The 72089-nt window shown below is 45.2% G+C and overlaps 1 protein-coding gene across 2 annotated transcripts; it reads right to left on the reverse strand.

Moving 5' to 3' along the window:
• Positions 1 to 7749: 7749 nt before the first annotated feature.
• On the reverse strand, positions 7750 to 54852 carry LOC134585636 (receptor-transporting protein 2-like). Of its 2 annotated transcripts, none has more exons than XM_063441088.1 (3): positions 54734 to 54852; positions 26401 to 26576; positions 7750 to 8610 (listed from the first exon to the last, which is right to left on the reverse strand). In XM_063441088.1, exons 2-3 carry the CDS (start codon positions 26535 to 26537, stop codon positions 7767 to 7769), a joined length of 981 nt encoding a protein of 326 aa, XP_063297158.1. In that variant the 5' UTR covers positions 26538 to 26576; positions 54734 to 54852; the 3' UTR covers positions 7750 to 7766. The 2 variants fall into 2 exon arrangements, with proteins under 2 accessions (XP_063297158.1, XP_063297159.1); XM_063441089.1 differs by lacking the exon at positions 54734 to 54852 and adding an exon at positions 50907 to 51075.
• Between the last annotated feature and the right edge of the window lie 17237 nt (positions 54853 to 72089).

Here is a 72089-nt window from a genome sequence, read left to right on the forward strand (position 1 = left end):
TCAAACCAGTCAAAACAGTACAACAATGTCTGACACACCCAGTCAGAGCAAAATCCTCCCCTCTGCCTGTGATATAATAACTGAACACAATGGGCTAACGTAATTATCACAGGCAGGAAAATACACAGTTTTACACAATATTCATAACTTTAAAAGTATACATCACATTCACTTACAGTTTCAGAATCAGCATACTCAAAATACAAACATATGTCAAAATCATACAAATTGGTCCAGTGGTTCAAAAGTTAGTTTAAAGTCCCTTCTTGACCGACTGCAAGCATGGCTTGGGTGTGGTAAGCCAATTATCTCCAGCATACAGAAAATATCTCTATTCACAACAACAGTAAAAACACATAAAAATACATAATTCCTATTATACTGAACAGAACCCCCACATTCAACCTATCCCCAGATAGCTTGGATTTGAGCGCTCAATGTATCCGAACCACGCTCAGATCCCACGAACAGAATAAAATCGCTGTGGCGAAACCAACCTCGCCACTATGAGCTGGAGAAGCCTGGTTGCTCGCCTGCTTCCTTTGGACTATGGACCAGACTTTAAAAAGCTTTATTTTACCTGCAGAAAGGCATATTCGTGCCTTTCAGCCGGGGTGTTCGGTAGATTCCAGCTACCGAACAAACTACCGTATGAGGGACCACCTAGGAGATGGAGTGTGCCGTCAATTAACCGCCCAGAAGCTGCGGTTAACCGCAGCTTAATTGATGAACGCTGGGTGGCCTTTGTTCGTTTGCCGACCACGAGGTAGCGGCCATTTTAATCGTGCAAAAGACCAGCAGTGTTCGGCGAGGATTCTATGGAACTATAAACGGACACTTAATTGCACGAACACCACTGAGCCGTCTGTCGCCTGGGTCCTAATCGTACAAGGTTAACCGAACACTGGAATTCGGTATTTCTATGGGAATTGTAGTAACCCAGATAGCTATACCATGGAGCCTATTTGTGTGATTAAAGACTTTGGCTCCATGGCGATTAAACTGTATTCGTGTAGTCTGGGTGCCATTCACCTAATAATGTGCACCCAGACCTGAGCTATCTGGGGATATGTAACATGTCTGTGTTGGGTGGAATAAAAGTGACTTTATATATTTTAAAGCATAATACTGTATTTAGATCCCCACATGTGTAATGGAGTCTTGTCTTTGTCCTGAGAGATAATTGGATTACCTCTACAATTATCTCCAGGGCAGAAGGGAGGAAACCAGGATGCATTGTGGGAATGTTTACTGCTGTGTGTCTGTAATTGGTTTATGTCTGTCCTTTGTTACAGTCTTCCATTTGGTCCCCTAGGGGAGTGTCCACCAGGTGGGAGACCTGCATAAATACTGGGCAGGTAGCCCTGAGTAGAGGAGTTGCTGTTTAACCCTGAAGCTGGAGTGTGTCTCTTTCTTGGGGGGAAGGGGACTGTATGCCGACTGCCAGGAGTGTAAGCTGTCCATATTGCTTTTCCTGTTCGGCTGCTTCCAGGGTTCGTGTGTCTGCTGTTCGAGAGTTGGTGAATTCGTGCAGTTTGGGAGTTCGGGAAGTTGGTGCTTATGGTAGCTGCTGGTCTATGGAAAAGGGGATTATCGCCTAAACGCATTTTTCCCCTTTTATGCTGAAACGGTCCGTTACAATTGGTGGCAAGCGGCGGGATCGTTCCTACAACCAGAGGGACAGCTACAGACAACACCATTCCTGGATTACAAAGTGAGGGCAACGCCAGTACCCGTACAGCGACCCTATCTACAAGGAACCAACTGCAGCAGAGCAAGCATGGCACCCAGCTACACGCAGGAGGAGTTTGACAAAGAGCTGAGATCACGACTGATTTTCTTCGGACCCAACCCCCCGGAGAAATGCGTGCAGCTTGTGAGTGGACATGTAGATGAGTACCTGCGGTTCATGGCAGATCCAGCCAAGGGTATCGGTCGCCCTATCCGGCGGCAGAGTGCGTTTCGGGGACTCAAAGGTGTACCCCAGGGAGATGATGGTGTCGTCCATCCTCCCCAGCAGCCGTGTGTGTCCCAGGGAGCCGAAGGTGCAGTCCTTCCTCCCCAGCGGCAGGCTGAGTTACTGGGGGCAGAGGTTGTTGTTCCTGCCCCCCAGCAGCAAAGTGATATGCCAAGAAGGCAGTGTGAAGCGAAGGCAGCGTCCTCCCTCCCCAGCGGCAGTGTGTGCCCCAGGGAGCTGATGGTGTCGTCCATCCTCCCCAGCAGCCGTGTGTGTCCCAGGGAGCCGAAGGTGCAGTCCTTCCTCCCCAGCGGCAGGCTGAGTTACAGGGGGCAGAGGTTGTTGTTCCTGCCCCCCAGCAGCAAAGTGAGATGCCAAGAAGGCAGCGTGAAGTGAAGGGAGAGGAGAGCAGCGTCCTCCCTCCCCAGCGGCAGTGTGTGCCCCAGGGAGCTGATGGTGTCGTCCATCCTCCCCAGCAGCCGTGTGTGTCCCAGGGAGCCGAAGGTGCAGTCCTTCCTCCCCAGCGGCAGGCTGAGTTACAGGGGGCAGAGGTTGTTGTTCCTGCCCCCCAGCAGCAAAGTGAGATGCCAAGAAGGCAGCGTGAAGTGAAGGGAGAGGAGAGCAGCGTCCTCCCTCCCCAGCGGCCGTGTGTGCCCCAGGGAGCTGATGGTGTCGTCCATCCTCCCCAGCAGCCGTGTGTGTCCCAGGGAGCCGAAGGTGCAGTCCTTCCTCCCCAGCGGCAGGCTGAGTTACAGGGGGCAGAGGTTGTTGTTCCTGCCCCCCAGCAGCAAAGTGATATGCCAAGAAGGCAGTGTGAAGCGAAGGGAGAGGAGAGCAGCGTCCTCCCTCCCCAGCGGCAGTGTGTGCCCCAGGGAGCTGATGGTGTCGTCCATCCTCCCCAGCAGCCGTGTGTGTCCCAGGGAGCCGAAGGTGCAGTCCTTCCTCCCCAGCGGCAGGCTGAGTTACAGGGGGCAGAGGTTGTTGTTCCTGCCCCCCAGCAGCAAAGTGATATGCCAAGAAGGCAGTGTGAAGCGAAGGGAGAGGAGAGCAGCGTCCTCCCTCCCCAGCGGCAGTGTGTGCCCCAGGGAGCTGATGGTGTCGTCCATCCTCCCCAGCGGCAGTGTCTGTCCCAGGGAGCAGAAGGTGTCGCCCTTCCTCCCCAGCGGCAGTGTGTACCCCAGGGAGCTGATGGTGTCGTCCATCCTCCCCAGCGGCAGTGTGTCCTGCCGGGAGCAGAGACAGTCAGTCTCGCACCCCAGCAGCCGGACAAGAGAATGAAAGGGGAGACAGCTGGTCCCCCTTTCCACCAGCAGAGAGAGTGGCAGGGAGAGGAGCCTGCTACCCCCTCTCCCCAGCGGCAGTTTACCGTCCAGAGAGAGGAACTTGTTACACCCTCTCTCCAGCGGCAGCCTAACCCACCAAGGGGAGATGTTAAGCCCCACGACTGTGCAGATGGGACCGTAGTCTCTGTACTTACAGCCCAAGGGGTAGGGACGGTCGGTCCTGTCCCCCAGCCACAGAGCGATGTATCCAAAGGGGAGGCAGTCGATCTCCCCCTCCGGCAGCCGAGCTATGCACCTAAAGGGGAGACAGTCAGTCTCCAGCAACCAGGCTCCAACCAGACTACTTCCGTGGTAGTGCTGGCACCAGGACAGAATACCGCTGGTCTCTGCCCCCTCAGCAACCCACCAAGGCAGCCTAACTGTTCCCCACACAGTCATGGTGAGACACCTGGACCTGGACAAGTTTGTAATTTTTTCAGGCGTAGTACCCAGTTATTGTGGGGGGGCTGTACTAATAGTTGTGTTTTGTGGGTGGGTTGCTGGACTAACCAGGGCACTGACCGGCAGGAGGTCAGGTACCCTGTTAGTCTAGTTGGTAAAGGGGAGAAGTGTGGCGAAACCAACCTCGCCACTATGAGCTGGAGAAGCCTGGTTGCTCGCCTGCTTCCTTTGGACTATGGACCAGACTTTAAAAAGCTTTATTTTACCTGCAGAAAGGCATATTCGTGCCTTTCAGCCGGGGTGTTCGGTAGATTCCAGCTACCGAACAAACTACCGTATGAGGGACCACCTAGGAGATGGAGTGTGCCGTCAATTAACCGCCCAGAAGCTGCGGTTAACCGCAGCTTAATTGATGAACGCTGGATGGCCTTTGTTCGTTTGCCGACCACGAGGTAGCGGCCATTTTAATCGTGCAAAAGACCAGCGGTGTTCGGCGAGGATTCTATGGAACTATAAACGGACACTTAATTGCACGAACACCGCTGAGCCGTCTGTCGCCTGGGTCCTAATCGTACAAGGTTAACCGAACACTGGAATTCGGTATTTCTATGGGAATTGTAGTAACCCAGATAGCTATACCATGGAGCCTATTTGTGTGATTAAAGACTTTGGCTCCATGGCGATTAAACTGTATTCGTGTAGTCTGGGTGCCATTCACCTAATAATGTGCACCCAGACCTGAGCTATCTGGGGATATGTAACATGTCTGTGTTGGGTGGAATAAAAGTGACTTTATATATTTTAAAGCATAATACTGTATTTAGATCCCCACATGTGTAATGGAGTCTTGTCTTTGTCCTGAGAGATAATTGGATTACCTCTACAATTATCTCCAGGGCAGAAGGGAGGAAACCAGGATGCATTGTGGGAATGTTTACTGCTGTGTGTCTGTAATTGGTTTATGTCTGTCCTTTGTTACAGTCTTCCATTTGGTCCCCTAGGGGAGTGTCCACCAGGTGGGAGACCTGCATAAATACTGGGCAGGTAGCCCTGAGTAGAGGAGTTGCTGTTTAACCCTGAAGCTGGAGTGTGTCTCTTTCTTGGGGGGAAGGGGACTGTATGCCGACTGCCAGGAGTGTAAGCTGTCCATATTGCTTTTCCTGTTCGGCTGCTTCCAGGGTTCGTGTGTCTGCTGTTCGAGAGTTGGTGAATTCGTGCAGTTTGGGAGTTCGGGAAGTTGGTGCTTATGGTAGCTGCTGGTCTATGGAAAAGGGGATTATCGCCTAAACGCATTTTTCCCCTTTTATGCTGAAACGGTCCGTTACAATCGCCATGGTGTTAAAGTTTAGTAAGGGCCATACACAGTCCAATAGAAGTCCATAAGCCCCAAGACTGTTGTTAAAGGGCACAATCTCCCAGGGGCCATAGTCAGTAGGTAGGAGGCGGGCAAACAGGCCCCTCCAAAAACCAGTGGCGAGGTCCCTTTCGCCTCAGTGTGTATCTGTGTGTCAGATACATACACTCACACACACACACACAGATACACACTGACACACAGATACACACAATGGCACATACAAACACAGATACAAACACCTTGACATACACCGGCACATACAAACACAGATTCACATAGTTTGACACATAGATACACACACCTTGACACACAGATAGATACATACATACACACACACCCACACATACACAGATACACACTATGTGTCAAGGTGTGTGTATCTGTGTGTCAAGGTGTGTGTATCTGTGTGCCACTATGTACCAGTGTGTATATCTGTGTGTCAGATTCATACACACTGACACACAAATACTCACACTGGCACATACAAACACAGATACACACACTTTGACACACTGATACACTATGGATAAACACTGATAGTGTGTGCAGATACCAGGAGCTGGCCTAGAATATGGCTGAGATAGGGTGAATATCTGGATATGAAAGTGAGTAGGTGTGCAATGGTACTGTGCCTTTAAGAGGGAACTGATGTTTATAAAAGATAAAAGCAAGATAAACATCAATTCCCTCTTAAAGGCACAGTACAAGTGCACACCTACTCACTTTCATATCCAGATATTCACCCTACCTCAGCCATATTCTAGGCCAGCTCCTGGTATCTGCACACACTATCAGTGTTTATCCATAGTATTTTTTCTATAGGTTTTAGTGGATTCCTATTTTTCCAGTTTTTGAGCGGCCCAGTGCCAGTCCTACTCCCTCACCCCTGGTTAACACATTAGGTGTACCAGATACAATTATTTTACACACTGATACACACTTTGACACACAGATACACACACACACAGTTACACACTGTGTGTCAGGGTGTGTGTATCTGTGTGTCAGTGTGTTTATTTGTGTGCCACATACACACACATATACATATTGACACACAGATACACACACTGGCACATAGAAACACAGATACACACACCTTGACACATAGACACACAGCCTATGCCAACATCACCAGGACCACAAGCAAGCCACCCTCCTGGACACACAAGGTAAGTTAACAGGAGGGTGGCTCTGAAGTATGTCATATTGTGTGTGCCAGTGTGTGTATGTGTCACTGTGTGTGCCAGTGTGTGTGTATCTGTGTGTCAAGGTGTATGTATGTGCAAGTGTATATCAGTGTGTTTGTATGTGCCTATGTGTGTGCATGTCAGTGTGTGTATATGACACTGTGTGTATGTGCCAATGTGTGTATCTGAGTGTGTGTGTATGTGCCAGTGTGTGTATCTGTGGGTGCAAGTGTGTGTATATGTCACCTAGCGCTTCCTGAGGGCTCCAAGCACTACAGCTGACACCATAACCACCGTAGACTCCTTCAGCGAGCAAGACAGGAACAAGCTCTTACAAGAGCTTGGTAGTGATAGTAAGAGAGGATGACTAGCATAGCAATCCCTTGTAGCAGAATCCCCCAATAAGAGATGGCACTCCAAATTGAGGGTGAAGTAGAACTGTTTAATGGGAGGTGTGTATCTGTGTCTCAGTGTGTGAGTATCTCTGTGACAGATATATACACACACACAGATACACATTGACACAAAGATACATACCTCTTGACACACAGACACACACATTGGTTTACGCAACCACGCAATTTTTTATTTTTATTTAACGGCAGGGATGGGGGGAGGGGGTGGTTCCCTGATGTTGATACACTATGTCAAAGGGTTCCACAGGAAAAATTAATTGGGAACCCCTGGTATAGGGTCTGTACTGTGCATTGTGTAATAGGGGTGTTAGTATGTGGGAAAAAAGGGGCTGTATCATATGTGCACACGGGATTATAATGTGGAGTGGGGATAGGGACTCTAGTAGAGGGAAAGGGGGTGTAATGTAAGTTTGGGGGAAGAAGGGGATGTGGTGTGGGGAGGAAAAGGGTGTAGTGTGTGGAATAGGGGTAATAGTGTGCCATAGAGGGGCTGCCGTTCGTAAGGGAGGACAGGAGTTGCCATGTATGTCAGGGAGGACAGGAGAATGCAGTGTGTCGGGGGGAAAGGGACTGCAGCGGGTGGTGGGGATAGAAGTGTTGTTATTAGCTTTATTTGCTTATTCTTCGCACTATTTTATGTCCCTAATAATTTTTTTTCAATGAATAAAACACTTATTACTTACCTTGGAGCCTCCACTGTTAGTTCCTGCTCAAGATTTTTCACTATAGCCTGTATGGGCACCCTGGAACTTCTCATATCGAGCCTTATAGAGCTCTATATTCATACCAAAAAAAAGTCCTCCGCTCAAACTCACACTACTCTTTGGCAGCAGCAACGACCATAGTACACATCAGCCCCAATCCATACACAGTAAAAACCAAAGAATAAAAGTCACCTGTGCAACTATTGCCTTTTTCATTATTTTGTTCTTGTTTTCTCAAGCTTCCCCTCCCCTTCCCTCCTCTTGACAGTGAGTCTTGTATGTGTATTTTATTTTATGCCAATTAATTTAAGTTTTTATTTTTTTTATTTGTTTGCACTCATGTTCTAATCCAAAATAATAGAAATACATTTTATCACAAGTATGGTCATATTGGGAACAACCATGTACTGTCAAACTTTCATCAATGAAAATATTTCCGTGAGAGGAATATGGCTATTCCAATTCCAAAAATGATAGCAGAAAGTGGAAATTTATTGAAGGTACTTTTGCCTTTATCACGGTTATGTCTCAAATTTATTGTTTCAGGAGTTCTTAACCATTCTTGTTCTTCTTCGTAGTCCCACAAAGTACTTGCACCTACTTGATGTATTTCAAATTGGCTTTTTGCGGTGTTGAAATATTCTTGCTCTCCTGTGTTGTGTGACATTCCTATTGTAGTCTGTTTTCTCACAGTTTTGCGCTTGGAATGTGTATGTTTGCCTTTATTACTGTTATGTCTCACATTTGTTATTTCATTATTTCTTATACATTCTTGTTCTTCTTCATAGTCCCCTGTTCTTTCACTAATTTGATGCCTTTGAATTGTGCTTTTTGGAGCTTTTAAATATTCTTGTTCTACTGTGTTGTATGACATTCCTACTGTACTCTGTTGTCTCACAGTTTTTTTCTCATGACTCGTAGGAAATTTTTGCACTTCACAGAAACCCAGTTTACATCCCTCACAGTGCATCTTGTCGTGAGGTCCATCTGATTTACCAGTAGAAACAGGTTTAAACTCTACACACACATTATTCTTCTCATAGAATGCTCTCTCAATCTTCATGACCAGATTACTAATAGTTCTTCTTATGTTTTCAGAAGTTATTATTGGTTTTTCCATCAAAGAAAAGCTGCATTTTCTACACTGCTGTCTGAAGATCCTCATCTTTACTGTGCCAGATCTACGTTTTTTGTTTTTAAGCAAGAGGAACATAATGCAAACAACTCCTGAGCTCCAATGATGATTACAGCCTGAGCATGTGAACCTGAACAAAAAAAAAAAAAATATGTTAATCTTTCCATGTTGATTAAAATTGTCAATCTCAAATAGAAAAAAAGAGCCTTTTGCCATGACGCTTATTTTTTTTTACATTTCCTTCCATCTACAGATTACCCCTGCACCCGCTCTTCTCTCTGCAACCAAGTCCAAATTTTGCAACATATTAAGCAGTTATTTAAGGTACACTTCAATCAAGACTGAAAATCCATTTGGTTTTGTGCATTTTTAGCTAATTATCTTACAGTATTTTACAGCTTTTACTATTTCTTTTGTACCTATTTATTACAGTTGTTTAAATGTGTATAATTTATATTTAGGGAGATAGAGTTAACCATTTTGGCAAACAAATTATATCACCAGTTGCTATACACTCTTCTCCACCATGTCGGGATCCGGCGGGCGGCTGCGAGGGGAGGCTGCACTCCGCTCGCGGTACTCACCCTCCAGCCGTCCGCGGTCTCCTCCTCCTCGTGGGCTCGGCGTTTTCCTCCTCATCCCCCAGCGGCAGCATGCATGACGCTGCACGCTGGGAGACCGCCCAATATATTACACGCCGGGGTCAGTCACGGCGTTAAAGGCACAGTGCCTCAATCACAGTGGGAGGTTTAGATATCTCCCACGTGTGATTGTTAATTCTGATTGGAAATTATCCAATCAGAATTAACCTTATGGTTTAAATACTTATCTTTCCTGTTCCTCCCTGCCCTGTTGTGGTCTTTGCTTGCTACTATTGCTACTGTACTTGTGTTTCTGGTTACGTACTCTCAGGCTTGTTAATCTGACTTTGTGACTTTCTCCTAACCTTTGACCTCGGCTTGTCTCTCGTTATTGTCTTCTGGTTCCCCTTACTCGGCTTGTCTCCTGACTATTCTGTGTGTGCTTAGCCCGGCCACTCTAAGGTCCGGTACTGCACCTTTTCTGTGTGTGTGTGTTAGCGTGTTGGGTTCCCCGAATCGTGACATTACAACAGGGCCAAAATGGAACCTGCTGACATTCCACAGTTGTTGGTTAATCAGGAAGCCAGAATGGATGGTTTGGACCACCGTATGGACCAATTTGCTCAGGCTTTACAAATCATACTGGCTCGTACCGCTCACTTGCAGCCTGGTGTCCAAGTAGCAGTTGCTACGACGCCAGAACCTGTTCCTGAGCCAGTACCCGCTCCTTCTCATGTAGTGCATTTGACGCCACCACAGCGTTATAGTGGTGACCCGTCATTATGTCGTGGTTTCCTCAACCAAATTGATATCCATTTAGTGATGAATCCCCGTTCCTATTCCACTGATAGAGCCAAGATTGCTTTCCTTGTTAACCATCTATCCGGGAAAGCTTTAGCATGGGCTAATCCCATATGGGAAAATACGTCCCCTACATCCTTTGCTGAGTTTTTGACAGCCTTTAAACGTACTTTCGATCTACTTGGTATGGTTGCTTCTGCTGGCAAAACTCTGCGTAGGGTTCGACAAGGGAACAGATCGGTAGCGGATTACACTATTGAATTCCGCACTTTAGCAGCTGCAGTGGTTTGGAATAATGACGCTCTCGTAACGGCCTTTCAGGAGGGTTTGGCCGCTTACATCCTGGACGAAATAGCGTCCAGGGAATTGCCTGTCCTTCTGGATGATCTTATTGATTATATCATCCATATTGATAATCGTATTAGAGAGAGACGTAGTCAGAGGCGTATGTATACACAGATGTTACCTGCTTTACCCAATACTGCGCTACTAGCATTACCCCCTTCTAGCCAACCTCCCCCTGAACCCATGCAATTGGGTGCTACTGGGTTAACTGAGGTTGAAAAATCATATCGAAGAAGGGAAGGGTTATGCCTTTACTGTGGGAAAAGGGGACATCTTCTAAGAACCTGCCCTGAATTGCAGGGAAAACTTCAGCACCTAAGGCCTATAGAGGGGTCGGCCTCGGGTGTTATGTCGTTTTCCCCTCACGTCCCCATTGCTAGACCGTTTATTATGGTTACCCTTTTTGTTAGAAATACTACTGTGATTACCAAAGCCTTGATAGATTCAGGGGCTGCTGACAATCTTATGGATGAGAGTTTTGCTCAAACCGCATCTTTGACTCTGATCCAAAAGGTCACTCCCTTGGCCATGGAGGCCATAGATGGTAGACCACTGGAGAAACCTCTGGTGACCCATGAGACCCAAGAACTGGTTATGTCTGTGGGTGCCTTGCACAAGGAAAAATTGTCCTTTCAAATAATCGACTCTCCTACAGCCTCTATCGTTTTGGGCTTCCCCTGGTTGGTTAAACACAACCCAATGATTGATTGGGGTTGTTTGGAGATTCTCTCCTGGGGGAAGTCTTGTCAAAGAGATTGTATGACTCGTGTTTGTCCTGTTGGCTTGCTTAATGTACCCACAGCCAAACCACTTTCTGTTTCTGTCCCTCCTGTGTATGCAGACCTAGCAAAGGTTTTTGAAAAAAGGGAGGCAGATAAACTGCCCCCACACCGTGAATATGATTGTGCCATAAACCTCTTACCTGGTACTATGCCGCCTAGGGGTAAGGTATACCCCTCTTTCCGAAAAAGAGAACCAGGTCATGGAGGAGTACATACAGGATGCCTTAAGAAAAGGTTTTATCAGAAGGTCCTCCTCTCCTGCTGGGGCTGGTTTCTTTTTCGTTGCCAAAAAGGAGGGTGACCTAAGGCCATGTATAGACTACAGGGGTCTGAACAACATAACGATTAAAAACGCCTACCCTATTGTGACGAAACCAACCTCGCCACTGAGAACTGGAGAAGCCTGGTTGCCCGCCTGCTGCCTTTGGACTATGGCCCTGGGAGATTGGGCCCTTTACAAACAGTATTCGGCCCTAACAGAGTGCATGTCACTCATTCTGGCCCTTTAAATACAGTGGGGCCATTCGGTACTTGCCCTGTGTGAGCAGTGATACCCCCAGATAGCTATGCCATGGAGCCTATTCATATAATGAAAGACTATGGGAAAGACTTTGGCTCCATGGCAATTAAACTGTATTTGTGTGGTCTGCGTGCCATTCACCTAATAATGTGCACGCAGACCTGAGCTATCTGGGGATATGTTAAATGTCTGTGTTTAATGTATAAAAAGTGACTTTATGTATTTTAAAGAGTTTTATGTTGTTTTGCAACCATGTGGTTAATGGAGTCTGCCTCTAGTCCTGGATAATTAGATTTCTTCTCCAATTATCTCCAGGGCAGAAGGGAGGAAGCCAGGATGCATTGTGGGGATGTTTTACTTTTACTGTTTGAGCCAGGGGGAATAAAAGATACTTTTACTAACTTTTGAACCCCTGGTCTGATTCATGCCATTTTTTAATATGTTGTTCCCCTGAATGGATTGATTGTGGATATGTATTTTTATGTGAATGTGATGTATGGTTTTAAAGTTATGAAAGTTGTGTAAAAGTATATTTTGAACTGTACACATAATGGGATTAAGTGTCACACTAAGGGGAGGGGATGTGTGGGAGGTAACATCTATGTTATTGGTTATTTTATGCCTCCCCCTGGGTGTGGCCTGTATGTGTACTCATGTAATAAAAACCAGGCTGGGTGCCCAGCACCTCAGACCACTGCTTGACCTTCAACACGGAGCCTTGTCTCGTTCTTGGGGGGATTCACTGTATGCTGTTGGAGATTTGACTGCTAGGAGTGTAAGCTGATGTCTGCTTTTCCTATTCATCTGCTAGCAGCTATTTGTGAGGTTCCAGCTGGAGTGCTACCTTATTCACCTATATCCAGTTCGTGAGTTCTGATGTTCTGCAGTAGCTGTGCCTTTCTGAGAAAAGGGGATTATCGCCTAAACGGATTTTAACCCCTCATATGCTGAAACAGTCCGTTACAATTGGTGGCAAGCGGCGGGATCGTTCCTACAGCCAGAAGGACAGCTACAGAACACCATTTCTTTGGATTTACAATTTGAGGGCAACGCATGTCTGAGTACAGCGACCCTGACAGCACCAGGATGGAACCAGCAGTGGAGTACAATAAGGGTGACATGGATGACCGGGATGCAATAAGGAAAGGCATCTGGTACCAGGCCCTGGATAATGTACAATACCAGCGGGGTGAGAGTCTCCCCAGTGAAGAGCAGCGGTTGCAGAAGCAAGTGGCCCTGCGGATGCCCTTCCTGGGAGAGCAGCCCCTGGAGGAATGGGTGAAGGAACTAGAGCACCGTGTATGGCAGGAGCTATGGCTGGAGGATGCCTACCAGGCGCTCTGGTGGTATATGGCACAGTATATACCCTGGACAGCCGAACATGACAAGCCAGAGGGAGAGGAGTTTGATGGTCCTGGCTTGTTATGGGAGTCCTTTGCAGAGCCTGGCTTCGGGAGCCCTGCGCAAACCAGACTGCAGGACATTTTCTATGAGAGGGAGGCTAGGCATGAGTGGGATGACCCCCATGAGGTAGAGCAAGACCTGGCTCACCTAGCAGCCCTGGAGTGGGAACTGGAGCAAAACTACCAAGATCTCTTCAGCTTCATTGGGAAGGCTCAGCAGGACAGTAAGGTGACAGACCCAGATCCAGACCCCTTCCGCTGGGAAGATATTGTAGAGATTTACTGGGAAGAACCCCAGGTGGCCTGTAGAGATGGGACCGAGGTCTCTCCACCGGCCCTGCAGGGAATTGGGAGCCCAGTCTCCATTCCCCAGCGGCAGGCTGAGTTACAGGGGGCAGAGGTAGTTGGTCCCACCCCCCAGCAGCAGAGTGATATGCCGGGAAGGCAGTGTGAAGTGCAGGGAGAGGAGAGCAGCGTCCTCCCTCCCCAGCGGCAGGCTGAGTTACAGGGGGCAGAGGTAGTTGGTCCTACCCCCCAGCAGCAGAGTGATATGCCGGGAAGGCAGTGTGAAGTGCAGGGAGAGGAGAGCAGCGTCCTCCCTCCCCAGCGGCAGGCTGAGTTACCGGGGGCAGAGGTAGTTGGTCCTACCCCCCAGCAGCAGAGTGATATGCCGGGAAGGCAGTGTGAAATGCAGGGAGAGGAGAGCAGCGTCCTCCCTCCCCAGCGGCAGGCTGAGTTACAGGGGGCAGAGGTAGTTGGTCCTACCCCCCAGCAGCAGCATGATTTTTTGGGAATTGGGAGCCCAGTCTCCATTCCCCAGCGGCAGTGTGAAGTAGAGGGAGAGGAGAGCAGCGTCCTCCCTCCCCAGCGGCAGGCTGAGTTACAGGGGGCAGAGGTAGTTGGTCCTACCCCCCAGCAGCAGCGTGACTTTTTGGGAATTGGGAGCCCAGTCTCCTTTCCCCAACAGCAGGACACTGTATTAGGAGAAGAGACGGTCGGTCTCCCTCCGCAGATGATGGAAGTATGCATGGGAGAGGAGCTTATTACCACCTCTCCCCAGCGGCGGATTATTAATGGGCAGAGTGTTCTATCGGGAGAGGAGCTTGTTACCCCCTCTCCCCAGCGGCAGTTTAATGTACCAGGGGGAGACTGTAAGCCCCCCACCGGTGCAGATGGGACCGTGGTCTCTGCACTTACCACACAGTGGGTAGGGATGGTCGGTCCTACCCCCCCACGACAGAACTATGTATCCAAGGGGGAGACAACCGGTCTCCCCATTCAGCAGCAGAGCTATGCAACGAAGGGGGAGACAATCCGTCTCCAGCAACCAGGCTCCAACCAGACTACTCCGGTGGTAGTGCTGGCATCAGGACAGAGTACCGCTGGTCTCTGCCCACTCAGCAACCCACCAAGGCAGCCTACCAGTCCCCTGCACAGCCGGGGTGAGGCACCTGGACATGGACAACTTTCTCCTCTACCCAGGTGTAGTAACCATTTATTGTGGGTGGGCTGTACTGATGTTTCTGCTTTGTGGGTGGGTTGCTGGACTAACAAGGGCACTGACCGGCAGGAGGTCAGGTACCCTGTTAGTCTTTTTGGAAAGGGGGAGAGATGTGACGAAACCAACCTCGCCACTGAGAACTGGAGAAGCCTGGTTGCCCGCCTGCTGCCTTTGGACTATGGCCCTGGGAGATTGGGCCCTTTACAAACAGTATTCGGCCCTAACAGAGTGCATGTCACTCATTCTGGACCTTTAAATACAGTGGGGCCATTCGGTACTTGCCCTGTGTGAGCAGTGATACCCCCAGATAGCTATGCCATGGAGCCTATTCATATAATGAAAGACTATGGGAAAGACTTTGGCTCCATGGCAATTAAACTGTATTTGTGTGGTCTGCGTGCCATTCACCTAATAATGTGCACGCAGACCTGAGCTATCTGGGGATATGTTAAATGTCTGTGTTTAATGTATAAAAAGTGACTTTATGTATTTTAAAGAGTTTTATGTTGTTTTGCAACCATGTGGTTAATGGAGTCTGCCTCTAGTCCTGGATAATTAGATTTCTTCTCCAATTATCTCCAGGGCAGAAGGAAGGAAGCCAGGATGCATTGTGGGGATGTTTTACTTTTACTGTTTGAGCCAGGGGGAATAAAAGATACTTTTACTAACTTTTGAACCCCTGGTCTGATTCATGCCATTTTTTAATATGTTGTTCCCCTGAATGGATTGATTGTGGATATGTATTTTTATGTGAATGTGATGTATGGTTTTAAAGTTATGAAAGTTGTGTAAAAGTATATTTTGAACTGTACACATAATGGGATTAAGTGTCACACTAAGGGGAGGGGATGTGTGGGAGGTAACATCTATGTTATTGGTTATTTTATGCCTCCCCCTGGGTGTGGCCTGTATGTGTACTCATGTAATAAAAACCAGGCTGGGTGCCCAGCACCTCAGACCACTGCTTGACCTTCAACACGGAGCCTTGTCTCGTTCTTGGGGGGATTCACTGTATGCTGTTGGAGATTTGACTGCTAGGAGTGTAAGCTGATGTCTGCTTTTCCTATTCATCTGCTAGCAGCTATTTGTGAGGTTCCAGCTGGAGTGCTACCTTATTCACCTATATCCAGTTCGTGAGTTCTGATGTTCTGCAGTAGCTGTGCCTTTCTGAGAAAAGGGGATTATCGCCTAAACGGATTTTAACCCCTCATATGCTGAAACGGTCCGTTACACCTATCCCCCTCATCACTGAGTTGTTTGATCGTATTAAAGGTTCTAAGTACTTCACTAAATTAGACCTCAGGGGGGCTTATAACCTTGCCCGTATAAAGGAGAATGGCAAGTGGAAGACAGCGTTCAATACGCGTAGTGGGCATTACGAATACCTGGTCATGCCTTTTGGACTGTGTAATGCTCCTGCTGTGTTTCAGGACCTCATAAATGATGTCCTTAGGGATCTATTGCATGTCTATGCCGTGGTGTACCTTGACGACATACTTGTATATTCTCCTGATTTAAAGTCACATCATAATCATGTTAGGATGGTGCTTGAAAAGTTACTACAGAACGGACTTTATTGTAAGTTAGAAAAATGTTTGTTCGATCAGACCTCTGTGGAATTCCTAGGATACATCATTTCTGAACAGGGTTTCAGTATTGATCCCGCTAAATTGGAAGCCATACTGTCCTGGCCACTTCCCCAAGGACTTAAGGCTATCCAGCGTTTTATAGGATTTGCTAATTATTATAGGAAATTTATAAAAAACTTTTCACCACTTATCTCCCCTATAACGAAGCTGACTAAAAAAGGTCTACACCCTAGGGTTTGGACTCCTGAAGCCCTTAAGGCCTTCGAAACTCTCGAGAAGGCATTTGCCTCTGCCCCAGTGCTACACCACCCTAATCCTTCTCTTTCCTTTGTTATGGAAGTAGACGCTTCTGAATCGGGTGTGGGAGCAGTACTGTCACAAAGGTTGTCGTGTGACGAACCCCTCCATCCCTGTTGTTACTTTTCAAAAAGGTTGTCTGATCCAGAAAAGAATTACGATGTTGGGAACAGGGAATTATTAGCTATTGTGTTAGCTTTTAAGGAATGGAGGTACTTATTAGAGGGTTCTAGACACAAAATTATGGTTATAACAGATCATAAGAACCTCTCCTATATAGCTGATGCTAGAAGGTTATCTGCCCGGCAGGCTAGATGGTCTCTATTTCTTTCACGCTTCCAATATGTTGTTACCTATAGACCTGGTTGCCGTAATGCCAAAGCTGACGCTATCTCTCGACAGCATGAACCAGTAGAATATGTTAACCCGACTCCTGAACCTATTGTACCTGCGTCTCAGATAATAGCTGCTACCCGTTTGGTTGTTTCATCTCCTTTCCTTGATAGTATTAAGACATACCAAACCCAAGCACCCCCTGAGACGCCGGTTGGTAAACTATACGTTAAAGCAAATGACAGAAAAAAGTTGTTAACTTTATTTCACACCGCCAAAACTGCTGGTCATCCGGGGGTTACCAAAACCTACAAGGGCCTCCTTCAACAGTTCTGGTGGCCTTCGCTCAAGCGAGACGTAGTGGATTTTGTTCAGGCTTGTCGAGTCTGTACGCAGTGTAAGTCCCCTAATGTGAGACCCCAGGGTTTACTGATGCCTCTCTCTATACCCAAGAAACCATGGACCCACTTATCCATGGATTTTATTGTGGACCTTCCTCTTTCTGATGGTCAGACAGTGATACTGACTGTGACGGATAGGTTCTCTAAAATGGCGCACTTTATTCCGCTTAAGAAACTGCCTTCTGCGGTTCAGTTAGCTCAGGTGTTTGCCAAAGAAGTGTTCCGCTTGCATGAGGTACCTCAGGATATCGTATCTGACAGGGGCCCTCAATTTGTCTCTCGGTTTTGGAGGGGCTTTTGTGCTGAGATTGAGGTCTCCTTTTCGTTCACTTCCTCCTATCACCCGCAATCTAATGGTGCAGCCGAACGTGCTAATCAGTCTGTGGAATTGTATTTGCGCTGCTTCACTAATGCGCACCAGGACGACTGATCTCGCCTCCTTCCGTGGGCTGAATTTGCCAGGAATACGGTGTCTCGTTCGTCTACTGGCTTAAGTCCTTTTGAGGTTGCTTATGGGTTTCGGCCTTCTGTCCTTCCCGGTGCGTTCTCCGACAAGGGAATGCCCGCCTTGGACCAGCACCTCGCCTCTTTGCGGAAGACGTGGGATCAGGTCCATGTTGCGTTGTCTCATTCCGCAGCTGCTCAGAAGAAGTTTGCTGATCGCCGTAGGGGTGCGGCCCCTTCTTATGTTCCGTGTGATAGGGTATGGTTGTCCTCCAGGAACCTCCGTCTCAAGGTTCCCTCGATTAAATTTGCTCCCAGATTTATTGGTCCCTACAAGGTGTTACGTAGGGTTAACCCCGTTTCCTACTCCCTTGACCTGCCTCCTTCCATGCGTATACCGAACACGTTTCACGTCTCGCTTGCTTGAAGCCCTTGCTGTGTAACCAGTTCTCTCGTCCCCTCGGGTGGCCCGTTTCCCCTCGCGCTGTCCCTAGCGACGTGTTCAAGGTGGCTGCCCTTCTCGACTCTCGTGTTTCTAGGGGTCGGCTGCAATATTTGGTGGATTGGAAGGGGTACGGCCCTGAGGAGCGGTCTTGGGTTTCGAGCTCTGATCTGCACGCTCCCTCTTTGGTCCCCTCCTTTCATGCCCGGTTTCCTTTGAAGCCTTCTGCTTCCCGCCCTCCGGTCGGTCTTCGAGGGGGGGGGGGTAATGTCGGGATCCCACGGGCGGCTGCGAGGGGAGGCTGCACTCCGCTCGCGGTACTCACCCTCCAGCCGTCCGCGGTCTCCGCCTCCTCTTCATCCCCCAGCGGCAGCATGCATGACGCTGCACGCTGGGAGACCGCCCAATATGTTACACGCCGGGGTCAGTCACCTGACCCGGCGTTAAAGGCACAGTGCCTCAATCACAGTGGGAGGTTTAGATATCCCCCACGTGTGATTGTTAATTCTGATTGGAAATTATCCAATCAGAATTAACCTTATGGTTTAAATACTTACCTTTCCTGTTCCTCCCTGCCCTGTTGTGGTCTTTGCTTGCTAGTATTGCTACTGTACTTGTGTTTCTGGTTACGTACTCTCTGGCTTGTTAATCTGACTTTGTGACTTTCTCCTAACCTTTGAGCTCGGCATGTCTCTCGTTATTCTGTCTTCTGGTTCCCCTTACTCGGCGTGTCTCCTGACTATTCTGTGTGTGCTTAGCCCGGCCACTCTAAGGTCCGGTACTGCACCTTTTCTGTGTGTGTGTGTTAGCGTGTTGGGTTCCCCGAATCATGACACACCACCACCTTCCTTCCTCCCTGCCTCTCTACAGAAAAGCATATACATTGCGTCTCTGAATTATTTTAATTTCTTCCAACTACAGATTATGCCTGTACTTGGATTTCCCCCTGCAACCAGTGGCGTACATACCGGGGTCGCAGGGGTCGCGGCTGTGACCGGGCCTGGCCCACCAGGGGGCCCGGCCGCCCTGCGACCCAGGTATGTACCCACAGGGCCAGCCTCTTCTGCTGGGGGGCCCAGGAGCCGGCCACCTCCGGGCCCCCCCGAGGCTGGCAATGCTGTCACCCGGCTGGCGGGCGCGCGAGGGAGCACTCTCCCCTGAGTGCTGCCTCTTCAGCTCCCTCGCGCACCGCACTGAAACCGGAGCCGGAAGATGACGTCATCTTCCGGCTCCGGCATCATTACGCGGCGCGCGAGGGAGCTGAAGAGGAAGCACTCAGGGGAGAGTGCTCCCTCGCGCGCCCGCCAGCCGGGTGACAGCAGGGCCAGCAACACCACTGGACCCCAGGGAATCCCCTCAGCTCTCCCACAGGTAAGGAGGCTGGGGGGGTTAAATTAAAAAAAATGTGTGTTAGTGTTAGAGTGTGTGTGTGTGTTAGTATGTGTGTTAGTGTGTGTGTGTTAGTGAGTGTGTTAGTGTTAGAGTGTGTGTGTGTTAGTATGTGTGTTAGTGTGTGTGTGTTAGTGAGTGTGTTAGTGTTAGAGTGTGTGTTAGTGAGTGTGTTAGTGTTAGAGTGTGTGTGTGTGTGTGTGTGTGTGTGTTAGAGTGTGTGTGTGTGTGTGTGTGTTAGTGAGTGTGTTAGTGTTAGAGTGTGTGTGTGTTAGTGTGTGTGTGTGTTAGTGAGTGTGTTAGTGTTAGAGTGTGAGTGTGTTAGTGTTAGAGTGTGTGTGTGTTAGTGTTAGTGTGTGTGTGTGTGTGTGTGTTAGTGTTAGAGTGTGTGTGTTAGTGTGTGTGTTAGTGAGTGTGTTAGTGTTAGAGTGAGTGTGTTAGTGTTAGAGTGTGTGTGTTAGTGTTAGAGTGTGTGTGTTAGTGTTAGAGTGTGTGTGTTAGTGTGTGAGTGTGTGTGTGTGTGTTAGTGTTAGAGTGTGTATTAGTGTGTGTGTGTTAGTGTTAGAGTGTGTGTGTCTGTTACTGAGTGTTTGTGTGCGTCTGTCACTGAGTGTGTGTCTGTCAGTAAATGTGTGCGTCTGTTCATGAGAGTGTGTGTGTGTCTTAAGCACTTACCTTTCTCCAGCGCCGGACTCCCTTGGCGCTGGGGATCTCTCCACCCCGATCCGTCTCTCAGCTCCGAATTCACATGCGTAGCAAGAGCCACGCGCGCATTCAAACCGCCCATAGGAAAGCATTACTCAATGCTTTCCTATGGACATTCAGCGTCTTTTCACTGTGATTTTCACAGTGAGAATCGCAGAAAATCCTCTAGCGGCTGTCAATGAGACAGCCACTAGAGGCTGGATTAACCCTCAGTGAAACATAGCAGTTTCTCTGAAACTGCTATGTTTTCAGCTGCAGGGTTAAAACTAGAGAGACCTGGCACCCAGACCACTTCATTGAGCTGATGTGATCTGGGTGTCTGTAGTGGTCCTTTAAGTGTATGTGTTTATGCATACCGCGGTCGCACGGGTCGCAGCCCTGCAACCAGGTGCCTGCCGCCATGTGTTGCGGCCCCAGCCGCGCAGAGTAAGCGCGCGCGGGGGGGGGCCCACGGATCAGTTTTTGCACCGGGGCCCCATGGGTTGTGTGTACGCCACTGCCTGCAACCATGTCCAATTTTGTTTTACTATCACTATCCACCCTCCTACCACCCACTCTTAGCCCACCTTCCTTTATAATACGGTCATTCAGCTGTCTCTAATCTTAACTATTTAATTATCTTACAAGTTACATTGTGTTTCAATATATCAACAATAATCAGTAATCAATAATAATAATAATCAACCCCTGCAGCTTTTTATGTCAGCTCCCCATTGTTTTCTATACAGGGAGTGCAGAATTATTAGGCAAGTTGTATTTTTGAGGATTCATTTTATTATTGAACAACAACCATGTTCTCAATGAACCCAAAAAACTCATTAATATCAAAGCTGAATATTTTTGGAAGTAGTTTTTAGTTTGTTTTTAGTTTTAGCTATTTTAGGGGGGATATCTGTGTGTGCAGGTGACTATTACTGTGCATAATTATTAGGCAACTTAACAAAAAACAAATATATACCCATTTCAATTATTTATTTTTACCAGTGAAACCAATATAACATCTCAACATTCACAAATATACATTTCTGACATTCAAAAACAAAACAAAAACAAATCAGTGACCAATATAGCCACCTTTCTTTGCAAGGACACTAAAAAGCCTGCCATCCATGGATTCTGTCAGTGTTTTGATCTGTTCACCATCAACATTGCGTGCAGAAGCAACCACAGCCTCCCAGACACTGTTCAGAGAGGTGTACTGTTTTCCCTCCTTGTAAATCTCACATTTGATGATGGACCACAGGTTCTCAATGGGGTTCAGATCGGGTGAACAAGGAGGCCATGTCATTAGATTTTCTTCTTTTATACCCTTTCTTGCCAGCCACGCTGTGGAGTACTTGGACGCGTGTGATGGAGCATTGTCGTGCATGAAAATCATGTTTTTCTTGAAGGATGCAGACTTCTTCCTGTACCACTGCTTGAAGAAAGTGTCTTCCAGATACTGGCAGTAGGACTGGGAGTTGAGCTTGACTCCATCCTCAACCCGAAAAGGCCCCACAAGCTCATCTTTGATGATACCAGCCCAAACCAGTACTCCACCTCCACCTTGCTGGCGTCTGAGTCGGACTGGAGCTCTCTGCCCTTTACCAATCCAGCCACGGGCCCATCCATCTGGCCCATCAAGACTCACTCTCATTCCATCAGTCCATAAAACCTTAGAAAAATCAGTCTTGAGATATTTCTTGGCCCAGTCTTGACGTTTCAGCTTGTGTGTCTTGTTCAGTGGTGGTCGTCTTTCAGCCTTTCTTACCTTGGCCATGTCTCTGAGTATTGCACACCTTGTGCTTTTGGGCACTCCAGTGATGTTGCAGCTCTGAAATATGGCCAAACTGGTGGCAAGTGGCATCTTGGCAGCTGCACGCTTGACTTTTCTCAGTTCATGGGCAGTTATTTTGCGCCTTGGTGTTTCCACACGCTTCTTGCGACCCTGTTGACTATTTTGAATGAAACGCTTGATTGTTCGATGATCACGCTTCAGAAGCTTTGCAATTTTAAGAGTGCTGCATCCCTCTGCAAGATATCTCACTATTTTTGACTTTTCTGAGCCTGTCAAGTCCTTCTTTTGACCCATTTTGCCAAAGTAAAGGAAGTTGCCTAATAATTATGCACACCTGATATAGGGTGTTGATGTCATTAGACCACAACCCTTCTCATTACGGAGATGCACATCACCTAATATGCTTAATTGGTAGTAGGCTTTCAAGCCTATACAGCTTGGAGTAAGACAACATGCATAAAGAGGATGATGTGGTCAAAATACTCATTTGCCTAATAATTCTGCACTCCCTGTATATTGTAAGCTCACAAGTTATCTTGCTAATAACTTTGTATATAAGTACTGCTTTTTACAAGACTGTAAGTCAATGGACAGCGTACAATGGCCCTTTTATGTTGACCATACATTAAATATATTTGCTAATAAAGGGTTTGATTTAAAAAGCAGTGCAAATGATGTATGTAGATAAATAATCTGTAAAATTCTTCTAACAGCATTGAATCATTTGGAAAGAGTATTAAATTGAGTTCAAACTGTGCAAATGTAATGTATCACAAGAAACTATACTGTGAAAACGTGGTCTGGGCACAGCTGGAGGTTTCTTTGATTGGCAGTGTTTATCAAGTCATGGGAGCTGAAAAGTTGTATTTTATTATGCACTCCAAATAAAGACTGCCTATCAAAAAACCTCCAGGGGTGCCCAGATGACTTTTTCACAATTATATATTTTAAGGGACATTAGTTCACCCTGTTTGGAGCACCCTGCTGGAAGTATCCCCAGGATAATTGGTGTGTGCAATATTCTTTACGAGAAACAATGCCATGTAAAAGTAAAATACCTGCTTAATAAACCCAATAGTTTTAATATTTTTAAATGTATCTTCAATATGTAATAACATATTTACTCACGGAAGAAAAGGTAAGGGACACTATGTAAATACTAAGGGCATATGTCTCAGATAATCTGAGACTAATCCTTAAGAAATGTATAATTTTGAGGGGCGGAGCCTGCTTTCATGAAGATTAAAGATCTGTTCTGTGTTTTTTCAGTTTTTTTTTTTCTTCTATTTTGTGTATTTTCTTTTCTATATTTCCTTTGTAAATATTGCACTTTTTCCATGGCCAATAAAGATAATAACAACAATATTCCTTCATAATAGATCTAGGCTACTACCTCCATCTATATGAAGTTAAAATTAACACATTAATATTTTGAACCTTAAGAAGCCAAATTAATAAATCTTTTGGGCTAAACTACAAAATAGAATTCATAATGGGCAAATTGTATATACTTTAGGATCTGAAAATGGTATGCATTATGGAAATCTCATTTGCTTTGAAATTGAAAGAAATTGTGGGGGTAGGTTGCAAAAACCCCTCTACTTATATGAAGATTCATTAAATATTTTTAATCTTTTAGATTTAATATAGACCTATAACATAATAGTCACACATAATAGAGAAAATGTTTCTCTTTAAGTAGATTCTATAGAAACCACTTAAACGGTCTATATTCCATATTGAAAAGCAATGGGAAGAATGCAATATATATCTGGGTATTGCACTATTTTGTTCACCATATAAATGTTTGTGCTCTTGAAAGAAATAATTGTATATATTATTATTTTATTTTTATATTTTTCATATTAATTTGTATTTTTAATTTTAATTTTATTTTACTTTATCTTTATTTTTATTTTTATTCTTATTTTTATTTTTATTCATATTTATTTATTTACTCTTTATGTATTTTATTATAACATATATAGTATGAATTGATGTATAGACAACAATGGCAATTGAGTATTCATATAATAAGTATTGAATTATTCTGGTGCTGAGTGAAGTATTTACTACCCCCTCCTCTTGTTCCTTGTCTCCATTAATTTTGAATGTATGCCTGATTGAGATCGAGCAGGGACAAGAAAGAAAATTCTATAACAGCTTCCGGCTTACTTCCGGGTTTCGGCAAAGAAACGCATGTTGGAACGCATGCGTCATCGGACGGCGCACGTGATGACGTCACGGCACTCGGCCGAGGGATGGAGATCATAGGATTTGTCCGAAAAAGAAAACACCTGCAGGAAATCATTCATTTTGTGGACATTGAGGGATGTATATAAGGACTGGGGAGGGAGGGGATTTTTATTGTTTATTTTATGTTCATTTGTATCTGTTGATCATACACCACGCAAGTCCCTGAGTAAGTCCTATTTTGCTGGATTAAACGCGTAGGACCCCTGGTGGTGACATAGAGGGACTACACTGATGATTTTATATTTTGATGTAAGTTATTAAAACTCATTTTTGTACTTCACTCTGAATGTGCACCTCATTTTTATTATATTTCCTTTCTTGAGCACATATATCAAATGCATCTATGGAGATTGTAACCTAGAAGATTTGGAATTCTCATCCTGAAAATAAATAAATATTCAAGGCTTGCAAACTTCAGTAAAAGTGTGAGTGGCCACTTGTGAACGCAATTCTTATAATCTGTTTATATACACAGTTATACGCTATGTTGCTTTATTTGTGATTGGTTCTGCAGATCATCCTTTTTTTTGCTTATGCTATCACAAACAGTAAGAACTGGAGGGTTGGGCTTCCCCAATGTCAGAGAATACCACAGGGCCACACAACTAGCCAACGTCCTAGGCTGCCACTGACATACACTAACCCCTCAATGGGTAGCTCTAGAATCCAATAGAATAATAGGGAGATCCCTATCACACCTTCTGTGGGCCTCAAAAGATCTAAGACCCCATAATCCCGAAATGCTGCCAACCACCAGACTGATGCTATCTATATGGGACAAAAACAGACACAAGGTGTGCTCGCAGCCCAAATGGTCCCCCGCAACTCCACTGAAAACCCTACACATCCTAAACCCCTCATTTAACTACAAAATATGGGCAACCCACAATGTAACACATCTATATCAGGTATACCATTAAGGCTCCCTTAAAAGTTTCACGGACTTGAAGGCACAACTCAACCTACCTCAAACGGACCAATTCTCATACATGCAATTACACCACACAATCCATGGGGACAGTCGGCACTCAAAACAAACGAGGGAAGATACCCAAATGACACAATATGAATATAAGTGTATAAATATGAAATTGCACAAAGACATAGGAAGGGAATTCACATCCCAAGAATGGCACAAGGCTTTCACAGCCCACAAGGGTACCTCATTATGTTCATCACACCTAGAAATCTCCAGAAAAATAATGTACCGATGGTACCTAACGCCTAACAAAATAGCAAAAATGTACAAAACCATAGATAATAAATGCTGGAGGTGCCAAGAATAAATAGGAGACACTCTCCACATTTGGTGGTCAAGCCCCCGCATACGACCAATATGGGAAATGGTGGAAGGCATAATCAAAGACAGCACGGGGAAACAAATCCCGCTATCAATAGAATCATATCTACTCCACATAGTACCAAGCAACTTACCGAAACCCACCCGTCATCGTGGCAGCGACTACGGCCATTGCCCAAAATGGAGATCTAAATCAGTCCCATCCAGAACTGAAATAATAAACAAAGTCTCCAGAAATGTGAATTATGAAAGATTCGCAGGAACACAGGGTCGTACGGGCCTCTCAAACATACAAACACACGACATATGTCAAAAATACAGAGACAGCACCCAGACAAACGAAAATACTCAAATGTATGACCCACCTTGAGTTCCGAAATGAAGATAGAGGAAGGTCTATAAATTTGACCTCTCTTACAACATAGTGGGACACTTCAACCCTTACAGAATTAGCAGACCTAGCCGAACCTGAAAACGCCACATACCCTACCAACAAGCCCTGACAGGGTTAATGCTACTAAACAACCCACAGCACAATGTAAGCAATGCCATAGACTGTTCTTTTGCTCTTTTTTTTTTTGTTTTTTGCTTATGTATTATGTTCATGTATATAGTTTTTACCTGTACAATATTTAAGGATCTGATGCAACATCACAGATGCAAGAACAACCACAGGATCGACTTACCATCCATAACAGGACATAGATTAAGGGTTATACAGGCAGATATATAAATATCATTAACATGTCATCTAAATCTTGTGTACAATGTGATCCTCTCCGATCCCCCTTTTCTTTTATGTACCCCCCATTGTTTCTTGCAAGAAAATAAAAATTGTCAATTTAAAAATAAAAGGAAATATATAATTTTTTGACTTTTTTATATTATAAAGTTGAACTGTTTGAATGAAACTAGACATTAAAGTTACTTCTATATTTAGAAAAAAAGCTAAATTGTCTGCTTTCCCCAGATAACAATCAATGACAGCAATTGTCAGATCTACTTCTTTATCAAGAATAATGCATATTGTCAAAAGTAAGAAAAATTGATTCACCTAGCAAAGGTCTTCTGCTCATAACACAGCCATCCACTTTCTTTCTTAAGATCTGCATCTTCAATAATACGCCAGCAATCAGAGATTTCTGTTTCTTCCATCTCGAGTTGAAACGTGGTTTCCCACATCGACTCCATATTTTGTCCGTAAATTTATCTGACTTCTCTTCTTTCTGTCTGAAACAGACCAAAAAAATAATACATAGAATACACAAATAGTTACAAAAACATTAACAGAGTTATTCTCTAAAATGAGAATTCAAAGTGAAATTTTCAAATTGTTTTCTAAAGGGTTAATAATGTATAGGGGTGTATATAAAAAATACCCCTTTCTGTCTCAGTAGAGATTTCTGCCGGAGGCTCAAGGAAGCAAGGTGAATGGTTAGAGTTAGGACCCACCTAGGGGGGTCTGCCTTGACGTTGGCAGGTGGGCTCATCCTCTCATGGCCATTGGAGGTAACTAAAAAACCTCCATTTGTTTAAAAATACATAGGGATTAAGGAGAGAGCGCAGGTAACTTGTTTTTCATTGGTTTTTACTATATATTGGGGCTGATGTGTACTGTAGTCATTTGCAGCCACCCAGTGATGGAAGTGAGTGCAGGACTTATCTTTCTGCATTTGTATCCATTTTTTGTATCACTCAGCCTTGTTACAATGCAGCCGCCCATCCCATGTGTTCCCTATTAAGGGTTAATAATATATAGGGGTGTATATAAAAAATACCCCTTTCTGTCTCAGTAGAGATTTTTGCCGGAGGCTCAAGGAAGCAAGGCGAATGGTTAGAGTTAGGACCCACCTAGGGGGGTCTTCCTTGACGTTGGCAGGTGGGCTCATCCTCTCATGGCCATTGGAGGTAACTAAAAAACCTCAATTTGTTTAAAAATACATAAGGATTAAGGAGAGAGCACAGGTAACTTGTTTTTCTTTGGTTTTTACTATATATTGGGGCCGATGTGTACTGTAGTCATTTGCAGACGCCCAGTGATGGGAGTGAGTGCAGGACTTATCTTTCTGCATTTGTATCCATTTTTTTGCATCACTCAGCCTTGTTACAATGCAGCCGCCCATCCCATGTGTTCCCTGTTAAGGGTTAATAATGTATAGGGGTGTATATAAAAAATACCTCTTTCTGTCTTAGTAGAGATTTTTGCTGGAGGCTCAAGGAAGCAAGGTGAATCGTTAGAGTTAGGACCCACCTAGGGGGGTCTGCCTTGACGTTGGCAGGTGGGCTCATCCTCTCATGGCCATTGGAGGTAACTAAAAAAACCTCCATTTGTATAAAAATACATAGGGATTAAGGAGAGAGCGCAGGTAACTTGTTTTTCTTTAGCCAATTTGGAAACAGTCATTTGTGCTTCCAGTTGTACTACTTTGGCTTACAATTAGAAATTTGCTTTGAATTTTCACTTTAGTGAATAACCCTGTGACCGAATACAGACACAATCAACACTATCATTGATGTTGATTCTAGCTAGGAATATGCTACCTACTGCTTGCATAGAATGGCCTAGGATCTAGAAAAGCATGCTCATTCCTTTGCTAATGCTAGTCATTATCAGATTAGTAGACGTGCATTTGTTTTCATATCAATACGATTTCGTCAGAAAATTCTGTTTTTTTTTTCATATTTGTTTACTTATACGTAAACGAAAGCCCTACAAACGAAATCTAAACTAAAAGAAAGGGCAAATGCCGAATGCATTACCTTTTTTAGTTTAGTTTCGTTCATTTAATAGACTCCGTGCTGCAGGGGAATGAATAACAGTGTGCATGTGCGGCAAAAAAAAACCCAAGGAGGGAGCTGGCAGCGCTACCAGCTCCCTACTTGTAATAATATTAATTCCTACCTCCTCACCCCCCCCCCCCCTCCTGCCGGCATTAAAACCTATAAGAGGTTAAATCCTTCCGCATGCCCCTACACAGCAAACAGCCAATGGCAGCTCGCTGTCATTTCAAACTAAATATAAATCAGTATGGGGGTCACTCTGATGCATGCCGTCAGTAGGGGCATGCGGGAGGAATTAATTTACCTTTTATCAATATTATACCCCCATACTGGCTGCTCACTGTCATTTAAAACTGGATATAAATGTATCCTATATAGAAGTGTTAGAGCTACAGTAAGAGTATGTGTCAAAAAGATCTAAATAGCTACTTTTTCATATTGCAACATTGTTATCATTTTTGCTATAACTTTTGGTTACATTTACTCTTAACGTAGCTCTCTATCACTTCTATATAAGATACTGATTTTTATATTTAGTTTTAAATGACAGCGAACAGACACTGGCTGTTCGCTGTTTAGGCGACATGCCCCTACTACACAGGGGGACCTGGCGCAGGTAGGGGCACACATCAGGATTTAACCTGTGCCAGGTCCCCCCTTATTGCACTAGTGCCTGGGCAGCAATAGCATCGCCGATACTTACCTGGTTTACCGTTCTATTGGCTTTAGACTTCTGGCTTACTCTGACAGAATCAACCCCTTAAAACAAACCCGTTACATACTCTCTGGCTGACTTGGAAAGGAATATGATGACTCTCTATCTAAATGGATTACTGGCTAATGTATTGGACTAAGCTCACAGAACATCCCTTGTTAAACAGACTTATATACAGGATAATGACTCAGGACTGTATTACCTCAGATCCTCAAGGTTTAACTCCTCCTCCCTAGAGGTACCTCAATAAAGTGCTGTGGAATAGGTTGGCGCTACATAAATGCCAAAAATAATGATATAATAACATGATACAATGTTGCCATTGCTACAGTAAGCAAATAACTATTCTATTTTATTTACAATCTGATCTTTGGTATTTTCAATCTCAAGATTATATTTTACTTTGTATACAGGAAGGAAAGATTATATTATTAAATTTATTGAAATCAACGCGTGTCTTTTCTCTAAAAGGAAAAATTCCCTGTTTGAATTCTTATAAGGTTGCATGACAATCAGCTTGAGAATCAAATGAAAATATGCGTAGAACAGATGTTCCAGTTGCATTGACTTGCCTCTGTGTCTCTCCACTCTTTTCTTCTAATTGCAGCAACTTATTTTTTCTTTTTATTAACATGCATTTTTTTTATCAATGTATCTGTATTGCACATTTGCTACTTTTTTTTTCAAAGTATAGCTCATATTTTGCATGCTTTGTTTCACATCTGTAAATATTTTTTCACAGACATTATTATTGGAAATAAATACATACAATACAAATTTGAGGACAGGTTCTACCAGACTAAAACCAGCTAAGGCACCTATGAAGGCCTAATGAGGTTAAACAGTTACATAATAAAATAGGTTGAAAGAAACACTCAGATCAATAATGTAGAGCCTTTTAAACATCCTTATATTTACTGCTGATGCAAAATGAGTCCTGACAAATATTGGATATCAATTCTTTTCATTTTAAAGTACTCTGCTTTGCCAGAAATAATTCCTATTGTATGAAAGATAATCTAGTGAATTTAATAAAATAAATTCTCAAGGCAGATAATGCTGTGTCTTTGTTGTTCTTAGTGTAACAAACTATTTTCTGTACTGTAGATGAACTCTCCTTTCCTTAAGTTTTAATAGATGACATCTTGTCCTTTGATCGGTCATGTTGAGCAGGTTAGGAGAGCTGACTGCATATTCTAGTATTGTGTATACAAGTCAATTTTGAACTGATAGTTTAAAGTGTTGCAAATCCACCTCTTCAAAGTCATATCGCTAATACACAAGTTATGACTTAACAATATGGATGCTTGGTGGTTTCTAGGACTCAATAGCATATCAGCAAAATAAAATTGAAATACTTTCACAAACACTATAAAACAATATCATCGGAAGGAAAATGCACAATTATTGCATGGGCATATAACCTTTTACCACTGGCAATGATTTTAAACCATATAACTCATACTCTCCTCATCGTTCACCAATACTTAATAATATACATTTGGTATGTGATTAGCGTATGAATAATGACGAGAGCTTTATATGGTGCATTACATGTGATTCATGAGATAATAACTTCCTGCAACACCCATCACATTTTGGTAAGCATTTGTCAAATAAAAGGTTGTCCCTTTCTTAACAGTCTCACAAGTGATACGCCAATGATTCTGCAAACTTGCCTGTCTTAGGGCAGGCATAGAATTCATTCAGAATTACTTCCTATATACCTTTAAGTTGCCTATTCTGTGTTAGAAAAATAAATTCTTATCCCATGTTTTATGTACCTATATGGGAGTTTTTGAACTCACCACGAGAGTTTTCTACACTGGCGCAACTGATTAGATATTGACACTAGTACCGTAAATGCCTTTTTTGAGTTACTGTGCTAACAATATTTAAAGGGTTATTCCAAGCACCACAAGCACTACCGCCCGTTGCAATGGTTATGGTGTAAGAAATATCATGGCCTTATTTCTGGTAAGGGGGGAAACTATTTTTCAACAGTGTGCGCTCTTACCTGGGTCCCTACTGGGCACCATAGGTTCTTTCTGCTCTATTGATGTGCATACGGATTCTGTAGAGCTGCAGAAGTCAAATGCTAAGGCTAAGAGTGTCAGCTCACCAGTCTCACCCAATGAATGCAATTCTGTGCATAGAAATATGCACAGAATTGACAGTAGCCAGCCCTGAGTGCTTGTCAGTACAAGAGTTAGTATTTGATCAATAATGTTTTATGAAACAACTTAATTGCTGCTAAATCCAGTGGTCACTATGCTTGCCTAATTTTCCTTGACCTTCCCGCTGCTTTTGACACTGTTGCTCATCAGCAACATCTTCTCATCCTCAGTAATCTCAGTCTACGAGACTCTGCAATTTGATGGTTCTCCTCTTAACTCTCCTAACGCTCATTCTGTTTTCTTTTTCTGCCTCTTCCTATCCTCCACAACCATTCTCCTTTACAAACACCTCTCCTCTTCTTGGTTCCCTACTGTTCTCGCTCTATAAGGCCTCCCTTTGGCAAACTCATCAGCTATTTGGTCCTCTCATCTTTCCTCTCTTAAGTGTTGCTGCTTTACGTCTGTCTGTCTCCAAGTCAATGGCACTACCATCAGTTCTACCTCACAGGCTCGCCTAGGTGTTCTCTTTGGCTCTGACCTCTCCTTCTTCCCTCAAGTCCAGTCACTTGCCAAATCCTAGTGGTTCTGTCCCAAAAAACATATTTTGCATTCGCCCCTATATACTGCTGGATGAGGGAAGATGCTGGTCCATGCCGCTATCTTCTCTCGCCTTGACTACTGCAATCCGTTTCTCAGTGGTCCTATTCCAATCTATAATGAATGTGGCTGTAATGCTCGTCTTCCTGTCTGCCCACACCTTCCATGCCTCCCACCTCTGTCACTCCTTACATTGACTTCCTGTAAGATACAGGCTCAATTTAAACATCTGGTGCTTGCTTACAAATCTTTACATAACGATACCCCTACCTACATATCCTCACTGATACACAAGTATGTCCCGTCCACAGCCCTACACTCTGAAGAAAATCTGCGTCTATTACCTATTCATACTCTCACCTCTGACTCCCACCTTCAAGACTTCTCTAGTGCTACATTGTACCTAAGGAACTTCCTTCTCTGTTATGTTAGTCTCTCAACCAATCTCAGTTCCTTCAAAAGACCATTAAAAACGTACTTCTTTAAGAAAGCATATCAATTAAACAGTTATTAACTTTCCTTCCCCATACCTTGGTTACCCATCCTGCTTCCTCTCCTCTAACTGTGCCATCCAAAAAATTAACAATTCACTGTAATCTATTCCTGCAACCTACTTTTTCCCATACATGAAATACATCCTAAATATAACAGAAGTTCCACCTGTGAGAAAGGTCCAAACAATAGGAACCGTTTCACTGGTGGAGAAACACCTAAATGGACACTCCAGTGGTGTCCTGGGGCTTAACCCCTATAGCTTTTAGAACAGACGAAAATACTCAACAGCTGGAGTGACCCAGGCTGGTCGAGTATACTGGATATGATAGAAAAAATAATAAATCGACAAATAAAGTAAATATAATCTAGTGAAAACACCAGTAAATAATGGTGAAAAACTTGCCTAAATGGCTCACCTCTATGTACATTAAATGATACCTATGCGCCTACAGAGCTCCAAGAAAATGCTAACTGGCTAGTGACTTTATTAAGTAGAAAAAATGGTCAGGTCCAGAGCTAGGGGCACATAGAGTAGGTATAAGTCAAATGACTAACATAGGTATCTGGGGTACAGTCACGAATGTACAGCTATACACGGTGCTAAGCCGTGTAACTGTAAAGAGGTCTTTAATACTTAGTAATCTGTATGTACGCAGTATCTGGACTGCAGTATACTAAGTGATAGACCAACTGGCATAAGGGGTGTCATAAATGGATACCTTGCATAAATGACATTAGGAATCTAACGTATGGGGGATAAACATATGGCTACTAGCCTTAACAACACACAATGGTTTCTCCAGACACGAGATCCATCTCTACAAGATCATAACCAATTTGTGCTGCAACTTCTACAGTTTATCTTAATGCACAACTACTTTCTCTTTGAGGGCACATACTACCACCAGGTGAGAGGGACTGCTATGGGGACAACTTGTGCCCCCTCCTATGCAAACCTCCACCTGGGGTGGTGGGAACACAACGTAGTTTTTGGTCAAGAATTTGTAGACTACCATGACCACATCAAAATGTGGAAACGATATATAGATGACGTGCTGATTGTCTGGACAGGCACAAATGAATACTTTGAAGAGTTTGTGAAGGCACTCAATATAAACAATTTGAACCTCAAGTTTACACATGAGATGGGCGGGAAACAGATAAATTTCTTGGATTTGACACTACAAACCATAGAAAATGTGTGTATCTCCACTACCCTTTTCAGGAAACCCACAGCTACCAATAACTTCCTGAACTGGCAAAGCCATCACCCTAGCACTCTAAAGAAGGGTATACCGATAGGCCAATACTTGCGCGTTAGACGCAATTGCTCTACTCTCGAAGAATTTAAAAGTAAAGCCAAGATCCTAAGATCTCAGTTCAAAACCAAGGGCTATTCGAATAGGTGTCTTAAATCCGCCTATAAGAGAGCCATAATGACTGAACGAGAAACACTCCTTGTAGAAAAGCACAAGAATGATAAACCTCGAAACGTAATCAGGTGCATTGGCACTTTTGATTCTGGCTGGGACCCAGTAAAACAGATTTTAGGGAGATACTGGCCCCTCATCTACCAAGACCAACACCTTAAAGATGTTTTAACTCCATATGTATCACTTACAGCCAGAAGAGGGTGCAATCTCAAGGACCTTTTGGTACCCAGCCACCTTTCACTACCGAAATTGGAAGGCACATGGCTAAAAACCCCAGCAGAAGGCACTTTCCAATGCGGCCGTTGTAAGGCATGTAAGTACATTTGTAGAAATTCAAAACTTTCTCGAATTCTACAAACACCCAGACACATGCTGTTAAGACTTTTTTCAACTGCCAGACTGCAGGCCTGATTTATCTTCTAACATGTAGTTGTGATTTGAAATATGTAGGGAAGACCTTTAGACCATTTAAAAACCGGATTCTTGAACACGTGAACTCTGTGAACCCCACTAGACAAGTCGATACAGTCATCTCTAGACACCTGAAACTAAAACACGGAAGCTCAGCACATGGCCTACGATTTAACGGAATTGAAAAGATAAAGCTAGGTCCCAGAAAGGGTGATATTGATACTAAACTTCTCCAAAGAGAGAGTTACTGGATTTTCACACTAAAAACCCTGTCCCCAAATGGGCTGAACGAGGGCTTTTCCTACACCCCCTTTATATGAGAATTTTCTACACTAACAAAGGGAAGCGAGATTATTCCATCCCAAAATATTTGACACTGGACATACAGTGTACTTGTGGACATGTGTCTCGCATGCTCAATATTATGATCCGTACCACTCCCGAGAAGTGGCTTTACACATCCAGTTTTTAAGCACGCTTTGCTAATCCTCACCATTACTAAATTGTAATATATATGTATATATTGTAAATACCTGTAAATATTTAGATTTAATTATTATTACTATTATGATCATTAGTATTGTATTCCAGGTCCTATGACCAACCGCCCTGCCATCCAACAGTCTGATACCTCCATATTACATATTACAGACGGTAATACAATAGTCTTTATGTGGTAACCTCACATTATCCTTTATGTAACAGGAGGTAGGGTATCAAATACCGTCCGGTTTTTCATTGAGTAGGATCCACCATGATGACCCAAGCTAGCACATACAGACATCCCCCCATACCTGTTTAGAGGAGCACAATACCTAATACTCACCTCAGGTACATGGGAACGATCAGGCTAACCTTTGGGCATTCAAAGGCATCAATGGGGCACTGGCTCTATGTATAAAACCCTATGTATATACTACACTAACCATATGCACTACACAAACCAAGCGGCCGACCCAGGGTTGGCAAGCCCAGTTAAGGCCTTTTTGATGGACACCTGACATGTGACTGATCTATTGTGGCGACTCTAAGGCATCTCAGCCTCAATTGATCCCCCATAAGTCATACACAGGGGCTACTCGATCCCCTCTTGACATCTAACAGGCCAGTACATAGCCGGAGCAATGACTGAACATTATGCTTATGACTGACCGAATAGACCAATCTATCAGTCTATATGGACGTATTAAATAGACACTCTGTAAACTTCACGGCGGTCTACATATTAGCCCTGCCACGTAACATGAAGAGAGCAATATTGATACTCTATATAGGTATTATGGCCAAGATAAGCTACTTGAGTTGAGTTTTATATGCCGTCCATAACACTGAGAGCTCTGTCCCATTGATGCCTCTCGGTACCCAACGGGTTAAATACCCGTGTATCATCCGCAATATGCCAGAGTGAGGTGACCGGATACCCCTGGTACCTACATAGTTGGTATGCATTAGTTTAACTAGAATCTGCAATAGATAGACCCCTTCCTCATTCATGACTAGAGGAGCTATTATCAACATCTATCCCATGAACAAGTAGGAGCTTTAGAATATTCACATAGCAACTCAGGGAAGAACAGTACACCTCTAATGTACTTTATTGGTCCACACGACCAACATCCTACCCACTAAGCAGCTCTGGAACCGGCAAGCAATTTCTTAGCGAAGTACACCCGTTATTGGATCTTTAAACAGTGACGTTTTTTAGCCACTATAGCTCTATTAGGGCAATACACTAAAATCACCCGATCCTCTTGCAACACCCAATGGGTTAAACTCGGACGGAGTGATGACTGAACATACAGCCTATCATTGGCTGAAAGAGACCAGCTAATTACCATATGCCGACATACTAGACGGATACTCCGTTTCAAGTACGGCTTAATCTGTAACAGCATTAAAGTGTAATAACAGTGACACTTTATGAGGGAAATGTAGCTAAGATAAACCGCTACAATTCCACAAGACTCCTGTTACACTAGCAGCCAGTATGGATGAATTCCTCTCGGCACACATTGGGTTAACGAACTGGTGCAAAGGGAAAAAAACGTCAAAAAACGTCAGACTAGAAGGCTTTTGATTGGCTCATCCAACCCAGGGCATTTACATATGCCCACGTGGTATTTTTGGCGCTTGATATCGGCTGTCTCATTGGTCAGTTGGCAAGTGGCTGGGACTTGAATACATACAAAAGGAGACTATGGACTAGTCTCAAATTAGCCCCTGACGAAGGTGCATCTAAGCAAGCACCGAAACGCGCATCGGGCTCTATGGGCTCTTTTTTTCATTCACTTTATTTCACTTAGGGCTATCTATCACCATGTGTAGGCAACCAACACTCTAAGTATGGTTATGCACATGAAGCCACTCTAATCTTTGTCTTTTTCACCTCTCATTTGTACTTGGGGTTTTGTCACTTTTAATTATCTGTTGAGCAATTCTCACAGAAACAGCACTTGGGGTTTCTAATGTATATACTGTAACCAGTATTTGTTTAGCGTTACAGTTACATTGTTATTTATTTAGGGGGACGCTAGTAGCCATATGTTTATCCCCCATACGTTAGATTCCTAATGTCATTTATGCAAGGTATCCATTTATGACACCCCTTATGCCAGTTGGTCTATCACTTAGTATACTGCAGTCCAGATACTGCGTACATACAGGTTACTAAGTATTAAAGACCTCTTTACAGTTACACGGCTTAGCACCGTGTATAGCTGTACATTCGTGACTGTACCCCAGATACCTATGTTAGTCATTTGACTTATACCTACTCTATGTGCCCCTAGCTCTGGACCTGACCATTTTTTCTACTTAATAAAGTCACTAGCCAGTTAGCATTTTCTTGGAGCTCTGTAGGCGCATAGGTATCATTTAATGTACATAGAGGTGAGCCATTTAGGCAAGTTTTTCACCATTATTTACTGGTGTTTTCACTAGATTATATTTACTTTATTTGTCGATTTATTATTTTTTCTATCATATCCAGTATACTCGACCAGCCTGGGTCACTCCAGCTGTTGAGTATTTTCGTCTGTTATGAAATACATCCTACCCTTACCTCTTGTGTCACTTTACCCCACTCCCTCTAGAATGTAAGCTTGCAACAGACAACCACTGCCTCCTCCCCCACCTTGAATGTGCCACTAAGCTCTCCCCCACAGGCTATCCTCCCTGACATCCCTGTCCCTGGTCTTTCATAACACAGGAGAGACCTTGTGGTTATAATGCTCCTCTATCATTGCAAACATACCATTGTAAGATGGAGGCTAGTTAGATAGCTCAATTTAAGTAATACAAATTAATTCATGAATATTGCGGTCAACATAACCCTCATATAACTATTGGGTGAACTTAGTCTTCCACACTCAATGACCCAATATGCTGTAGGTTGGGTCTCACAATTAAAGAAATGCTGTAGTATAATCGTCCTGATGCTCCTTAGAGTTTCGCCACCCCATCTGTACAAAAAAAATGACTTTTTTTTTCAGAATAAAAAATGAATCACCTTTACTCCAGCGCTGAGTCTTTCTCAGCACTGCCAAGGACCCTTCCTCGGTTTGCATCATCCGGGAGGATGCTCCTCAGGCATGCACTCACCACGATGCACCTACAATTCAATGATTCTCTATGGCTAACCTTAGTGGTGCTGCAAATGCGCTCATGATGTCATGGTATGAGAGTCAGGAAGTAAGATTATCATCTCTCTTAACCAGAGGGCATGGAGGCATGGCCTGAAACCGCTCTACCAATCCTATTTAGTTTAACATTGGGTTTTGGGTGATGGGCAGAAGTTGCTTAAGTGCCTACATTGTCCCTTTAAACACAGAGATGTGGAATTTACATTGCTTGACGTCAAACTTATGTAATTCGGGGTACTGAGCATGAAGATGTTTTAACCTTTAGCCCTGCTGCAGGCAAGCAGCAGGGCTGCTATCAGAAAGACAGTGCCAGGGGAGGAACGGTGTGGTCTCCACCTCTTGTGGGTCCACAGTCATTGCTCTCTCGTGGTCCAGCGCTTAAACGGCACATTTTTTTTTTAAGAAGACATGAAAAGACAAACTCGTGAAGTCAGAGTGAACATGCTTGGTTAGACATTTGAATAGCTTAGTTGGATATGCAGAAGCTTACAGTAATATATATGGGTTCCTTGTTGATGATGTACGTTAGAGTAACTGAGCTTTTGGTGCTTGATAGGTACAGAGGCTTATGACAAAAACACAGTGTCAAATAAGGATTGTGCCTCAACACTTAAGATGACTAGTGGGTGTGTAGGCTATGCAATCACATGTTAGGTAAAGAGTGATAACTAAGATAAGCCTACAGTAAGCAAGATTATTCTCTGTGAATAACAGTGGGAGGTCTCTGGACAGTGGAGCCCGTAAGAGGGCATTATGTGCAGAGTAAGAGAGTACAGGGCGACCAACCTATTGTATTGACAAAACAGGCATTATATATATCTTGCAAAGTCAGTAGGCAGGGTATGTGGCATGTCGTGCAGTTCATCCTGACTGCAGTGGTGCATTAGCACGATAGTTCCGTAGGCGCTCTTGGGCTGCGGGAAACCAGGCAAGCCCCTCCAAGTATATCCTCATATGTTCCTCCGGTGCCCCCGCAGTGGTCGCCGTTTGCCTGCTTCACAGTCTATGACAGAATGGTTGTGGGGGCCGTTAGAATCTCGCCGGCTGCTTGCCGCTGGCTACCCAGTGGAGACATAGTGTGTCTGAAGGGGTGCCCTGGAGACTTAAAGTCCATGATGAGGTGACACAGCAGGTAATGAAGTGTTGGTGTGGTATGTGCCCACTGGTCTCTGCTGCTAATCCAGGGCTTCCTCTGCATGGCTGCCGAGCTTCCCCTTTCATAATGTAAGGTGTTGCGCTGTTTGGCTGGCTTGGTGTCTGAGTAGGCAGGTGGCTCTCGTCGTGCCAACGTTTTTCCTCGCAGGGGTAGGTGGTCAACTCACTGCTGGACTTGGTTTGGGGTGCACGTTTCGGTGAGTGTCCCGACTTTTCTTCCCTGGAGCCTCTTAGTGCAGGAGCTGTTGTAGCCGGGCTCAGCGCCGCCGCCATCTTAGGTGGTAGGCCCCTGGGGCACCCCGCCACCCATCCACTACACATCTCAGATGCTCCGCAGTGTGGACCGGGATGACCCCCGCCAGTCCAAAGGGGGGGGAACGGGGCCCCTACCGCGTGGCTTCAGAGTTTCAAGTGAGTACCGCTGGGCAGGATAGCGAGGCGGCGGCCGTCTACCTCACTCACCGCCCGGGTAGGCCTCAGTGGCCGTGCCGATGTGCCCCTTCCGAAGTCCGATCGCTTGTGGTCAATGGGCCTCAGCAACAGCATCTACTCGCCCGCAGGACCGCTTCCACCAGACTGCAGATGAGTAATTTTTGCTTTTTTCGGGCTGTATGGAGGTTTTTCTGCAGGAGCTCGCTTTGTGTGCGACCTCTCGGCATGACGGTCAGGCCCCGCCCCCCGTGGTCATTTTATTCAAAACGTGGAGAAATAATATATTATAAGGATGGTTGTAAGGAACAGGAAGCAAATTTGACAGTAGTATCAATCAATGCACGAGGCTTAAATAGCCTGGAAAAAAGAAAAATATTACTAAAGGAATTAAATAGGTCTAAATCCAATGTGTATTTTATCCAAGAAACACATTTTAGACAAGACTCAGCTCCAACACTTCAGTCAAAATTCGTATCCCATGCTTTTTATAGTAATAATACAAGCAGTAAATCTAAGGGAGGGGCAATTTTGCTTACATCTCACATAACATTTTCATTAAATTATATTATAACAGATTAACAAGGTCGATACCTTTTTGTTAAAGGCTTTAATAATAATGTTTTAGTTACATTGGCAAATTTATATGTGACTAATACTTCTCAAGTGCATTTTATAAAGCAAACACTGGCAAAATTAGAAAGGTTCACTGAGGGGGATAATGATATTAGGGGGTGACTAAAATATAACGTTTGATCAGACTATAGATACAACATCTTCATACAGAGATGTTCTGAAACAACGTCTGCGATTAAAATATTACACTCATACCAACTCATAGATAGCTAAATACGCTAGAATGTTACTTCAAAGAGAACACCACTCAAGAAGCACCAGACGGATGAATTTGGAAGGCACATAAAGGAGTAATCAGGGGGATACTAATAAAATGGGGTTCTAGAATTAAAAAAGAGAGAAACACAAAAATACAGTCCCTTGTAAGTAAAATCCAAGAAGAGGAGACTATACATAAAATAAATCTTTTGTCGGATTCATTACAGTGGCTTACATCCCTTCGAATTAAGTTAAAAAACCCTATTGAATAAGCAGACACAGTGATCAATTTTGCTTACCCGAGGTGCCTACTATACTCGTGGCAATAGGTGTGGGAAATATTTGACTAAGGCTATAAAAAATAGGCATCAATCTGCTTATATAGCAAAAATAACAGATAAAGAGGTAAAACAACATAATACTAAAAGTTTTTTAGTGCATATTATCAATATCTCTATAATTTCCCCAAGCCTAAAGGATCAAACGACGATCTTAAGGCTAACCTCTCAAAAAAATACAAAACATATTATTACAGAGGAGGTAAAAAAAAAGTCCTTTTACAATGATAGAATTAGAGAAAGAAATAGCATATCTCACACAAGGGAAAAGCCCAGGCCCAGATGGGGTGACCAAGGGCTATTATAAGCAATTTGCAGCTCACCTTTTAACCTATATTTTTAACAGTATTGAATAGGCTGGGTAAAGAAAATCATATACCAATCCCTATGCTTAGAGCCTTTATTTCAGTAATCCCTAAAGCAGGAAAAGCTTTAATGAATGGTGCCAGTTATTGGCCAATCTCTTTGATGAATTTTGATTTGGAGATTTTTTTTCAAAATTTCTTGCTCTTCAGAGTGGACCAGTCCTTATTGCCTGGGCTAGTCCACTCTGATCAAGCGGGGTTTGTCTGAGATATATAAAGCTAACTATGTAACACTAGTAGAAAATATTAAAAGAGACTTAGAGGTCTGGAATAGTTCAAATCTGTATATATTTGGAAGGATAAACGTTCTAAAAATGATGGCCTCACCTAAGATATTATATGTTTTTCAGACATTACCAATTTATATTCCTAGCCTTTTTTTTCCCTCACAACCGAAACGTTTGTTTCTCTCTTATGTGTGGCATTCTAAGCAACCTCAAATCTCATATCAAACACTCACTGGTATTAAAGAAAGGGGGGTTAGGTCTTCCACATATGTTACATTATTATTTGGCCACTTTATATGTGAGACTCTTAGAATGGATGAATAGCAATCACCGAAAGTCCTGCTTTAAGCTGGAACAGAGTTTTGTAAGTGTACCGTTACAAACATTACCGTGGCAGATAAGTCTATTACTTAAATCTTCCCATCCTTTAATTACAAATATCCTTCAAAAATGGAGACAATTCAGGTCAAAATATTTTTTGTCCCCTCATAACTCTCCCTTATGTCCATTAAGGGATAATACAGATTTTCAAGTAAAACAAGGTGTAGGAATTGTCCACAGTCTTATAGGACAAGAATACCCTGCAGTAGAACATTTAATTAAAGGAGACAAGATACCCTCATTAGTGGAACTGAAACAAACAGAGTATGGTATTTCCATGTTAGATAATTTATATTATTACCAGTTATGTGATTTTTTTTTTTGGAAGAAAAAGATTTTGCCTAACTGGACAAATTGAGAATTGACTATTTTTGAGAATATAAGCATAGGACTAAAAAAAAATTTCTCGACCTTTCTCACAGATGTACTCATTGATTACAGATGGTTCAGTCGAAACCAACCCTCTGTAATTTTCCACACTCATATTGACAGAATTGATTGGGCTTGGATTTTAGGTAAGGTTATGACTGTTAATCTTACTAGACGTGAATCCTTTTATAAAAGAGTGACAATGTGGTACAGGACTCCCTCTTTTTTACATACTTGCTACCCAGAAATAAGTAACTTATGCTGATGATGTCAGAAAGAGTATGGCACACTGTATCACATATGGTGGCAATGTTTGGAGTTACAGCCATTCTGGGAAAATATTATAGGATGTATAAAGGGAATATTCCCAAATATTTCATCATTGACCCCCTCACAAATCTTATTAGGCTTGCCTAACTCACTACAAAATAAGAATAATCAAATATTGCTATGGTTCTTATTAGTAGTAGAAGCAAATGCTCTTATCCCACTTTTTTTTTTTTTCTTTAAACATACTAAAATTCCTACTGTTGAGCAATGGATGAATAGAGTAGAAGATCTTAGATGTATGGAAGACTTACAGACAGATATCTGAATGTTTGGAAAACATGGATACATTATTGGTCCAGATATAAATATTTAGTATATATGGTAAATTTTAAATTTCTCTAGGGGATAAGATAAGAAAAAAGAAACAGACCACTTAGATTTAATTAATTATACTTTTTGCCCATTTTATTACTTTGTATGCATGTATGTATTTTTTTTTCCTTTTAATTTTTTTTTCCTCTTTTGCATTTTGTATTTGTATAAATGGAGAAAATATTTCCAAGCTTATAAGATGATGTAATTGTATTTTATCTAGTCAAGAAATCTGATATTGTATACTCATCTGTATAATATCAGTAAAAGTTTATTGTATGAAAACATGCTTGGAAAGTTTAAATTTAATAAACATTGACTAAACAAAAAAAAAAAAAAAAAGAAAGCAGCTGCAAGAGTTAGCCCACTTTGTGGACTACAAGCCAGAGAAATACCCCCTCATCTCTGAAACTGAAATGTTTTATATTGCAGGGTTAAGGGAACAGTGATAATGTAGCCCATGGAGCAGCGTAGCTAAGGGGAGTGGGCCTTGACATTGCCAGGAGTCAGGCCATCTAAGGGGTAGTGGTTTGGGATGGGCCTAAGGATATGGAGTGGGGTGGAGTTATAAGGGGAGTATAAGTAGTGGCCATTTTAGATCTAAGGATCACTTTTAATCTAAAGTTACACTTACCTGTCGTTGTTGCAGGCTTTGTGTGGCTTTGTTTCTTCTTTTGTCTCCTCTGCAGGTCTCAGCACGATGGAAGATTGGCTGGAAGGAGTCAGGGCTGCTGTGCAGGAAAGGGGTGTCGAGTGGCTGAGGGACCATCATGGCGATGCTCTGCCATCCGGATCTAGAAGTTCCCAGGGTCAGAGGCCGGTTAGGAGGACGAGGCCCCCGCAGAGATTGAGCCCCAGCGTGGTTCCAGGTTCGCGGCGTCCGAGGAGCCCCTCTGGAGGTCGTCTGGGCGGCAGTGAGGCTGCTGGTGGGAAAGCCGCAAGCGGAGGAGGTGCGGGCGCCGTCGCAGTGTGGCCGCACAAACCCGCCGTCAGGCGGGGCTGGAGATACAGGCTGCGGGTTCGGGAACCGAATCGGAGACTGCCGAACGTTCGGGGAGCGAACGTGGAGGTAGGAGTATCGGTGATCGGACGGAAACTGCCGAATGTTCGGGAGAGGAACGTGGAGGTAGGAGATCTGGCGAATGGGCGGAAACTGCAGAACGTTCGGGAGACGAATGTGGAGGTAATCCTACTGCCAATCGTTCGGTTCCCGGACGGGGAGATAAACATACTGCCGAACGTTCGGGAGTTGAACGGGAAGGTAGCTATACTGCCGGCCGTTCAGCTGCCGAACGTGGAGGCAGCCAAACTGCCGAACGTTCGGTTGTTGTGTCCTCTTTTACAGGAAGGGAAGGAGAAGTGGATGCTGGTGAAAGGAGTTCGAGAAAGGGGCCATTGCAAGCGCGGGCCAGCGGAAGAAGGAGGAGCGGTACGGCAGGCTTGGCAGCAGGTTCAGGGAACGCTGGAAGTGCTGTTGGTAGAACAGGAACATCGTCTGCGCATCGCCCGGGTGAGTCACCCTCTGACGCTACTGCCCTTTCCGTTGCTAGCCAACGGGTTACCCCGGGGGTGGGTCCCGGTACTGGCATGGTTGGTGACGACAGGGTGGCAGGTGGCAGGCAAGGGACTGCTAGGGCACGGAGGGGACCGGATGGGTTTAGCGCCACGAGACGACAGAGTGTCCCCAGTCAGAGGGCGGGAGCACAGCGATTCGCCAGGGTCTCCCATACGACTAGGCCGGGGACGACGGCACGCTGGGCAGGAAGGCGGGGACATATCCGAAGGGAGCGCCAGCGAGGGACAGCGCTGGAGGTCAGCACCCTCCAAGGGGATAGCGTGCAAGGCTGTTGCGAAGGGTGCACAGGGTGCTAGGAGACAAAGGTCACGGAGGGGGACGGACAGAGACGACAGGGACCCCTGCGGGGTGTACCACACCCGGGGGCGGCGTAGGTTGCCCCCTGTCAGGACTAGGGGATGGATGCAACAGGAGGATAGTTCCAGGAGCGGGAGTTCCCCGGAGGGAATACGGACTGCTGCGCAGGCTCTTGCCCCTCGTGGGCGGACAACTGGAGGGGAGTTGGGTTACAGTTCCCGGGACGAGGGGGGACAGGGCAGGGTTTCTACGGCCAGCCTACCCAGGATGTCTTCTCCTTGCAGGTCTCGCAGACGGTCACCCTCTAGGAGGGAGCGACCCCACGCAGTGAGGACATCAGGACGGTCGCCGGCAGGCGAGGTGGACCAGGCTACAAGAAAGGAGTCGTCAAGGTCGATTGGGTGAGACCCAGCGCCACAGGACTACGGCCCGGAGCAGCGGAACGCTTTGGGCAGGACATCCACAGCCGGACGGCAACCCCACGGCCTTCGGCAGCAAGGGGTTTGGAAGGTGAGGCACTGTCATTACAACAGTTGGGGGAGCTGTTAGCGGGCATTAGACAGTTAATTGATTCCTGGGGAGGGGGTAAAAGGAAGGACGGGGACTGTAGCCAGGCTTGGGCTCCGCCAGGGGCGGTCTCCGGGCCTAGTCCAGGCGTGGTTTCCGGGGCCGGGGGCGGCGTAGTTAGGGACGGGGGCGTGACTTCCGCGGTGGAGACTCCCGGACTGGCGAGTGAGAGGGAGACTTTGCTTGGGGGGGTCCCGGAGGCTGCGCGACAAAACGTGCATGTTTCGTTCGCAGGTCCTTTGGGCTGTCACCTCAAGCCTGAGGTGAAGGAGAGGATATGGAAAGGGGAGCTCTTTTCACTTCTCCCCCTGGAGGAATACATTGACCTCAAGGAGGAGGATAAAAAAGACGCGAAAAAGGAGGAGGAGGAAAAGAAACGGCGGTACAGGAAGATCCCCAAAACGTTTGGGAACTGGCTAAGGGCGTTCTGCATCTTGGCCAGTGTGATGGGCGAGACGGCGGCAGAGCGCTGTTCGCAGCTCTTCTGTTACCTGGACGGGGTTTGGGAAGCATACCGGACGTATGGGGGTCTAGCGTGGTGGCAGTACGACGAACAATTTCGTCAGCGACTGCCCGCTAATCCGGGGATGCGGTGGGACCAGATGGACCTACCGCTCTGGATAAAACTGATGATGGCGCAGAAAGCGTCCCCCTTTCAGTCGGGGGCCGGCATGGGCGCTTCTACCGCCGGGTCAGCCAACCAAAAACGGGGCTACTGTTGGCTATATAATGAGGGGCAGTGCAAATGGGGGGCCACCTGTCGCTTCAAGCACGAGTGCTCAGGGTGTGGAGGCACTCACGGTCTCCACAGGTGCTTTAAGAAGGGGAAGTCAGCCTCCGCAGCAGGGGGGCTCGGAGGTTCGGCCAGGTCCCCTGCCACTGGGAACAACGCCAGTGAAGTTCGGCACGATGCTGCCTTGGCTAAACCAATACGCTAACAGGGAAGACGCTGGGTTGCTTGAAGAGGGGTTTTCCAAAGGGTTTGTGATACCGTTTCGGGACCGGGATGTGGCTCATCGGCTTCGCAACCTGAAGTCGGCCGGGGAATTTCCAGGGGTGGTCAGGGAGAAGTTGTTTAAGGAGGTACAGTTGGGCAGGGTGGCGGGGCCGTTCAGCGAGCCCCCCTTACCTAACTTGAGGGTATCACCGTTGGGGGTGGTACCTAAGAAGGAGCCCGGCAAGTACCGCTTGATACATCACCTGTCCTACCGCAAGGGGTCGTCTGTTAACGACGACATCGACAAGGCCCTTTGTTCGGTATTGTACGCTTCGTTCGACCAGGCGGTGAGTCTGGTGCAGCGAGCGGGACGGGGGGCGTTGTTGGCTAAGGTGGACGTTGAGGCGGCTTTTCGCCTGTTGCCAATCCACCCGAAGTGCCATCACCTACTGAGTTGTCACTTCGAGGGGGAATACTACGTGGATTTATGTTTGCCCACGGGGTGCTCGATATCGTGCGCATACTTCGAGAAGTTTAGCACGTTTCTGGAATGGGTGGTGAAGCTGGAAGCGGGCACTAGGATGGTAGTCCATTACCTGGATGACTTCTTATGTGTCGGGCCTCCCGGATCGGAGGAATGCCGGAGGGGATTGAGGACTTTGGAATGGGTGGCGCACGTTATTGGAGTCCCCCTGGCGGGTGACAAAACGGTGGGGCCTACGACATGCTTGAGTTTCTTGGGTTTGGAGATCGACTCGATCAAAGGGGAGTGTAGGCTGCCGCAGGTTAAGTTGGTGGCAGTGGCGGAGGTACGAGGAGTGAAGAAGGTCACGCTCCGGGCACTTCAGTCACTGCTAGGCCGGCTAAACTTCGCATGTCGGGTGATCCCAGTCGGCAGGGTCTTTAACAGGTTCCTAGCCAGGGCGACGGGGGGGGGGGTGGTGTTCCCGCACCACCTTATTCGGGTCTCGGCGGCTATGAAGGCCGATCTGGACGTCTGGGGGGAATTCTTGCGGGATTTTAACGGGAAGGTGTTCTTTCGGGAGCCGGCAGCTTCGTCACAGGAGCTGGAGCTCTTCACGGACACTTCAGGTAGCGTTGGTTTCGGGGCTTACTTCTCCGGGCAATGGTGCGCGGGGACTTGGCCAGAGGAGTGGAGGGTCAGCCCGCTGATCCGCAACTTGGCGTTCCTGTAGTTGTTCCCGTTAGTCGTAGCACTGTCACTATGGGGTCCGCAGTTGAGGGATAAGAAGGTCGTATTCTTGTCGGACAATATGGCAGTAGTTGACGCAGTGAATGGGCTGTCAGCGTCCTCTATCCCGGTGATGCGGCTTCTTCGCCATTTTGTACTGTTTTGTATGCGTTTTAATATTGTTTTTCGGGCCCGCCACGTGCCTGGACTGTTGAATGTTATTGCCGATGCGTTCTCGTTCGCAGTGGGAGAGGTTTCGGCAAGCGGCACCTGGCGCGCGGGAGGAAGGGATGTCTTGCCCGGACGAGATGTGGCGGCTCGGGACATCATGCTTGGCGGACTGATCAGGGACTCCCTGGCGCCCGCTACATGGACAGCTTACAGTAAGGTCTGGGGGGAATGGGACGAGCTAGTGCAACAGGCGGGGGGCCAGCTCTCATGGGAGGCCCAGTTGGACACGCTGTTGTGGCTCATATGTAAGTTGGTTACCACAGGGGCTTCGACCGCGGTGATAGGTCGAAAGCTGGCAGCGCTAGCTTTCTTGTTCAAATTTAATGGACGGGAGGACGCCACGAAGCATTTTCTGGTGAGGCAGGCGCTAAAAGGTCTAAGGAGGGGAAAAGTGTCAGTGGATTCCAGGAGGCCGGTGTCGTTCGAGTTGCTACAGCGGGTAGTCGGGGTACTGCCCGTGGTGTGTTTTTCGGGTTATGAAGCTAAGTTGTTCTCCGTGATTTTTAGTTTCGCCTTTTTCGGGGCATTTCGGGTTAGCGAGCTGGTCAGCAGCAACCGCCAAGGGGCGGGGGGGCTTCAGGCAGCGGATGTGGAGGTGTGGAGTGACAAGGTGGTGATCAACCTGAGGCGGTCCAAAACGGACACAATGGGGAATGGGATCTTGGTTACGCTGAGGGAGCTCTCAGGCAGGGGCACGTGCCCGGTTAAGTGTGCCACGGCCTTCCAGGTAGTCCGGGCCACGGCCGGGGGTTCATATTTTCAGCACGAGGACGGCTCTTCACTATCGAAGTTCCAGTTCCTCAAGGTTCTGCGGAAGGCGTTGGAAAAGTTGGGAGTGGACCCAAGACAATTTGGGATCCTTTCGGATTGGCGCGGCTACGGAAGCGGCGAGACTGGGTTTGGGTGATGATCGGGTAAAAAAGATCGGCAGGTGGGAATCCCTGAGGTTCAGGTCTTACGTTAGGCCAGACAAGTTGGTGTGAGGCCTATGGGTGGTTCAAGGGGGATTGTAACTTTAATGTTGTGTTGTGGTAGGAATTGTACTTTATGTTTTACAGGTTGGACGGCATGGGTGGTCGGCCACTCATATATATACTGGGCACATCGGAGAGCTGCAGTTCGACATCGGGGTCTACAGCTGGGCTTTCCGAGTTCCATGGTGCAGCTCCGGTGGTTTGGTTACCGGGGACAGGTATTGATCGAGAGCATGAAGAGGGATGTGGATAAGTTGAGGGAGTTCAGGGCTAATAGGTAGGCCTTTGGACTGGTTTGGTAGGTTCGAGCTCGTAGGTAGCTCCGAACCAGGGTGTGTAGGGGTGTCTCGGTATGCCCCTACACTGGTGGTGCCCTTTGGTGACAATGGATGGTGCCCTTCGGTGGCAATGGTCATGTTTCAATGTTAAGTTAATATGTTACAATGTTTGGGTAGTATGTTACGTGGGGGTGGGTCATTGTCAAGGGGTTAAATTGTAAACTACTGTGGTAATTGTGCAGGCCAACGTGGGCCTGATGTTGACAATGACCTTTATAATTTATGTTAATAATATATAAAAGCTGTGATATACTTTTGCCAAAACCCTGGTGTCAGTGTCTTTTATTGTAATGGGTATTGGTGGGGTTTTTTTTGTGCATATGCCGACAAGGCGACTGTGCACAAGTCATGTAGCCCATGGAGCAGCGCAGCTAAGGGGAGTGGGCCTTGACATTGCCAGGAGTCAGGCCATGTAAGGGGCAGTGGTGTGGGATGGGCCTAAGGATATGGAGTGGGGTGGAGTTATAAGGGGAGTATAAGTAGTGGCCATTTTAGATCTAAGGATCACTTTTAATCTAAAGTTACACTTACCTGTCGTTGTCCCACCCACCCTCCCTTTGCTTTCAGGTGTTTCCCGTTTGGTCACGGTGGCGGGGGATGGAGAGTAAAGTTGGGGGGAGAAAAGAGTGAGATGGGGGAAAAGTTTGGAGTTCAGGGCTAATAGGTAGGCCTTTGGACTGGTTTGGTAGGTTCGAGCTCGTAGGTAGCTCCGAACCAGGGTGTGTAGGGGTGTCTCGGTATGCCCCTACACTGGTGGTGCCCTTTGGTGACAATGGATGGTGCCCTTCGGTGGCAATGGTCATGTTTCAATGTTAAGTTAATATGTTACAATGTTTGGGTAGTATGTTACGTGGGGGTGGGTCATTGTCAAGGGGTTAAATTGTAAACTACTGTGGTAATTGTGCAGGCCAACGTGGGCCTGATGTTGACAATGACCTTTATAATTTATGTTAATAATATATAAAAGCTGTGATATACTTTTGCCAAAACCCTGGTGTCAGTGTCTTTTATTGTAATGGGTATTGGTGGGGTTTTTTTTGTGCATATGCCGACAAGGCGACTGTGCACAAGTCATGTAGCCCATGGAGCAGCGCAGCTAAGGGGAGTGGGCCTTGACATTGCCAGGAGTCAGGCCATGTAAGGGGCAGTGGTGTGGGATGGGCCTAAGGATATGGAGTGGGGTGGAGTTATAAGGGGAGTATAAGTAGTGGCCATTTTAGATCTAAGGATCACTTTTAATCTAAAGTTACACTTACCTGTCGTTGTCCCACCCACCCTCCCTTTGCTTTCAGGTGTTTCCCGTTTGGTCACGGTGGCGGGGGATGGAGAGTAAAGTTGGGGGGAGAAAAGAGTGAGATGGGGGAAAAGTTTGGAGTTCAGGGCTAATAGGTAGGCCTTTGGACTGGTTTGGTAGGTTCGAGCTCGTAGGTAGCTCCGAACCAGGGTGTGTAGGGGTGTCTCGGTATGCCCCTACACTGGTGGTGCCCTTTGGTGGCAATGGATGGTGCCCTTCGGTGGCAATGGTCATGTTTCAATGTTAAGTTAATATGTTACAATGTTTGGGTATTATGTTACGTGGGGGTGGGTCATTGTCAAGGGGTTAAATTGTAAACTACTGTGGTAATTGTGCAGTCCAAAGTGGGCCTGATGTTGACAATGACCTTTATAATTTATGTTAATAATAAATAAAAGCTGTGATATACTTTTGCCAAAACCCTGGTGTCAGTGTCTTTTATTGTAATGGGTATTGGTGGGGGTTTTTTGTGCATATGCCGACAAGGCGACTGTGCACATGTCATGCACCCAGACTTTAATGAGATGTTTTGGTCTGGGTGCCTAGAGAAACTGCAATGTTAAGATTGCATCTAGTGGTTGTCTACCAGGCAGCCATTATAGGTACTAATACATACAGAGTTGTATGCACATACAGTGGCTTAGCTAGAGCTTTTGCTGTCCGCGGCAGACTCTGAGTTTTCCGTCTCTCTCAGCCTGGCCTCATCACTAAGACACCGCCTTGTATGTGTATTTGTAAGCAGTGTTAGCATTGAAATGCAGGGGTGTATTAGTAAGCAGTGTTAGTGATGGAATGAAGTGGTGTATTTGTGTGCATTGTTGATGTTGGAATGCAGAGGTTTAACTGTGTGTAGTGTTGGCATGGAATGCTGGGATGTATATAGTGCCACACACACATACACAAATATGCGCAGACACTCAGAATCACATAGGTACACATACGCACTGACACACAGGTACATACACACAAGTACACATAAACACAGAAACACAGGTACACACAAACAGGTACAAACACTTATAAACATGTACATACACACACTGACACACACATACATATACACACAGGTACACATACACACTGACACACAAGTACACAGACATACTGACACACACAGCTAGATACACACACGGTTATGTACAACCGCATATACACACAGAACCAGGTACACATACATATATAAATAACAATTAAACATTTTCAGCCATCCTCCTAATTCCTTACTTTTTGGGTGCAGAAGGGTGGCTTCCCTAGCATACAGTGGGAGCTAACTGAGCAAGATTGATGAGAGTCTGACTCCAGGTTTCCTCAGTCCCTCTTGTCCTTCCCACAGGTTGCCCTGAACTCACTTCATCCCAGCAGGGGGAACTCGGTCTGCTGTTCTATCAAAATCTCCTACGCTTTAAAAGTTCCCAACCCTCGTCACTTCTGGTGAGGGGAATCAGTTGGAGCCTGTGCTGCACATGCGTGTCAGGATTCCTGCTGTGGTAGGAAAATCTGACGGAGGCTGAGAGCATGTTGATGACAATCCATTAGCTAGACTGGGAACTCCTCCACAGCAAGATCCTTGAAGGTAAATAAAGCTAGTCTTACACTTACATTATAGTTAGTGCATTTACCGAGCACAGTCACATGGAGCATTTAGGGTTAAGTGAAGGGTAAAATTTGGGTTAGGTAAACTAGTTTAACCCCTTAAGGACACATGACATGTGTGACATGTCATGATTCCCTTTTATTCCAGAAGTTTGGTCCTTAAGGGGTTAACCTCTCTCACACCTTACTCTAACCCTCGGGGTAAAGGTTAAATTAACCCTGGACATAATACTAAATGTAGTGTTTTTTCCCCTAGTGCAGGGGTTCTCAATTATTTTTTCTTGTTAACCAACATCATTGAACACCTCCAAAAAGTTTGAGCCATAGCACAAACCTTTTAATTAGCAGAGAGTAATGTTTTATTTTTTGTCAAATTTAGTTTTTTGGTATATATACACTGATTTCTACAAATAGTAAACAGATTGCAGTATTTAGGAGCAGGTGTGCTTCTGTGTGTACAGTTGGTGTTTGTATATGATTTTAGCATTTTAATACAGGGGTGTGTTTGTATGTAATGTTTGCATTTGCGTGCAGTGGTGTGTTTGGATGTAGTGTTAGATTTTAAATGCGGATGTACACTATTGTGTAGTATTGGTGTTTGAGTGTTTCTATACAATTTTGGAGTTGGAGCTGGACTTCAGGGGTGTCTTTGTATGTCATGTTTGTGTTTGCAGAGGTGTGTTTGCAGGTTGTGTTGGTGTTTGATTTCTGGGACGTCTGCAAATACACTACCACATACATACTTATACAGATATAGATACACATTAACAAACAGGAACACACATAGAAACACATTGACACTTACACACAGTTATGTACACACTGACACATACACACAGATACACACACACTTGCACATACACAAACTCAGATACACACACTGACAGATAAACACACATACACACACTGGCACATACACACACTCATATATACACTAACACACAGATACACTGACATGGATACACACACTGACATACATGTACACACTCTCTTGCTCACCCTCCTTGGACTCGCGAGTGCTGAAATGAAGAGGTTAGAGGAGTACTCCATTTAATGTTTTAACTATTAGTAGAAATACACCAAATAAAACATGTATCTATTTGTTCTGCATGTTTTATTTGGAGGTATATGGAAAAAATAACCTGCAAAAGCTGCAGAACCCCTGTCTGCATCCTTTGCAAACCCTTTCCTCCTTCCCCAACACAGGCTTTCAGCATGTTCTGGGAAATTGATCAGCCACAAATTTCACATTGAGAAGAGAGGAAGGCTAGCGTGCTCTAACCCACTTCCGTTTGCTCTGTGGAGCTGACATGAAGTGGAAGAAAACCTCATTGGCTGGATAAGTATCATCCAAGGAGGCGTTTCTGACCCCAATTAAAAAAGTGTTGATTTCCATTAAAATCTGCACTTTTAGAAATTGTCAAAAAATAAATAAAATTACGAACTCAGGACACATAAAGCACTTCAGCAAACTGATGTGATTTATGTGTCTGGGTTGCTCCTTTAATACTTTCACATCTTTTATTTCACAGGCTTTATAATTTTAATTTTCACTCCTCTAAATAGTTTCTATAGCAGTACACTAGAGGGAGTCCTAGAATCAGAAATCGAATCCAGTGTAGCAAATTCACACTAAATGCACATTAGTTAATGAAAATTATAATGAAAATGTTGGTTAGACAGAAAAACTGCAAATAATGCGGTTACAGGCAAGGAAACAGTGTTGTAAATAAATATATACGCATGGTATAATTAGAATATATGTTATCACATTGCCATGACTTTGCCCATCCCTATCACCCTCATTGCAGTCCTGTTGCTTTTTTGGGGAAACACATACACACATTAATAAAAGCACACACCACACACATATATATACATGTACATATATATATACACACTATACAAGCACACATCACACACATATATATACATGTACACACATATATGTGTATATATATGGGCTAGAAGAATTCCTCCCACATGTATAGATTTGCATTAGGAGTAAAAACAAATTTCTAACAAGAGTGTCCTGTCTCCCTGAAGTTGCCATGCCATTATGTTGTGTGTGGAATAGGGATGCCGTGTGTGTAGGGAAAATAGTGTGGTGTGGGATAGGAATGTAGTGTGTGTGTGTGTATAGGGGATGTAGTGTGTATGTGTGTAGGTTATGTAGTGTGTGTGTGTAGGTTATGTAGTGTGTGTGTAAAGGGGATGTAGTGTGTATGTGTGTAGGAAACAGTGTGTGTATACAGTATGTATTGTGTATGTGTTTCGGGAACATAGTGTGTGTGTGTAAAGGGGATGTAGTGTGTATGTGTTTAGGGAACATAGCGGGTGTATAGGGAATGTAGTGTGTATGTGTGCAAGTTCCGTAGTGTGTATGTATAGGGAGCATAGTGTGTCTGTACATTTTGTAGTGTTTGTGAGTTATCTAGTGTGTATGTGTGTAGAGAACATAGTGTGTTTATAGGGGGCGTTGTGTGCGAGTAGATTATGTAGTGTGTGTGTGTGTGTGTGGATTATATAGTGTGTGTGTGTGTGAGTAGATTATGTAGTGTGTGTGTGTGTGTTATGGAGTGTGTGTAGTTAACACAGTAAGGGTGGGATAGTGATGATTTGTGGGTAGGAGGGGGTGACATAAGGCTTTAAATTAGGAGGTGGGAGAGCAATTTTAGATTTTGTTTCTTAAATTAATTGTTGATTCCCCCTTTCTGCCCCCCTCCCTCTTGCATACCTTTGGGCAGGAATGGGAGAATACCGATTACATGGTGGACAAGCGGTCTCTGTGAGCTCTTGAAGTTTTGCACCTTACAGAACAGGAGCCCTCCTCTCGCGAGCTCCGCGTTGATAGTATGAGAGCATTGCCGCGGCAACACTCCGAATGCCGAGCTCGCGAGAGGAGGACAGAATCAAAGTGCTCACTGCTCGTTCCCATCATCCAAACAACGGGCCGGTGAGGGAGGTCCTCAATATCCTCACCGGCCAATACCAAAGCAGAGCGCTCTCTGTAAGGGCCGGACAGGGCGCAATCTTTCACCCACCAGGGTGCTCTGAGGTAGGGCAGGACCTGGTTGTGCGAGCTGTGTCGGTTGCCCGGCGCTCCTGTTGACATGGCGCCCTGTGCGGCCGCACAGCTCGCACACCCCTAAGGCTGGCCCTGTATATATACACATGTATACACACTATGATAGATGCACACATATACGCACATTCATGTGCACACACAAATAGACACAGATATTCCAGACACACTCACTGATAGAACTGCCAGAAAGACAGACACAGATATTCACACAGACTGACATTCTCATGCAAACAATGTCAGCTATCCACCCATTGTACAGCGCTACGGAATCTGATGGCGCTATGTAAATAATAATAATATATATATATATATATATATATATATATATAAGTGGTGCCAGCTCCCTATGAGACGATCAGCATCAATTTACCTTATTCTCCTTGATGGTGGCTTGGTTTTGTTTTTGCCCAGCAGATCCCAAAATGAGCAAAGGAGATATGCAGCCCAAAGAGCCAATGTACAGGAAAAACCGGAGAGGGTGCAGCCCTACTCCCTAGCAGCAATAGCTCTGTAAAAAAAGGAGGAAGGTCCACAGGCTGGAAGGTCTAAAGTCTGTTTGTAACCGGAGAAAAGAAGCTGCAACCCACCCTCTTCCTATCAAGCAGAAACTGTAGCAGCTCTGAGTAGAAGATCTACTACAGAAAACTGAACAACAAACAATTTTTGTTTGCAATAAGTCGTGAATACATGATTGCAGGGTATGAATGCAAACTCTGGCAGTCGTGTATACATGAGTGGCAATGTAAAGGGGTTAAGCGGTGAATTCATAGGAACACAAATGCTTATCTCAATTCCCATGTCTCTTGCTACTAACCTTCCTGCTATTAGCCTAACGATTCATCGAGGTCTTAAGATGGACTAGAATGGCTTTGTATCTCCACTGAGTAATACAACATTTAGTTGCAAACCCACTTTTAAAATACTTTAGCAACTAGGTTGTAACAATATTTAGTTGGTAACCCATTTTTAAAGTGCTTTGACTGCTAAGCAACATCTTAGAAAACTGTGGTAGTAAAGCTAAGTCTACCAACTAATATGTGACCTCCAAAGGAATGTTTAATCATTTAAACTAATCCTTTATCCTGACTACTAGTGCAGTCTACTTACCTGAAGGTTAGAATAAAATTCACTGCAAAAAAAGCCCACTGCAGATTGGAAAAGTAGAACAGGATGTAACAACAATTATGAGGTAAAATACTAGGAACATCAATGCCTGTGTCAATTCCACGATCTTTTACTAATAACCCTTCTGCTATCAGTATTTCCCAAGGACTAAGGAAAACAAAAAAGAAATAACTCTGATTAAATCATTAGTGACTAAGTAGTACAAAACACACTAAAAGGACATCAGGGGTGCAGGGAGACAGCGCCTCTAGAATTGTTCTCAGATCCAGTGAAATATAGAATGAACAGAAAAACTTAATATAGTGTAGTATATTAAAAATCTTGGTGGAGTATAGATAACAGAAATGCACTAACAATTTTCTGGAGCTTATGTTCAGCTCCAGATTGATACGCATGGACGGAACAATCCCCGTCTATGGATATAATAGTAGTTTTAGGTGCTTCTTGATAAGTGTTGCTCTCAGGCTGTGAATTGTTGTACCACTGGTCGGCAGTCAGGTGTCCTCAGTATACAGGGGAAGATAAAAACAGACTATAGTGCTCTCTGTATGTAATGAGCTGAATAAAAAAGAAAGGATAAAATATACTCACAGAGAGCAAATACAGGCTTTGCTCAATCCTATAAGGCTTGGGTGGAGGATGTTCCTGTGAGAATCTTCAGGATAAAGTTTCAGGATAAAAAACATATTTTTATAGATATGTCTAGAGTATCCAAAGCAGTATAAAACAATAAGCTTTATTTGGAGATAATAAAAGGTATAAAATTGCAAATAACACTAACGCGTTTCACCTTTGACAGGCTTTTTCAAAGTTTTTACAGTTTATGAGACCTATCTTGTTTAAATAGTTTAAAAACAGGTGGTATGGTTGGTCATGTGACCAGGAGTTAATTAGTTAAAACATTGTATACAGCAAAATATAAACCAATATAAACAACAAAGTAAATAAATGATGTTACATAGAAATATAGATAACATTCTAATAATTTGTTTATTTTTTTTTATTTTGTAAGGTGGCTTTAAGACAGGGGAAACCAAGATGGCCGGCGCAATCTCCATAATGGGAGTATAAAGATGGCCACCGCCAGTTTAATTGAAAAAATGGCTTCAAAATATAAAATAAAGGTAAGGAACTTCAGAGGGGAAAGTGGGAAGGTAGATGTGATGTATCTCCTCTTAAAACGAGCATTATAGTCTAAAAACAAAACCTTTTACTAGGAATACCAATATGGCGTCAATGGACCCGCCCATGTGATCAGCTCGGGCCATGACGTCATCGGCTGAATAGTTGAGGCTTATGGGGAATGTAGTAGAGGTAGAGTGTGTGTGGCAGCAGCAGCCATTTTTAAAACTGTTTTTTCCTTTAACATGTACGTACCGCTTTAAGAACCAAGAGTACGTGGGTGTAATGTATCAGGTAATCGTTCCACGAACAGTGATTTCCATCTCTGTTCGTGAAACGAACAAACTGCCGAATGGAGACCACCCTCAGGAGGTCGTGTGGCTCTCGTTAAAGATTGCAACATTGTTGCAAACGGTAAATTAAGAGGATTCAGGGTGCCCGTCGTTCGGCTACCGACCACGCGGCGGTCGGCCATCTTGGATCCTTTGTTGGCCCAGCGGTATTTGGTCGTCGAGCGCCTGGAACTAAAATCGGCTGCTCGGCGGCACGAATACCGCTGGACTTCCAAGCCGTTCGGGAGCCCCGGTCTGTCAGTATTAGGTTTCTATGGAATCCTTCGGTAGTTTGAGGGGAACTTAGAAAATAAGTGTATTTCATGCGGCGTTCGGCTATTTTAGCTGGGATCGGAGCGGCACTTTCAGGGAATGTGCGCTCCGACCCCAGCTATCTACCGAACACCCGTTCGTCTAAATCTGACGAACAATATTCCACTTATGTATTTTAATGTAAAATATTGTTTCTGCTGCACGAGGGGATAATCCACTTAACAGTATATGCTGGTGGGAGTGTCCCTCTCGTGCAGCAGTGTATTATGGGAGAAATGTCCCTCTTGTGCAGTTTCCCACGTAGTCCCCTATTTCCTCACCCCTGAATTGTCTGTAGGGAAACCCCTTGCATGGGAAATCCCATAAATACTGTGAGTGTGTGAATAAAACCTCAGTTGACCTCCAAGCTATGTGTTGTCTAGTTCGTGGAGGGAACGGATTGTAAGTACGCTACCTGTCTTGTACCTGTCTTGGATTACCTTTCCTGTCTACCAGCGTAGATACCTTGGATAATACCTCTACTCCGCTACAATTGGTGGCAAGCGACGGGATCTTAACTACACAGCAAGAAGAGTTCGGCAGGAATTTAAACGAACTGAAGGAAAGAAATACTAATCCGTGAGTTAAACCATTCGGATGAAACCGGAGTTCGGGAATACAGAGAAACACACGAACAGCCGGTGAATGGAAACTGATTATTCCCTTTTGAAACGGAACACATTAAAGGAATTACTGGAAGCGAGAGGGAGAATAGCAAGCAACAAAGCAAAGGCTGTTCTAATCGCAGAACTCATGGAAGGAGACAGAGCCGCAGCTGCTGCAGCACCTCCAAGGGAGGAGGAGCAAACCGAATTTGCTAAGGAATATAGGAGCAGGATGGCTTTGTTCTCACCAGCCCTAGCTGAACAGATGGCTGACAGGGTTTACACAGATGTGCAGGACTACATCATGCTTCGAAGGTCGCAGATGAACCAGCAAGCGGGGGAGGGAGGCACAACGCCTGTCCCTACCCTGCCAGGAAAAGCAAAGATTCCATACCAAGCGTTTAAAGCCTTTATGGATACAGAGGGCGACATTGATGGCTATTTGCAGGACTTTGAACGGTTATGCAAGCTGCATGCGATCAGCCCTCAAGATCAAGTGCCCTTGTTAGCTGGTAACCTATCAGGCTGCGCAGCAGAAGCGTACCGAGCCGTGCCTGAAGAGGACAGCAGGGACTATCAGAAGGTAAAACTAGCCCTCCTAGCACGATATGCCATTACACCTGAGGCATACCAACTGCAGTTCAGGGCACTGAAAAAACAAGAGAAGGACTCACACGCTGAGTTCGCACACCGCCTACAGCGTGCAGCCACCGGGTGGGTTGAGGCAGCAAAAGCCATCACTCCACATGATATCATGCAGTTATTGCTACTGGAACAGTTCTACACAAGCTTATTACCAGAACTACAGAACTGGGTAAGGGATCGTAAACCCTGTACCTTGCAAGAGGCCGCTAAACTAGCTGATGAGCACCAGGATATCAGGCGGGAACAGCGCTCATCACCTAAAGTGTACTCTCCACCAAACCTTCCCCGACCTACCCCGGTAGACCCTCCCCGACCAGGAGGGGCCTACCATCCACAGCCTCCCAGATACAACAACCGGGCACATATCCGATGCTATGCCTGTAACCAGCTGGGACATGTACAAAGAGATTGTCCCCGAAACAGGGTCCGACCATCCTGGCCCCCTCAAAGACAACCACCTGTCCCTTGAGCAGCAGTACACTGCTATCAGACAGGAGCATTTGCCCAGCCTTCCACCCCTACCCAGATGGAAGAACCACTAGGCACCCTCCACAAAGTGAACCCGGTGCAAGCGGCCTCTGACAACCGCCAAGGTCACCGACAAGTGGTCCATGTAGAGGGAAAATGGAGAGGGGTTGAGAGATTCCGAGGCCACCATCACTTTGGTCCGGAACCACCTAGTGGCAACAGAACATCTCACGGGAGACTGTATAGCAGTACGGGTGGCAGGGGGAGCCATTTACAAAGTCCCCACTGCCAAACTACATTTGAATTGGGGAGCGGGGGCAGGGCAAGTGGAAGTGGGAATGATGCAGGACTTGCCTGCGGATGTTATTTTGGGGAATGACTTGGGGGAACTAACCTCCGCTTTTGTTACACGACCAACTCCACAGGAGGCTTACCCCGTCGTCACCCGTCAACAGGCTCGCACCACGGCACCACCCACCGACTCTGAGGCTCAGGTAAGCCCAGCCCCTCTTAATCACACTGTCCTACCCTGGGATGCCCCGTTAGAATTTGGTAGTGAGGTCGCCCTAGACCTGTCCCTACAGGTTTACAAAGACCGGATAGATAAGAACCAGGCAGGCCTACAAGGGGAGAAATATGCTTGGATAAGGGGTTATTATACCAGTACGCTGAGAAAGTAGTAGCTGGATCTATTCCCATTCCTATAAAACAGTTAATTGTGCCTCGAAAGTATAGGCAGGAGCTAATGCGAATAGCCCACGACATACCACTGTCCACCTAGGGATCAGCCGAACCAAACATCGGCTGATGCAAAATGTCTTCTGGCCGTGGATATCCCAGGATATTAAGCACTATTGTAATACCTGTGATACCTGTCAGAGAGTTGGGAAAAGGGGGGACCGATACAAGGCCAAACTCCACACCCTACCCATCATAGAGGAGCCCTTTAGTAGAATAGCGGTAGACATAATCGGGCCACTGAAAAAACCTAGTCCCTCCGGCAAGAAGTATATCTTGACCGTAGTGGACTACGCCACCAGGTACCCCGAAGCGGTGGCCCTGACCAATGTACATGCTGAGACCGTAGTGGATGCCCTTATGTGCATATTCTCCCGCATGGGATTACCCCGGGAGATTATTTCGGATAGAGGCACCCAATTCACGGCAGAGGTCACTCACCAGCTTTGGGAAGCATGCGGGGTTAGAGCTATCCTTAACTCCCCGTACCACCCTCAGTCCAATGGTCTCTGCGAACGTTTCAACTGAACGCTGAAACAAATGATCCGAACGTTCGTAGACACACAAAAAGACTGGGAGCGGTTTTTACCCCACTTACTGTTTGCCTACAGAGAAGTTCCCCAAGAGTCCACGGGGTTCTCCCCTTTCGAATTGTTGTTCGGAAGGAGAGTGAGGGGTCCCCTAGATTTAATCAGAGAACACTGGGAGGGGGGAACGACCACTAATGGCACTCCTATCGTACCCTATGTGCTAGAATTCCGGGACCGCTTGGAGGCTTTAACCTAGGCTTTACGTACCAACCTCCAAGCGGCTCAGCAGCGACAGCGACGATGGTATGATAGGGGAGCCAGGGACCGCAGCTTTCAGGTCGGCCAGAAGGTATTAATCCTATGACCCGTCCCTACTGACAAGCTGCAGGCTTCCTGGCAGGGCCCATTCAAGGTGGTAGAGCAAGTCTGCGATACCACCTATATAATTGGCCCCTGCGCCGGGGCAGAGGGCAGACACATGCTCCATGTGAACATGCTGAAGCCCTACCGCGAACACACGGAGGAGGTATCCGCCATCTGCGCCTCGGCCGCCGAGGACGCAGATAACCTACCCCTGCCTGACCTTCTCGCCCGGGAGAACCCACCAAGAGGATCTAGCCGCCATACAGTTAGGAGAGCGCTTGAACCCCCAGGAGAAAGCTCAGGCCCAAAGGTTAATTAGGGAAAAAGGAGCTACCTTTTCCAACCTCCCCGGATATACCCCGTTAGCCACTCACCAGGTAGAAACCCCAGACCAAACACCTCTCCGTCAGCCGCCCTACCGCATTCCCGAAGCAGTCAGGGGGAATATGTACAAAGAGCTTAAGGAAATGTTGCAGTTAGGAGTAATTGAGCCTTCGGATAGCCCATGGGCATCCCCAGTGGTACAAGTGCCGAAGCGGGATGGAACAACCCGCTTCTGCGTAGATTATAGGAGGCTCAATGATAAAACAGTGTCCGACGCCTATCCCATGCCCCGGATAGACGAGTTATTAGACAAAATGGCCAGGGGTAAATATCTAACCACCATTGATCTTTGCAAGGCAAATCCCGTTAGCCGAGTACGCTATCCCCAAGTCGGCCTTTCAGGAAAATTGCAGGTGTCCATCAGTCGCAAGGTCTGAGCAACAAGAAACAAACACACACACTGATGCACAGAGAAACACACAAACAAACATACATTCACAATGTGCATTTGGCTCTGTGTATTTCTAAATGTATCTGAGAGTGTGTGTCAGACAGCAAGTATCCTTGTAAGTGAATGTGTGTCTCTGTGAGCATGTGTGTGTCTGGGACCATGTGAGCAAGTGGAAGCTCGTATGTATGGGGGGCTGATTGTGATCTTTGTGCATTGTGTTTATGGAGAAGCTATATTTCACGACTGTGTATGATTACTGTCTTCATGGTGTAACTGTGAAGGGGGAATATAGGGTTAACTTGGCAGAGTAAGTGTGACAGGCAGGAGCGTATTAGCCGCGAGGCAAACAAGGCATTTGCCTTGGGCGGCATTTTCCAGGGGGCGCCTGAGTTTTGTCCTGCCTAGGGCAGCACAAAACCAGGATAGACCACTGGTGACAGGGCGAGGGGCGTGAAAGAGACAGGGGTGGGGGTGAGCGTGACAGAATAAGAGAAGTAGAGTGTGACAGAATTGGGGTGAATGTGGGGCTTAAAGTGACAGGGTGAGTGTGTCAGGGAAAGATTTGGGGATGAGTGTGACATAGTTGGAGGAGGGAGTGTAACAGGATGAGGGGTGTTAATAGAAACAGAGAACGTGACGGCAGATAAGAACCATTCGGCCCACCTAGTCTGCCCAATTTTCTAAATACTTTCATTAGTCCCTGGCCTTATCTTATAGTTAGGATAGCCTTATGCATATCCCACGCATGCTTAACCCCTTAAGGACCAAACATCTGGAATAAAAGGGAATCATGACATGTCACACATGTCATGTGTCCTTAAAGGACCACTATAGTGCCAGGAAAACATACTCGTTTTCCTGGCACTATAGTGCCCTGAGGGTGCCCCCACCCTCAGGGTCCCCCTCCCACCGGGCTCTGGGGAGAGGAAAGGGGTTAAAACTTACCTTTCTCCAGCGCCGGGCGGGGAGCTCTTCTCCTCCGATCCTCCGACTCTCCTCCCATTCGGCTGAATGCGCACGCGGGGCAAGAGCTGCCACTAGAGGCTTTGAGGGCTGGATTAACCCATTTATAAACATAGCAGTTTCTCTGAAACTGCTATGTTTATAAAAAAATGGGTTAACCCTAGCTGGACCTAGCACCAAGACCACTTCATTAAGCTCCCCACACAGTGCACGGTGACAGCTCTCTCCCGGCGGCACACAGGGGGGCCCAGCATCCAGCGGCACAGAGGCTAAGCTGCTGGGCCCCCCTACTGTCGGGACTCGAGCCCGCCCGACAAATGAGTCCTCTTCTCAGTCCCGGCCCGCTCCAGCAATCCGGCCGCGGGCCGGGCCCCCCAGGACCGCCGGGCCCGTGACGATTGTCACGGTTGTCATGCCCTGATGGCGGCCCTGTCTAACCCTCGGGGTAAAGGTTAAATTAACCCTGGACATAATACTAAATGTAGTGTTTTTTCCCCTAGTGCAGGGGTTCTCAATTATTTTTTCTTGTTAACCAACATCATTTAACACCTCCAAAAAGTTTGAGCCATAGCACAAACCTTTTAATTAGCAGAGAGTAATGTTTTCTTTTTTGTCAAATTTAGTTTTTTGGTATATATACACTGATTTCTACAGATAGTAAACAGATTGCAGTATTTAGGAGCAGGTGTGCTTCTGTGTGTACAGTTGGTGTTTGTATATGATTTTAGCATTTTAATACAGGGGTGTGTTTGTATGTAATGTTTGCATTTGCGTGCAGTGGTGTGTTTGGATGTAGTGTTAGATTTTAAATGCGGATGTACACTATTGTGTAGTATTGGTGTTTGAGTGTTTCTATACAATTTTGGAGTTGGAGCTGGACTTCAGGGGTGTCTTTGTATGTCATGTTTGTGTTTGCAGAGGTGTGTTTGCAGGTTGTGTTGGTGTTTGATTTCTGGGACGTCTGCAAATACACTACCACATACATACTTATACAGATATAGATACACATTAACAAACAGGAACACACATAGAAACACATTGACACTTACACACAGTTATGTACACACTGACACATACACACAGATACACACACACTTGCACATACACAAACTCAGATACACACACTGACAGATAAACACACATACACACACTGGCACATACACACACTCATATATACACTAACACACAGATACACTGACATGGATACACACACTGACATACATGTACACACTCTCTTGCTCACCCTCCTTGGACTCGCGAGTGCTGAAATGAAGAGGTTAGAGGAGTACTCCATTTAATGTTTTAACTATTAGTAGAAATACACCAAATAAAACATGTATCTATTTGTTCTGCATGTTTTATTTGGAGGTATATGGAAAAAATAACCTGCAAAAGCTGCAGAACCCCTGTCTGCATCCTTTGCAAACCCTTTCCTCCTTCCCCAACACAGGCTTTCAGCATGTTCTGGGAAATTGATCAGCCACAAATTTCACATTGAGAAGAGAGGAAGGCTAGCGTGCTCTAACCCACTTCCGTTTGCTCTGTGGAGCTGACATGAAGTGGAAGAAAACCTCATTGACTGGATAAGTATCATCCAAGGAGGCGTTTCTGACCCCAATTAAAAAAGTGTTGATTTCCATTAAAATCTGCACTTTTAGAAATTGTCAAAAAATAAATAAAATTACGGACTCAGGACACATAAAGCACTTCAGCAAACTGATGTGATTTATGTGTCTGGGTTGCTCCTTTAATACTTTCACATCTTTTATTTCACAGGCTTTATAATTTTCATTTTCACTCCTCTAAATAGTTTCTATAGCAGTACACTAGAGGGAGTCCTAGAATCAGAAATCGAATCCAGTGTAGCAAATTCACACTAAATGCACATTAGTTAATGAAAATTATAATGAAAATGTTGGTTAGACAGAAAAACTGCAAATAATGCGGTTACAGGCAAGGAAACAGTGTTGTAAATAAATATATACGCATGGTATAATTAGAATATATGTTATCACATTGCCATGACTTTGCCCATCCCTATCACCCTCATTGCAGTCCTGTTGCTTTTTTGGGGAAACACATACACACATTAATAAAAGCACACACCACACACATATATATATATACATGTACACATATATATATATACACATGTATACACACTATACAAGCACACATCACACACATATATATACATGTACACACATATATGTGAATATATATGGGCTAGAAGAATTCCTCCCACATGTATAGATTTGCATTAGGAGTAAAAACAAATTTCTAACAAGAGTGTCCTGTCTCCCTGAAGTTGCCATGCCATTATGTTGTGTGTGGAATAACATATACAGTATGTATTGTGTATGTGTTTCGGGAACATAGTGTGTGTGTGTAAAGGGGATGTAGTGTGTATGTGTTTAGGGAACATAGCGTGTGTATAGGGAATGTAGTGTGTATGTGTGCAAGTTCCGTAGTGTGTATGTATAGGGAGCATAGTGTGTCTGTACATTTTGTAGTGTTTGTGAGTTATCTAGTGTGTATGTGTGTAGAGAACATAGTGTGTTTATAGGGGGCGTTGTGTGCGAGTAGATTATGTAGTGTGTGTGTGTGTGTGTGGATTATATAGTGTGTGTGTGTGTGAGTAGATTATGTAGTGTGTGTGTGTGTTATGGAGTGTGTGTAGTTAACACAGTAAGGGTGGGATAGTGATGATTTGTGGGTAGGAGGGGGTGACATAAGGCTTTAAATTAGGAGGTGGGAGAGCAATTTTAGATTTTGTTTCTTAAATTAATTGTTGATTCCCCCTTTCTGCCCCCCTCCCTCTTGCATACCTTTGGGCAGGAATGGGAGAATACCGATTACATGGTGGACGAGCGGTCTCTGTGAGCTCTTGAAGTTTTGCACCTTACAGAACAGGAGCCCTCCTCCCGCGAGCTCCGCGTTGATAGTATGAGAGCATTGCCGCGGCAACACTCCGAATGCCGAGCTCGCGAGAGGAGGACAGAATCAAAGCGCTCACTGCTCGTTCCCATCATCCAAACAACGGGCCGGTGAGGGAGGTCCTCAATATCCTCACCGGCCAATACCAAAGCAGAGCGCTCTCTGTAAGGGCCGGCCAGGGCGCATTCTTTCACCCTGTTGACATGGCGCCCTGTGCGGCCGCACAGCTCGCACACCCCTAAGGCCGGCCCTGTATATATACACATGTATACACACTATGATAGATGCACACATATACGCACATTCATGTGCACACACAAATAGACACAGATATTCCAGACACACTCACTGATAGAACTGCCAGAAAGACAGACACAGATATTCACACAGACTGACATTCTCATGCAAACAATGTCAGCTATCCACCCATTGTACAGCGCTACGGAATCTGATGGCGCTATGTAAATAATAATAAAATAATAATAGGGTGCCAGCTCCCAATGAGACGATCAGCATCAATTTACCTTATTCTCCTTGATGGTGGCTTGGTTTTGTTTTTGCCCAGCAGATCCCAAAATGAGCAAAGGAGATATGCAGCCCAAAGAGCCAATGTACAGGAAAAACCGGAGAGGGTGCAGCCCTACTCCCTAGCAGCAATAGCTCTGTAAAAAAAAGGAGGAAGGTCCACAGGCTGGAAGGTCTAAAGTCTGTTTGTAACCGGAGAAAAGAAGCTGCAACCCACCCTCTTCCTATCAAGCAGAAACTGTAGCAGCTCTGAGTAGAAGATCTACTACAGAAAACTGAACAACAAACAATTTTTGTTTGCAATAAGTCGTGAATACATGATTGCAGGGTATGAATGCAAACTCTGGCAGTCGTGTATACATGAGTGGCAATGTAAAGGGGTTAAGCGGTGAATTCATAGGAACACAAATGCTTATCTCAATTCCCATGTCTCTTGCTAATAACCTTCCTGCTATTAGCCTAACGATTCATCGAGGTCTTAAGATGGACTAGAATGGCTTTGTATCTCCACTGAGTAATACAACATTTAGTTGCAAACCCACTTTTAAAATACTTTAGCAACTAGGTTGTAACAATATTTAGTTGGTAACCCATTTTTAAAGTGCTTTGACTGCTAAGCAACATCTTAGAAAACTGTGGTAGTAAAGCTAAGTCTACCAACTAATATGTGACCTCCAAAGGAATGTTTAATCATTTAAACTAATCCTTTATCCTGACTACTAGTGCAGTCTACTTACCTGAAGGTTAGAATAAAATTCACTGCAAAAAAAGCCCACTGCAGATTGGAAAAGTAGAACAGGATGTAACAACAATTATGAGGTAAAATACTAGGAACATCAATGCCTGTGTCAATTCCACGATCTTTTACTAATAACCCTTCTGCTATCAGTATTTCCCAAGGACTAAGGAAAACAAAAAAGAAATAACTCTGATTAAATCATTAGTGACTAAGTAGTACAAAACACACTAAAAGGACATCAGGGGTGCAGGGAGACAGCGCCTCTAGAATTGTTCTCAGATCCAGTGAAATATAGAATGAACAGAAAAACTTAATATAGTGTAGTATATTAAAAATCTTGGTGGAGTATAGATAACAGAAATGCACTAACAATTTTCTGGAGCTTATGTTCAGCTCCAGATTGATACGCATGGACGGAACAATCCCCGTCTATGGATATAATAGTAGTTTCAGGTGCTTCTTGATAAGTGTTGCTCTCAGGCTGTGAATTGTTGTACCACTGGTCGGCAGTCAGGTGTCCTCAGTATACAGGGGAAGATAAAAACAGACTATAGTGCTCTCTGTATGTAATGAGCTGAATAAAAAAGAAAGGATAAAATATACTCACAAACAGAGAGCAAATACAGGCTTTGCTCAATCCTATAAGGCTTGGGTGGAGGATGTTCCTGTGGGAATCTTCAGGATAAAGTTTCAGGATAAAAAACATATTTTTATAGATATGTCTAGAGTATCCAAAGCAGTATAAAACAATAAGCTTTATTTGGAGATAATAAAAGGTATAAAATTGCAAATAACACTAACGCGTTTCACCTTTGACAGGCTTTTTCAAAGTTTTTACAGTTTATGAGACCTATCTTGTTTAAATAGTTTAAAAACAGGTGGTATGGTTGGTCATGTGACCAGGAGTTAATTAGTTAAAACATTATATACAGCAAAATATAAACCAATATAAACAACAAAGTAAATAAATGATGTTACATAGAAATATAGATAACATTCTAATAATTTGTTTTATTTTTTTTATTTTGTAAGGTGGCTTTAAGACAGGGGAAACCAAGATGGCCGGCACAATCTCCATAATGGGAGTATAAAGATGGCCACCGCCAGTTTAATTTAAAAAATGGCTTCAAAATATAAAATAAAGGTAAGGAACTTCAGAGGGGAAAGTGGGAAGGTAGATGTGATGTATCTCCTCTTAAAACGAGCATTATAGTCTAAAAACAAAACCTTTTACTAGGAATACCAATATGGCGTCAATGGACCCGCCCATGTGATCAGCTCGGGCCATGACGTCATCGGCTGAATAGTTGAGGCTTATGGGGAATGTAGTAGAGGTAGAGTGTGTGTGGCAGCAGCAGCCATTTTTAAAACTGTTTTTTCCTTTAACATGTACGTACCGCTTTAAGAACCAAGAGTACGCGGGTGTAATGTATCAGGTAATCGTTCCACGAACAGTGATTTCCATCTCTGTTCGTGAAACGAACAAACTGCCAAATGGAGACCACCCTCAGGAGGTCGTGTGGCTCTCGTTAAAGATTGCAACATTGTTGCAAACGGTAAATTAAGAGGATTCAGGGTGGCCGTCGTTCGGCTACCGACCATGCGGCGGTCGGCCATCTTGGATCCTTTGTTGGCCCAGCGGTATTTGGTCGTCGAGCGCCTGGAACTAAAATCGGCTGCTCGGCGGCACGAATACCGCTGGACTTCCAAGCCGTTCGGGAGCCCCGGTCTGTCAGTATTAGGTTTCTATGGAATCCTTCGGTAGTTTGAGGGGAACTTAGAAAATAAGTGTATTTCATGCGGCGTTCGGCTATTTTAGCTGGGATCGGAGCGGCACTTTCAATATTCCACTTATGTATTTTAATGTAAAATATTGTTTCTGCTGCACGAGGGGATAATCCACTTAACAGTATATGCTGGTGGGAGTGTCCCTCTCGTGCAGCAGTGTATTATGGGAGAAATGTCCCTCTTGTGCAGTTTCCCACGTAGTCCCCTATTTCCTCACCCCTGAATTGTCTGTAGGGAAACCCCTTGCATGGGAAATCCCATAAATACTGTGAGTGTGTGAATAAAACCTCAGTTGACCTCCAAGCTATGTGTTGTCTAGTTCGTGGAGGGAACGGATTGTAAGTACGCTACCTGTCTTGTACCTGTCTTGGATTACCTTTCCTGTCTACCAGCGGAGATACCTTGGATAATACCTCTACTCCGCTACAATTGGTGGCAAGCGACGGGATCTTAACTACACAGCAAGAAGAGTTCGGCAGGAATTTAAACGAACTGAAGGAAAGAAATACTAATCCGTGAGTTAAACCATTCGGATGAAACCGGAGTTCGGGAATACAGAGAAACACACGAACAGCCGGTGAATGGAAACGGATTATTCCCTTTTGAAACGGAACACATTAAAGGAATTACTGGAAGCGAGAGGGAGAATAGCAAGCAACAAAGCAAAGGCTGTTCTAATCGCAGAACTCATGGAAGGAGACAGAGCCGCAGCTGCTGCAGCACCTCCAAGGGAGGAGGAGCAAACCGAATTTGCTAAGGAATATAGGAGCAGGATGGCTTTGTTCTCACCAGCCCTAGCTGAACAGATGGCTGACAGGGTTTACACAGATGTGCAGGACTACATCATGCTTCGAAGATCGCAGATGAACCAGCAAGCGGGGGAGGGAGGCACAACACCTGTCCCTACCCTGCCAGGAAAAGCAAAGATTCCATACCAAGCGTTTAAAGCCTTTATGGATACAGAGGGCGACATTGATGGCTATTTGCAGGACTTTGAACGGTTATGCAAGCTGCATGCGATCAGCCCTCAAGATCAAGTGCCCTTGTTAGCTGGTAACCTATCAGGCCGCGCAGCAGAAGCGTACCGAGCCGTGCCTGAAGAGGACAGCAGGGACTATCAGAAGGTAAAACTAGCCCTCCTAGCACGATATGCCATTACACCTGAGGCATACCAACTGCAGTTCAGGGCACTGAAAAAACAAGAGAAGGACTCACACGCTGAGTTCGCACACCGCCTACAGCGTGCAGCCACCGGGTGGGTTGAGGCAGCAAAAGCCATCACTCCACATGATATCATGCAGTTATTGCTACTGGAACAGTTCTACACGAGCTTATTACCAGAACTACAAAACTGGGTAAGGGATCGTAAACCCTGTACCTTGCAAGAGGCCGCTAAACTAGCTGATGAGCACCAGGATATCAGGCGGGAACAGCGCTCATCACCTAAAGTGTACTCTCCACCAAACCTTCCCCGACCTACCCCGGTAGACCCTCCCCGACCAGGAGGGGCCTACCATCCACAGCCTCCCAGATACAACAACCGGGCACATATCCGATGCTATGCCTGTAACCAGCTGGGACATGTACAAAGAGATTGTCCCCGAAACAGGGTCCGACCATCCTGGCCCCCTCAAAGACAACCACCTGTCCCTTGAGCAGCAGTACACTGCTATCAGACAGGAGAATTTGCCCAGCCTTCCACCCCTACCCAGATGGAAGAACCACTAGGCACCCTCCACAAAGTGAACCCGGTGCAAGCGGCCTCTGACAACCGCCAAGGTCACCGACAAGTCCATGTAGAAGGAAAATGGAGAGGGGTTGAGAGATTCCGAGGCCACCATCACTTTGGTCCGGAACCACCTAGTGGCAACAGAACATCTCACGGGAGACTGTATAGCAGTACGGGTGGCAGGGGGAGCCATTTACAAAGTCCCCACTGCCAAACTACATTTGAATTGGGGAGCGGGGGCAGGGCAAGTGGAAGTGGGAATGATGCAGGACTTGCCTGCGGATGTTATTTTGGGGAATGACTTGGGGGAACTAACCTCCGCTTTTGTTACATGACCAACTCCACAGGAGGCTTACCCCGTCGTCACCCGTCAACAGGCTCGCACCACGGCACCACCCACCGACTCTGAGGCTCAGGTAAGCCCGGCCCCTCTTAATCACACTGTCCTACCCTGGGATGCCCCGTTAGAATTTGGTAGTGAGGTCGCCCTAGACCTGTCCCTACAGGTTTACAAAGACCGGATAGATAAGAACCAGTGATACCGGAGAAACTGACGGAAGCCAAGCACAGAGAGATGGACACAGGTTTCTTCAGGAAGGAAGAGATTCTTTATTGGATCACCGATCGGGACTCAGAGGGACTAATGTCACCAAAATACAGCAAGTTCTGAGCCCTGGACAATAGTGCAGGCTCCTTATATAGGCACATAACTCCTCCCATATTAAGCTCCACCCGCACATTCTCTTGACCAATCAATACAAATAAGAATTAACTTCCTGCTTGACCGCATGGCCTGTCCAGCACAATGGAGGAGGGGAATACTATATCCTGTATTCTTGCACATGCTCCGTACACTACTGATCGTATCTTTGCCTCGTGCAACCAACTGATCGATACGTCAGCATATGCACGTACACATGCCACGTGGTAATCTCGGCCTACAAAATTTATTTTTACCGAGATTCCACCACATTCCCCCCTTTGATGCCTCTTGATATTTCACAATTACTTGAGGCATCACTTAACCTTAGTTTGCATACACCGCAAGTTACCTTGAACCAGACCAGACTTATCTTATGATGTGAATCTTCAACACTCATCTTCCTGCATTGGTTCTCCCTGATCTAGAGCCTTATATTTATAAATTGCCATTACCTGTGCAGCAGCCTTCTGTGCCATTACCTGTGCTATATTTTCTATCAGGCTTTGCACAGACCTAACTACTAAGGGTATAAGACACGGCAGGAGTAGACACAACATTAAAATCAGTAGGACTCCACCTACCACTGCCTTAAGCCCTCCAAACCACTCATACCAGCTACCAAACCAACTGCTTGGATTATACCCTTTCCATACTCGAGTAGGCACATGCGCTAGTTTAACCATATGGCTAGTAAGCTCAGCTATTGCTTGCCCTTCGTCATCTATTTGAAGACAGCAATTGCTCAGGTTAAACTTCCCACATACACCTCCCTCTACTGCCAAAAGGTAATCCAAGGCTAATCTATTTTGGTATACTGCTGTCCTCATCCTGGTATTATGCTTCGCTAGAAGATTGAGCGCTTGTGATGTCTCATTAGTAATAATCTCAACCACTGCCTGTAATCTTATAATACGGTTGAGCATATAAATTGGGGTTCTATAACCAAAGGTACCATCTTCTGCCCACGTGGCTGGCCCATAGTAATCTATAATACGCTGGGGAGGCCATTCATTATCTTCCCAGGCGCCTATCTCTATGGGTTCCCTTTTCTTCCTATGATTCACATCATACACTTTAACACCTAAAGTCTCACCTGTTTCAATAGGTAACAAGAAGAAGGATGGTTTGAGCATACCCAACACACATGCCCCTTCCCAGTCCTGTGGCAACTCCGAATAGGCTTTCTTACCACAGATCCAGTACAAATTTGCTGGGGCTCTCCAGTTAGATGTGATGGATAGGTCAAACCACACATCCTTTAAATTGGCGTATCTAGCAAACGGGTTAGATGGTTCTGAGACATTTGAAGCCGACCACCAAGTTGTAT

The sequence above is a fragment of the Pelobates fuscus genome, chromosome 2, assembly GCF_036172605.1.
Source record: "Pelobates fuscus isolate aPelFus1 chromosome 2, aPelFus1.pri, whole genome shotgun sequence".
Taxonomy (NCBI): Eukaryota; Metazoa; Chordata; class Amphibia; order Anura; family Pelobatidae; genus Pelobates; species Pelobates fuscus.

Bases quoted from the DNA above. Each gene is read 5' to 3' on its own strand.
- LOC134585636 (XM_063441088.1), bottom strand. From the start codon at position 26,537: ATGGAGTCGATGTGGGAAACCACGTTTCAACTCGAGATGGAAGAAACA. The intron at 8,611-26,400 runs GTGAATCAATTT...TTTTTTGTTCAG, and splicing joins GAGCAGAAGACCTTTGCTAG to GTTCACATGCTCAGGCTGTA.